Below are 68,325 nucleotides of genomic sequence, written 5' to 3' on the forward strand. Positions count from 1 at the left end.
TACGCTCGTACGGATGTTTACTATGAGTGAGGCACGCCGACTCAGACAGAGAATAGGAGACGATTACCCACAATCCCGCAGCGAGAGAGAGAAGAACCATAAGTTCAGTTGTGATCACATGACGCTCAGCAGACAAAGAGTATACATACTACTCGTACTGCAAGACCTCGCTCGTTTATCAAGTCAAAATTTATTAAAAATTTTTACTCGTCTTGTAAAACACTCGTAAACCAAGTTACTCGCAAACCAAGGTTCCACTGTATATTATATATTTTATATATAAATATATATATATATATATATATATATATATATATATATATATATTAGGGATGCACCAATACCACTTTTTTGGAAAACGAGTACGAGTACTTGCATTTCAGTACTCGCCGATACCGAGTACTTAATAAAAACATGATTTAAATTTACAGGTAACAGCTTTAGTCCTATAATTTAACAAAAAAAACAAGGGACTAGTTTGGAATTAAGAACATTTATTTAAAATGAAAAGCATGTTGTATGCAACATATTACAGAATAAATAATTATAAAAAAAAATTTAAACAGTGACAGTGCAACTCAAGTATTTTTTTCAGTTTGTTGTAAACTCTGCCGCTTTGGACAACACAAGGGGCATTAATAAACATCTTTGCTATTTAGTGCACAATATTTGAATAAACTAACAACATCCACCAACATAGAACTGTGGCAGTCAGTGCAACTGAGGTAGGTATTAACATCAAGTCTAAGACGACTCACTTAATGGAGCCTATTTAGAAAAAGTGAGTGGCAGGTTTTTTTTTTAAGAAAAGTAGCTTTTCTGCATTATCAGCAGTCAGCCTGTTTCTGTTTTCATCTATAATGTGTGACACTGAGCTAAGAAGCCTTTCACTTTCCACACTGCTACATGGGGCTTAGAGGTATTTCTGGGCCATTTTAGCCAAAGTGGGGAACCTGATTTTGTTGACACCCCAGTACTTCAGAGGACTGTCTTCATGAGGGCTTGGGGCCTCTCCGAGGTATGTGTCGAGCTCAATGGCAGCACCTGCTGCCAGCGGCTGTGCTGCCTGGGGCTGCTCCTTAGTGATTTCTTCAAATACAGTGTCCAGACTGCTGCTAGTGCTGGCCTGGGCCTTGAGGAACAGTTTAGCAGGAGGTTCTGCAGCTTCTGCCCGACTCCCCTCTGCCTCAGCTCTGGACATCATCTGCAGCTCCTGTTTCAGGTGCAGCTTGGCCTCTGGAACAGTGTTGTTGGAGAAGAAGCGATCTTTATACCTGAACAAAATTCATGAATGTATTAACATGTGGAAAAATAGGACTGATTTTAGTTTTCCCTAAACCACTGTCACAAATGCCTGCCATTTGGCTTTCTGGTAGTAATAAGGGAAATATATTTCATATTATATATATTGCATACATTTGTATTTGTGTATTTTAGTTACAAAAATATAATATTTCAGATGGAAATTAATCTTACATTTAGTACTGTAGTTTATCATTGAATACCTATAGCACACAGACTTTACCTTGGGTCAAGTATGGTGGAGATGAAGTACAGTGGGTTGGTCTCAACGTCACTGAAGCGCTTCTTGACAGCTGCCAGTAAGGTTGCTTTCATTGTCTTGACGCCGTGGTCCTCGTCTGTTTCTCTGTTTAGAAGTCTCACTAGCACAGTCACAGCTGGGATGACATCAGAGGCTAGTGCGTCGTAGCTGCTCACTTTTTTAGTTAGTTCCTCAAAGGGGGCGAGGATGGCAACAGTCTTCTCCATAAGAGCCCATTGGTGAGCGGTGAGATAGTCCGGGAGTTCATGCTCGGACACATACAACCCCAGCACTCGCTTTTGCTCAATGAGGGACTGGAGCATGTAATACGTGCTGTTCCAGCGCGTCTGTACGTCCTGCTGCAGTCTCTCTATTGGCTGGTTGAGCTGTCCCTGAATGTCCTCGAGGCGGGAGTAGGCTAAGGCGGAATGTTTAAAATGCCCAACTATTTTCCGCCCCACTGCTATAGCATCAGCTATGCTCCTCTGTGCTAATAAGCCCTCGTGAACAGCCAGTTGGAGCGTGTGCGCGACACACGGCAGACTTGGGAGCCCTGCGTCATTCATGGCTTTAATCATGTTTTTGGCATTGTCACGAAGCACAACATGTCTGGTGCATTTCCTCAAACACATGCGCTATAGCCTGGCTGGTGTGCGAGCCGCGGAATTGTTTCGCATGTAATATGGCTCGTTGCGGCGTGAAACTCTCGTCTATCCACTGGGAGGTTAGGCTAATTAGCGAGACGGGGCTAACACTGCTTGTCCAAATATCCGTGGTGAAACTAAACGCAGAGGAGGCTTGCAGTAGGCTGTGGATATGTTTTTTCACAGAGTCGTGTAGTTTAGGCAGCTCTGTGTCAGTCATGTAGCGGCGGCTTGGGACATCATATCTGGGCTCCAGAACATGGAGGAGATGCAGGAATCCCACATTTTCTACCTCCGAGAGTGGCTGGTCACTCAATGCAATGTACTCGATAATTGCCTGTGTTATTTTCACAGCACGTGGATTGTCTCTGGACATTTTCTCTCGTCTTGCAAGAGTTTGCTGCAGCGTGGGTTGTGTTGGTTTAGAAGCGTGGGTAAACTCTTTGTACTCGTTGTCGTGTTGGGGTTTTAGGTGCTTGATTAAATTACTTGTGTTAAATGCGCTACCTTTTGAGCCTCCTCTGGACAATTTCGCTGAGCACAATTTGCAGTCCGCCTTTGTTTTGTCGTCTTCATTAACTTTGAAATAGTTCCACACGGCTGACATGTCTCGCCTCGCCTTCTCCCCGCTCTGAGCTGCAGCCGGGGCCTGGGGGTGGGCACTCGCCGCCTGTGATTAACCCCTTACACGCCGCTCAAACATAGACATTTCTCAGACCGTGGTATCGGTCCCCAGTATAGGGGGACTTTTAACGAGTACGAGTACTTTAGAAAATGTGGTATCGAGGCCGATACCAGATACCCGTTTCGGTATCGGTGCATCCCTAATATATATATATATATATATTATATAATATAAAATATAAACCATTAACTTATGTCTAAACAAAGAAGTTCTTCTTCACATTGATAGGTTTTGTTTATTAGTGTTTTTTATAGGCCAATAATCCAGTCGTTTCTATTTCACAATCATCTTTTCAGGAAAGAAGCTCTGAACAAGGAAGTTTTTCTCAATGGAAATCCGTGAAGGTGTTTTATTCACACTTTTAAACAATAAACAGTATTGTGTGTAAAGCAGATTTAAGAGAATGTAACAGTAGAAAATGTAATCTATCATTATTTAAAGAAAGACACAAGGAAGGATTATTAAATGTATTTTTAGAGCAGTGAATTTCCTGATTACATAACTTTGCTGTCAATCAGAGTATTATTCGGAAACATTTCTTTTGTTAATTTATTACTTTTTAAAATCATTTTACTTTGTTGTATGCAGTTTATTTAGTGTAGTCATGTCTGAAAATACAATTGTATACATTTTTGGTGTACTGAACTAAGTGTTTTAGATGCTGCAGTAGTATAGATTAAGCTGTCATAAGAATGACTTGCATTTTGTACCCTGACTCTTCTTCTTTGTGTATGTTCCCCTTGTGCCGCCAAAACAGCTCTGATACATCGAGGCATGGACTCCACAAGACCTCTGCAGGTGTCCTGTGGTATCTGGCACCAAGACATTAGAAGCAGATCCTTTTAAGTTCTCTAAGTTGCGAGGTGTGGGTTCTATGGATCAGATTTGTTTTTCCAGCACATCCCACAGCTGTTCAATGGGATTGATATCTGGAGAATTTGGCGGCCAAGTCAATACCTCAAACTATTTGTCATGTTCCTCAAACCATTCCTACACAGTTTTCACAATGTGACAGGGTGCTTTATCCTGCTGAAAGAGGCCATTGCCATCAGGGAATACCATTGCCATGAAAAGGTATATGTGGTCTGTAACAATCTTTAAGTAGGTGGTACGTGTCAAAGTAACATCACATGCATGCCAAGATCCAAGGTTTCCCAACAGAACATTAACCAGGGCATGACACTGACTCCATCAGCTTGTCTTTTTCCCATAATGTATCGTGCTGGCATCCCTACCCCAGGTAAATAATACACACACACACACAGCCTTCCACGTGATCTAAAAGAAAATGTGATTCATTAGACCAGGTCACCTTCTTCCATTGCTCTGATGTTCAGTTTCAACGCTCACATGCCCATTATAGGTGCTTTCGGTGGTGGATGGTGGTCAGCATTGGCACCCCAATGGCTGCAAATTGTGTTTGTCTAGACACCTTTCACTCATGGCCTGCAATACATTTTTCAACAATTTGTGCTATAGTAGCTCTTCTGTGGGTTTGGACCAGATGAGCCTGCCTTTGTTCCCCACTTGCATCATTGAGCCTTGAGAGCCCATAACCCTGTCACCAGTTCACCATTGTCGCTTTGTACCACTGCATACTGGGAATACTCTAGAAGACTTGCCATTTTGAAGATGCTCTGACCTAGTGGGCTAGCTATCATGATCTGGCTCTTGTCAAAGTCCATTTAGATCCTTATGCTTGCTTATTTTTCTTGCTTCTGACACATCAGTTTCAATGACTGACTTCACTTTCTGCCTAATATATCCTACCACTTGACAGGTGTCCCTGTAATGACATAATCAATGCTACTGCACCTGTCAGTGGTTTTAATGTTGTGGCTGATTTGTGTTTAATCTTCTATGATACAAGGGGGCTCCGCCCCCTGCTCGCTTCGCTCGCCTACCCCCGACGTTGTGTGTCCTGAAATACATTAGTCGAGCTCGTTCGTTTTGGAGCCGTGCCCGCTTTGCCCGCGGCATTTCAGACGCGCGTTGTAGGCGCCTGTGTTCATTGATTTTATCCAGGCAGGCTCGTGTTTGTATATCTGTCAGTCGAGGTCGTTCATTTTGAACCCGTGCCTGCTTTGCTTCCGCAGTGTCAGACGCGCGTTGTAGGTGCCTGCGTTCATTGATCTTATCCAGGCAGGCTCGTGTTTGTATCGTTGAGCTGTATTGTGTTTGAATTTGGTTTAAAGCGTTCAGCGGTTTGTACAATCCCAAGCAGCACATTATTCCTAACTTCACTCCGCAGTAGTGCCACTCACAATATGGCGGTGACGCCTGTGCCTTCACTCCGCAGTAGTGCCACTCACATTATGGCGGTGACGCCTGCGACTTCCGTTCTATCTTTGTGGACCTGTGGGGCCTCCGTAGCCTCTCACGGTTGACTCTGGGGTGCAGCGCAGAATCCTCTTTTGTGTGTGGCTGTGTCGTTAGCTATGGGCGCGTTGTTGCTTCATTTCTCATTCACGTTAGTTGAGCTCTTTCGTTGTTGGTCCGTGACTCCTTCATCGGATTTATAAAAGAAAACTTGATGGGGAAATGTGTATATTTTTTGCAACTTTGACTCATGTGTATGCATCATTTGGGAGAAACTGGGAAATTTCGACACTTTTGATAAAGTAGGAAAATGCAGCCAATCCATCTAAATGGCGACTCGCACACATAGCAATTCATATCACCAAGCCATTATTATTGTGTGTTGACGTGACATATATACAGTATTCCACCTCAAAAATGATGAATATGATGTACAGATGGAATTTTAATTCCCCTTTAAATGAGACCAATATTACGCATTTTCAACTTTTTAAATTTTTTGATAGTATATATCAGCTACCTGTTGTCAGTTCTCAGTGAATTGTTTCAGGAACAGTTCAGTCAAGTTTCACACCAAATGCCTACTGTGCTAGAAGCCGTTAACCAACCAGTGAGGCACTATTTCCACTTTTCATATCGTGCACATTTACATTCATAAAACATATTTTTGTGAACATAGAATGGCAATTTGCAGCAACGTCTAGTTCTCCTAATGTAATCGGAGCAATTTACTGCACTTTTATTGCAATAAACAAACCTAATGAGAATGAAACTGCTGTTGTTAACAGTAACATTACTACACAGGTCATCTGTGATTCTATGAAGTGGCTGAGAAACGTTACGTTTTCATGGCCTGGGCAGCCTGTAATTCATTTATTTTGAGGCAAAATAGCTTACTTAGACAGAAGCAATAGTGTTGTATGCAATGGCTGGCTTTTTGGCAAGGTAACTGGCTGAACCCTCAGTATTTCATAAGGCCTGTACTCTTCATTGTAACACCAATCTCATCATTAACATGTTCCAAGTGATAGTGGCTACACACTCATATGACTTTACCTTTAACCTTTCTTGGACCCCCAGAATGCAGAGGAGAGGCGCTACAATGGCATACATTATCTTGCACTCTCAGTTGTGGAACACAGCCAGATATACTTGAATGCAGGTAGTGGGTTCTCAACGCATCAGGAGGGAGCTGCTCTACTAGCCAATGAAGTTCTGCGGCATCATGACTGCATATGTATGAGGTTGATTAGCATGCTCCATATATGGCTGTTTCAGGGTGGTGCTTGACACACGTTCCCATATGCATATTTAAAAGGTGATTGTGATAAAGTTGTGATAAAGGCTAAATTGCTTAGAAATTGCGTGTACACTAGGTTTTATAAATCTGATTTTTTTTTTTTTTGGAGTGTGCTTTTTCTTGATTTTTGCCGTGTGCATACTGTATTTTCACACTTGAATTTATGCAAAGTTTTATAAATGAGGCCCTAGGACACCCCTGTTTACCCCCCTGCTTTGTCTGATGTTTGGTCAATGCAACCTGGATGTTCCACATGATTCTTTTAACAGTACTCTGTGCACAGAATATATTTCATACGACCATTGACCAGGCCTGGAATGAAGGGGCTTTTCTGGAACTGTGCATCCAGAAGGGGGGACACACTCCCTGGGAATATATTCATTAGAGATTGCATGTTTTACTAAACCAAAAGTCTCTTTCTCTCTCTATAATATAAAATAAAATGTATTCTTCTCAAGTAGTATGGCGGTAATCCCAAGATGAAGAGAGAAAATACAACACTAATGAAAGGATGCACTTAGTTTCTTTCAATATTGGCTGGACACTCACAATAATATCATTTTCAAAGTAGAGCTACTGGCAAAGCCGTCAGTTGTGGGGTTCCTGAAGTTGGCTCTGGCCTGCTTTGAGAGAGTCTGGGGCGGCGTGTTTCCTAAGTGTGGGCAGGAGCGATGTGCTCCTTTCATCCATAGGTGAACTCTACTGTTCAGTGCAGAGCTTTATACTTTTCTCACGGTCTTTATTCCAAAATAAGGTGACGCATTTGCAAACATGGGATACACAGCAGAAAGTAGTTCCTGACCATATCTGTTGAGCACATCAGCTCTTTTTAATAGCCTGCCTGAGTTACCTGCACTTGCCTCTTCCCATCTTCCTGTTAGGTTGCTTACATGGCAGTAATGCTTCTCCCTGACAGTTGCTTTGCATATTTTATATATTTTCAGCTTTGTCAATTCATGTTTTGAATAAAGTCATGTACTATGGTGGAATAACCTTCACAGATCAGAGTGATACACTTTAAACCTTTGGCTACAAGCTGCAAACCAGTCGTGTTAACCATTACACTGCCATACTGTCAGTCAGTGGATTGTTTCTATAGTGCCTTACTTATAGGGATGAGGAAGTTAACAACATCACAGCATAGCACATTTGGGTGTAGAGAATTGTGGAACGTGCAACTACAGAGGGATCACACTCCTCAGCCTCCCTGGAAAAGTCTATTCAGGGGTCCTGGAGAGGAGGGTCCATCAGATAATCGAGCCTCGGATTCAGGAGGAACAGTGTGGTTTTCGTCCTGGTCGCGGAACAGTGGACCAGCTCTATACCCTTAGCAGGGTCCTGGAGGGTGCATGGGAGTTTGCCCAACCAGTCTACATGTGTTTTGTGGACTTGGAAAAGGCATTCGACCGTGTCCCTCGGGGAATCCTGTGGGGGGTACTCCGAGAGTATCTGGTACCGGCCCCCCTGATAAGGGCTGTTCGGTCCCTGTACAACCGGTGTCAGAGCTTGGTCCGCATTGCCGGCAGTAAGTCGAACCCGTTTCCAGTGAGAGTTGGACTCCGCCAGGGCTGCCCTTTGTCACCGATTCTGTTCATAACTTTTATGGACAGAATTTCTAGGCGCAGCCAGGGTGTTGAGGGGGTCCGGTTTGGTGGGCTCAGGATTGGGTCACTGCTTTTTGCAGATGATGTTGTCCTGTTTGCTTCATCAGGCCGTGATCTTCAGCTCTCTCTGGATCGGTTCGCAGCCGAGTGTGAAGCGGCTGGGATGAGAATCAGCACCTCCAAATCCGAGACCATGGTCCTCAGCCGGAAAAGGGTGGAGTGCCCTCTCAGGGTTGGTAGCGAGATCCTGCCCCAAGTGGAGGAGTTCAAGTATCTCGGGGTCTTGTTCACGAGTGAGGGAAGAATGGAGCATGAGATCGACAGGCGGATCGGTGCGGCATCCGCAGTAATGCGGGCGCTGCATCGGTCTGTCGTGGTGAAAAAGGAGCTGAGCCGCAAGGCGAAGCTCTCAATTTACCAGTCGATCTATGTTCCTACCCTCACCTATGGTCATGAGCTATGGGTAGTGACCGAAAGAACGAGATCGCGAATACAAGCGGCTGAAATGAGTTTCCTCTGCAGGGTGTCTGGGCTTTCCCTTAAAGATAGGGTGAGAAGCTCAGTCATCCGGGAGGGGCTCAGAGTAGAGCCGCTGCTCCTCCGCATCGAGAGGAGTCAGATGAGGTGGCTCGGGCATCTGATCAGGATGCCACCTGGACGCCTCCCTGGTGAGGTGTTCCGGGCACGTCCAACCGGGAGGAGGCCCCGGGGAAGACCCAGGACACGCTGGAGGAACTATGTCTCCCGGCTGGCCTGGGAACGCCTTGGGATTCTCCCGGAAGAGCTAGAAGAAGTGGCCGGGGAGAGGGAAGTCTGGGCATCTCTGCTCAAGCTGCTGCCCCCGCGACCCGACCTCGGATAAGCGGGAGACAATGGATGGATGGATGAATTGTGGAACGTATCTGATAATGGCATTGTGCTAAAGAGCAAATTTGAGTGGCACCCCAGATGGTTGCCACTTTTACATCATGAGATGGCAGATAACCAGTATGGCAGAGCCCAGGGAGGCATAGAAAAAGAGGCTTTGTCGCTGTTCACCATCTACTTGATGGCAGAGCCCACGTGAGGATACAGAAAATATCTGCTGATGTTTAACAGATGTTTTGATGGTAGAGCCCAGTTGGATATGAGGAAGAAGCTTTGTTTCTGTTATATACTTGATAAGAAGTTCATAGGTGTTCTACAGCATTAGAACATGTTATAATGTAATGACTTTAACTCTGAGTCTAATTCTGAGCCAGGTTACTATCCAGTAACATAAGGCAGGAAGTGTCACTCCATTCAAAACATTAAGAAATCAAAGTAAATTAATCAAACATCTAACAGGGTTTGTTATAGAAATGTTTCCTTTATATTAACAACATCATATACATAGATTTTCTTTAACCAGGAAAATGAAGTATACATCACAGATGTTTCCTACATGTCTGGCTAATAAATTAATCTGAAATGACAACACTTCCTGTTGGCTCTTGCCCAGTGCTGTAGGTGAAATGACATGGAATCAGTTTGGTAGGACTCGCTGCCGTGCACACAGTGGTGGGGCAGCAGGGCCCACATGGCCTCAAATTTGCACTTATGCCTCTTCACCCCTCTCACAAATACATTGGTGCCAGAGGGAATGGAGGTGTTCTTTGTAAGACACTACTGATTAAACCAATGCTCAGAAATTCTCCTTGTTGAAGTAAAACTTCACTTTTCTTGGGTCGACATCGGAATACTGAACACAGCACTTCTCAAGAGTCTTAGCAAGAGTCTGTGGACCACAGAGGAACACACCAACATCTGACCTGTGGAGGAGAATGAGAATGTTCTTGAATGGGAAAGAAAAAAGTTTATACTGTATACTACAGTTAGGTCCATAAATATTTGGACAGAGACAACTTTTTTCTAATTTTGGTTCTGTACAGTACATTACCACAATGAGTTTCAAATGAAACAACTCCGATGCAGTTGAAGTGCAGACTTTCAGCTTTAATTCAGTGGGGTGAACAAAACGATTGCATAAAAATGTGAGGCAACTAAAGCATTTTTTTAACACAATCCCTTCATTTCAGGGGCTCAAAAGTAATTGGACAATTGACTCAAAGGCTATTTCATGGGCAGGTGTGGGCAAGTCCATCATTATGTCATTATCAATTAAGCAGATAAAAGGCCTGGAGTTGATTTGAGGTGTGGTGCTTGCATGTGGAAGATTTTGCTGTGAACAGACAACATGCGGTCAAAGGAGCTCTCCATGCAGGTGAAATAAGCCATCCTTAAGCTGCGAAAACAGAAAAAACCCATCCGAGAAATTGCTACAATATTACGAGTGGCAAAATCTACAGTTTGGTACATCCTGAGAAAGAAAGCAAGCACTGGTGAACTCAGCAACGCAAAAAGACCTGGACGTCCACAGAAGACAACAGTGGTGGATGATCACAGAATCATTTCCATGGTGAAGAGAAACCCCTTCACAACAGCCAACCACGTGAACGATACTCTCCAGGGGGTAGGCGTATCGATATCCAAGTCTACCATAAAGAGAAGACTGCATGAAAGTAAATACAGAGGGTGCACTGCAAGGTGCAAGCCACTCATAAGCCTCAAGAATAGAAAGGCTAGATTGGACTTTGCTAAAGAACATCTAAAAAAGCCAGCACAGTTCTGGAAAAACATTCTTTGGACAGATGAAACCAAGATCAACCTCTACCAGAATGATGGCAAGAAAAAAGAATGGAGAAGGCGTGGAACAGCTCATTATCCAAAGCATACCACATCATCTGTAAAACACGGTGGAGGCAGTGTGATGGCTTGGGTGTGCATGGCTGCCAGTGGCACTGAGACACTAGTGTTTATTGATGATGTGACACAGGACAGAAGCAGCCGAATGAATTTTGAGGTGTTCAGAGACACACTGTCTGTTCAAATCCAGCTAAATGCAGTCAAATTGATTGGGTGGCGTTTCATGATACAGATGGACAATGACCCAAAACATACAGCCAAAGCATCCCAGGAGTTTATTAAAGCAAAGAAGTAGAAAATTCTTGAATAGCCAAGTCAATCACCTGATCTTAACCCAATTGAGCATGCATTTCACTTGTTGAAGACTAAACTTCAGACAGAAAGGCCCACAAACAAACAGCAACTGAAAGCCGCTGCAGTAAAGGCCTGGCAGAGCATTAAAAAAGGAGGAAACCCAGCATCTGGTGATGTCCATGAGTTCAAGACTTCAGGCTGTCATTGCCAGCAAAGGGTTTTCAACCAAGTATTAGAAATGAACATTTTATTTCCAGTTATTTAATTTGTCCAATTACTTTTGAGCCCCTGAAATGAAGGGATTGTGTTAAAAAAAATGCTTTAGTTGCCTCACATTTTTTATGCAATCGTTTTGTTCACCCCACTGAATTAAAGCTGAAAGTCTGCACTTCAACTGCATCTGAGTTGTTTCATTTAAAATTCATTGTGGTAATGTACAGAACCAAAATTAGAAAAACATTGTCTCTGTCCAAATATTTATGTACCTAACTGTGTGTGTATATATATATATATATATATATATATATATATATATATATATATAAAATAAGGCATATTGGGATTATCTACCATCTCAGTGGATAGGAGACCAAAAAAGGCAACTTAAAGGCAAGGAAATAACTTAAAGACAGTAATGTGACATTGATGAACGATCTTGTCCAAAGGAAGCACAAAGCAATAAAATGTCCTTACGTTGGGTGTGCGTTGCGGATGTCCGTGAATTCCTTGTCCCAGTTTGGCCGCCCATATTGTGTCTTGTGCTTCAGTCCTGTCACAATATCAGTCTCTTTATCAAAGTGAACCATTACATGCGCTGCCTGTAGAGACAACATGAAAGATATGGTGATGCACTTTCCTGTTTACTGAACCTGCTTGATCTGATTTTAATGTGATGGGGAGCTGGAGACCCTTTCAGTACTATTTAGCACAAGTCAGAGTGATACAAAGCTATGAATGAGCATCGAGGATGTAGGTAGTGGCAAGCAAAATTATGCAGATGTCTAAGATATCCTTCCTCTAAGGTTAAAGAATAAATAAATATAATGTAAAACGCACCAGTGTGTAGCTTACAGGCAAAATAGAAACTGTTGAGCATTGGAAAGGGTGGTTTGGGAACAGGAGAGTTTGGTTCATGCTGTGGACAGAAGCAAGGAGACGTGGATGAGATGGTGTGTGCAGGGAGGCTGAATGATTACTGCGAGAGCCACTGTGACCTGAGTGATTGGAGCAGGAATGGTGTGGGACAGGTGGATTAAGTGGTGTTGGATCAGGGAGATGGTGTTCATTTGGATTGTGTGATGTTTGAACTGAAATGGAATGATAACTTCACTTTTTGACTTGTAATATATATATATATATATATATATATATATATATATATATATATATATATATATATATATATATATATATATATATAAACTGTATATATACAGTATGATAGCCCTAAATGATTCCATTAAGATACTTCTGTGGGTGAGGATAATATGTTTTCATTAAATTTCTATTCTTAACTAAAGAATTCTATACTCACTAAATCACAATTTATTTGATTAGTTGTATCCGTTAGAATAATGTTTGAGATTGTGAACAGAGAGTAACGTCCTGTATATCAATGTGTTGCATCTTAGTTACTCCGTACTACTGCCACCAGTGCTACTATGTCAAGTGCAGAGATGACAGTTAAAACAGAGAATGAGCACCATGAAGTAAAGAGATGCCCCCAGGTGAGAGCAGAACACAGCACAGCATTGGGTCATAGAGGCCAGCAGGCCACACAAAATGAGAATTGCTACTGCAGCTCACGATCTGTAGTGTCAGTCACTGCTCGCTTCAGTTACATAACCACATTTATAATATTCATCTCTATTTGTTGTAGTTCACGCCACCTCCTTGCTGTAATAAGCATACGTTTAATATGTCACTATGCTCTGTGCAAATATATCTTATAAATCTGTTTTTTTCTACTCACATGCACAGCTGACACAGAGCAAGATTAAGCACAAGGGATCACCATATAGAACTGCTAGGAAAGCAATATCACATAAGGCAGATTGGAACAAACGGAAAGTGTACAGATGCTGTGTACTTCTCAATTTCTATCTGTTTAAGTCAGCATGGAACTGTATCCTTGTTTAAGCACTGTTGCCTTGTTTGGATGTACATGTTCACCTAAGGGAGGCTCTGCACGTAAAGAAAGAGTATATAAATCCTTGGAACATTGCCTGGCACACCTTTGAAGCTGATGGACGGATGGGAAATATCGTCATCCGATCCCGAAAATGCTGTCCACTGCACCGAGTCAACACCTCGGACTCCCACACGCAAACTGGGTTTTCTCATTGGCTTCCTTCATCTGATATGCAGCGTAAGCCGACATTAAACAAAGCTAAGTTATTTCTCTTGCGTGATTTCTTACCGCCATATCATTACGGAGGGGTATTGCCTTTTATTTTATATCAGTAACAGTGCACTGCATATACTTGACTTGAGCATTCATTGTTTCCATCCTCTTTCTCTGTACGTTTAGCATTGCTTTGCTCAGAGGTTGATGCGCTTGCTGCTTCCTGAGCAGCTCTTCTTTTCTCCACCCTAGTGGCCCGCTTCTTCTCTTCTTTCGTTGGCATCTTTTCACGTTAAAACTGAAAGTCAGTGTTTGTGTTGCAATTACTTTGTACATTTTCCTTAATTTTTCACTTAAGCTGGCACTTAAGTCTTCAATCTGCCTCAAGAATGATTTAAGATATGAAGATGTAGGGGAAGTGATAGCGAAGGTGGTAGGGATGAGAATGGCACCAGTACACATGCGCCACACAGCTGCCCTGCTGGCTGCTGCCGAGAGTTGATTCTATAATAAAATAAAATTAAAAAAAAAAGAGGAATAAAATTGGAGGTCAATCATCACCCAGAAAGTGGATAGTAGACGTCACATAGTATATGTGTACCAAATTTCAGGTCAATAGTTCAAACAGTTTGCGAGCTACAGGTGATTTAAAATCCTAGACAGACAAATGAACAGCCACGGTAGCACATTATATAGAAAGATCTACAGTATATAGAGTCGGGTTACATAACACGCCACAATCAAATAAGAACTCATTACCAGGGTGCTAGCACTCCCTGCTGGACACTCTTGTGAAGCAGAAAAAATCCAAGTAATTCAAGTGGCCTAAAAGCAGTTTCTTCACTCTTTTTATTTGCACACTGACATGCCCCAGCAGAGTTCACCCAGCTGTATAAAGTTACTGATAAAGACAGGACCATCCCTTCCAGCTAGGTGACCAAGGGACAGGTTTAAAGGTGGGATAAAGACCAAGAAGGTCAGTTCATCTCCTACAGCTGAGAACAAAAGAAATCCATCTAGGGTGAGCCAAAGCTCTGTATACTAGGACATAGGCTATCATAGAGGCTGAAAAAAGATAAGGAGGTGGACGGTATTTAAAAGAGTCCACCTCTGATAACTGGGTAGATGAGGACATCAGACTCTCTTAATTGAAAAGGAGTTTAAGTTCTGGTTGGTTGAGCAATCCTCAGTGATCACCATATTTTGTACAAAACAGATTCTACATAAAACTTAACACAAACTACTATCTTTGCCTGTTTGCTTGTCTATTGAGTGGTACCACTTTCCTCATACTCAGTATGGCTGGTATTGTTAGCAGTCATGTAATGTTGCTTATCAAGGAAACTTTAAAGTACACTGATTAAAAACTATGAAAAATCTGGACTGTTCAAGCCATCAGGACTATCTGTCCATTCATCACAGAATCCACTTAATGCAGTTCAGGGTCTACTCCAGCAGCACCTCACACAACTCTACACCCCTCCTACTGACAAAACTGGTAAACTTCTGGATCTTGGTCTCTGGCTGTGTACTCACTAATACAACTATCACTCCATTACATACTTCTGACCAATTATTCATTTAGTTCTTTCTACTACTTTCTTCATTTGCCACTGCCATTGCTCCCATTGTGTCCTTCCACCATCACTTCTGTTTCCCCTCTCCTGCTCGTTTCTCTCCCCTAGTCTCCTTTGCTCTCCCTCCTTCTGATCTCTTCCCTTCTCTTGACAACAGTGCTCACACTAACTCCCTATGTTCAACTATATCCTCTTGCCTTGATACTGTTTACCCTTTCTCAACTAGACCTGTACATGAAAGATCCTTCTGCTCTTAGTTTCTGATGCTCTATGCAATCTCCTGACAGAGCTTAGCAGAGCTAGAAGGAAATTAAGGAAAACATAGATCCATACAGATCTGGATAAGCATCAGGCTCTTCTATATTCTTTCTCTTCTGCTACTACCAGTGCTAATGTAAGTTTCTTTCAAAATATTCATGGCTTGTTCTCTGCTTTTACCTCTCTACTTAACCCTCCACCGCTTCCACCCTCAGCCTTCTTGACTGTTGATGACTTTGTAACCTTTTTTCGGGAAAAGGTGGCTAGCATCAGCAATCAATTTTAATCACCCCTGCCAGCCAGCCTACTCCTTCCTGAACAAACACCAAAATATTTTCCTTTCCTGTTTCCAACCTCCTCTCTAGTCACCTACCTGTCCACTTCACCCCATCCCTTCACATATCCTCCAGGTTATCTCTCCCTCACTTATTTTCACAATTACCCATGTCATCAACATCTCACTCAGCACAGGCACTCTTCCCACATTGTCCAAACAGGCCCTAGTAACTCCTTTCCTCAAAATGTCCACTCTGGACCCATCTCAAGTAAGTAATTACAGACCAGTCCCTCTCCTCTCCTATCTATGCAAAACACTGGAACTTTAGCCAAGTCTCTTCCTTTCTTCCATCGAACAGACTGCATAATACTAATCAGTAAGGATTCAAAAAGGGCCACTTCACGGAGACAGCTACTTGCTGTTATCGATTTGTTACAGCAGGGCAGAGCCACTAGCATGTCATCTCTCCTTTGCTTTTGACACAGATCGACCAGATCCTCCTTACCACCCACTCTCGCCTTTTCATCACTGGGACTGTCCTTCAGTTGTCTGAGTCCTACCTCTTGGTAGATACTACAGTGTGTTCTGGCATGGAGAGATGTCAAGGGTGCATCAGGTAAGCACGGGGGTGCCCCAAGGATCAGTGCTGTAATCCTCTCCTCTTCTCCTTTTGAGACGTCTTCACTAGCCCCTATCATTCAGTCCCTTGGTTCATTTATCTTATCATTGCTATCCTGATGAAACACAGCTATACCTGTCATTCCCCCAGAGGACCATACTCTGTCAGCTAGAATATCTGCATTCCTCACTGATATTGCATTATGAATTTCTAAGTGATATTAGCTGTAAGATTTTGTTAATTTGGGAATTGTAGTTAGCTTACATTGTGTTCTGTGCTGTTCCCATGTGGTGATCAATTTTGTACCTTTGTCCTGTAAAACTTCCCAAACTGTCGCCAAGACTGATGTTTACTCGATTATGTTGACCTCTTTTGTAAGTCACTTTGGAAAAAAGAGTCTGCTAAGCAAATAAATGTACATCAGTCGCAACAACATAGGCGAGTACATCTACTGTACTGTCCTCTTCAAGAACAGCATTACATAGTTTTAAAAGTAACAACAAGGTATGCTGATGCAATGAATGTAAAGGTGGCCAGGATTTGTGTTTCAAATACAAAACATATTTGTAACTCTAGCCTCTGAAAATTAAGACAAATGGAATGCTGTTCTATTGGAATGTATTACAACATGGCTTCAGGAGCATACCAAGGACCAAAAAATTCAGGCTGTGCTTGAATTCTGGGAAGAAATGTATCCTCTACTGCAACACACCTGAAGAAAAGCCAAGACTTTTGTATATGGTCTACCAGACCTTTGCCATAAAGATGAATGGACAGGTCTGCCAACTCCTGATTATTAACCCAGACCCACGAGGAGGGCTGATGCTTTTTAGTTTGAGTTTTAACAGTGTTAGCCATGAACTAAGCCTGGATGGGTCCTAGTTTGCTTCTGGTGAAGAGTCCAGATTTTGTGCTTAAAGCAAAAAATGCCTCCTTATAAACTACTTACAGAATAATTGTATATACTGTATAAATCCATCATACCTTTAGTGGTAGCATATACTTACATGACTGTGATCCCAACCAGTGAGAAAAAGTTTGTAGTTAAGGAAATCAGGCATCTGTTTTTGCTCCATCTCATCCTCCAGTGAGTGAAGCAGGTCAGCAAACCATTCAAAGGCATGGGTCTCTCGGCAGAGCCAGTAAAAGTAGATCTGTAAACAAATGTGATAAAGCTGCGTCACTTCATCATAAACAGCATTTACTAGCATAAACTCTCAAAGTGCTCTAAGAAGTTTGCTTTCTTCTTTCACTATATCGTCAAACTGGCTGGTTCTTAACACTTTTGTTAGGCACCTTTTGGGTCAATTGTTTTTCTACTAAGCAGTGGGTGATCCCAGGTGTTGTTAATTTTGCTCAACAATAATCTTAGAAAGTGTTCACTTTGAATATAAAATTAAACTTTGAAACAATAACTGTTTATGCAAATTGTGGCTTCTGACAATAGCAAGGTAAGCACAGACACTTCCAAAACATATGAAATATACTGTATATATCCAGTGGTTTGCCTACAAAGGACTGGTTTTCTGTCCAGTGTGATGTTTGAGAACGTTATGTTACTGTGGTTAATTTCAACACCAGGGTATGGCTTAAACATAACCTACAAAGCTGCTAGTATTCCTTAGCTACATTATGCAAGTATCTGTAAAACAAAAGGGACCAATATATTGGGGAATAAAAAGCTAAAGTTTAAAAATAAAACCAGTGAATAAATGTCTTTTTCGAAAGCTTTTTTGTTTATTGTCTATGATGATGTGATGATTTTCAAATTAATGCAAGCCTTTTGCTAGATTTTTTAAAATTTGTGTGCTTTTATACGAGTTATCTAATCTAATTCATCTACTTCTCTTCTGAGTATGGCTAGTATTTTTTAATTTATTTAGCATTATCTATTGAAAGTACGATCAATAGATAGATAGATAGATAGATAGATAGATAGATAGATAGATAGATAGATAGATAGATAGTTCAGTTGTCCTCAAGAGAAATTAAAACTTTACAGAAGCTCAAGAATAATGGACTTATTACAACAAACAACAACCTCGCAAACACACACAAACATCTCTGGCTTCTCTAATGATAAGAGAGCTATTGCTGTCTAATAACAGACTTGTAAGTAGAAGTACAAAGGATGAGGTTGTGTGTAGAACTGCCTAATGGTAGAAATGGTTTACATTTAATGGCTAAGCATGGACTACATTCCTCATTAAGACATTGTGGTATTGGTCTCATTCCATAAACATGTCCCTGTTTTGTCATGTAAGCTGACTTGTGGTTTCTATTTAATAAATTTAACTTAGGTATTTTTAATACACTCTTGTTTATCATGGAGAGTAGTAACAGAATGCATGTTGACCAGACATGTAAGTTTAGAATTTCAGCATACTCTGTACACATAAAATACTGCTACTACTACTACTACTACTACTACTACTACTACTACTACTACTATAGATTACAGTCCTTGTGTTAAGACTAACTTTCTAAATGACTTTTGTGTATATGTTGGTCTTAATAGTGTTCTGAACCAGTCCTCTGTGAAGAAAATTAAAATAATAAATACTGTTCCTTCAACCTATTTATGTATAAAGTGCCACTTGTACTATATACAACAAAGATAAATTTAGAGTAAAAGCTGATTTAAAGACTTGGTCACAAAGAACCAATGATGGAACCTGAATCTATAAGCTGAAAGACCAAAAAATATTTTCTTGCTTCCAGTATTATGGGGATTCAAAGAACATTTCCAGCCTTTGGCATTGACGTTCTTGCACAAAAAAAGTCATTTAAATAAATTTAAAGATTCTTTTAGACAGTTCAAAATCTCACTTTAGTAACAGGGCGTTAAAATGTTATTTTATTTGTAAGCTTCTTTTCATTCTGTTTTTGCCACTGCATCACTTACCTTCTTTGTGCGAAGCTTTGCATTATTTTGTTTGAACTTGTACCAGATGGATTTCAGAATAGATGCAAAAGGTGTCACCCCAATACCGCAACCAATCAAAAAGCTGACCTCGTAGTCAAAGACATCCTCACTAGCTGTGCCAAAAGGGCCGTCCACTGTAATTCTGTTCAAGACGAGAGAAGACGTGCCATAAGAAGTCATGTCACCACAATGCAAAGGCACCCAAATAGATGGAAGACTCCCATTCTTTTTTCTGATTTTATCCTATAAGTTTATCTGTGAGACAATACCAGATGGTATTATAATAACAAATTTTTTGTGAAACTTCCCTGAAGTGAAACAACAATATGCAACAAGTGAGCATATAAAGAAAAGGGTTCTCCCAGGGCTGAAGTGTTTTGTTAACACAAGATCGTTTTGAATTTGATATCTGACAATATTTGATCCTCACCCCTGTTCACTATGTATGGTCTGTTATGGAGTTTCTGCCCTACAAGTGAATTCCAGGGCTTCTGCAGCCATGGTATTCACCAGATGTGTCACAATATGATTTTTTCTCTTCCCTCAATTGAAGAAATGAGACCATTTTCAAACAAATGGAAACATCCAAAGAACCATAACTGATGTACTATCAGACCTCACACCAGAAAACTTTCATCCATCCATCCTCTTCCACTTATCCGAAGTTGGTTCGTGGGGGCAGCAGCTTGAGCAGAGATGCCCAGACTTCCCTCTCCCTGGCCACTTCTTCTAGCTCTTCCAGGAGAATCCTGAGGCGTTCCCAGGCCATAGGACATAGTCCCTCCAGCGTGTCCTGGGTCTTCCCCGGGGCCTCCTCCTGGTTGGGCATGCCCAGAGCACCTCACCAGGGAGGCGTCCAGGAGGCATCCTGATCAGATGCCCAAGCCACCTCATCTGACTCCTCTAGATGTGGAGGAGCAGTGGCTCTACTCTGAGCCCCTCCCGGATGACTGAGCTTCTCACCCTATCTTTAAGGGAGAGCCCAGACACCCTGCAGAGGAAACTCATTCCAGCTGCTTGTATTCGCAATCTCGTTCTTTTGGTCACTACCCATAGCTCATGACCATAGGTGAGGGTAGGAACATAGATCGACTGGTAAATTGAGAGCTTTGCCTTATGGCTCAGCTCCTTTTTCACCACGACAGACAGATGCAGAGCCCGCATCACTACGGACGCCGCAACGATCCGCCTGTCGATCTCATGCTCCATTCTTCCCTCACTCGTGAACAAGACCCTGAGATACTTGAACTCCTCCACTTGAGGCAGGATCTCGCTCCCAATCCTGAGAGGGCATTCCACCCTTTTCCGGCTGAGGACCATGGTCTCAGATTTGGAGGTGCTGATTCCCATCCCAGCCGCTTCACACTCAGCTGCGAACCAATCCAGAGAGAGCTGAAGATCACGGCCTGATGAAGCAAACAGGACAACATCATCCGCAAAAAGCAGTGACCCAATCCTGAATCCACCAAACCAGAGCCCCTCAACGCCCTGGCTGCGCCTAGAAATTCTGTCCATAAAAGTTATGAACAGAATCAGTGACAAAGGGCAGCCCTGGCAGAGTCCAACTCTCACTGGAAACGGGTTCGACTTACTGCCAGCAAAGAAAACTTTCAAGAATGCTTAAAGGGGTGGAAAGACTGATGGAGACCGTGTTTATTTTGAAGGAAGGTGGCTTAACATGTAATAATAACAACATTCTCAGACCAACTTAATACAGTTCAGGGCAATTGGGGGCATCTTACATTAGCAACATTGTGCAGAAGGCAGGAACCAGGCCTGGATGGGGATCTAGTCCATCACTAGGCCTACTTGTAATACTATTTACAGAAGCTGTGAACTGCACAGTGGAAAAAAATCAGGGGAGATAAAATATTGCATGTATTATATAAAGTTACATTTATTTGAAAAATTAGAAATATGTAATTGTTTAGCTATTTAATTATATTGTACATAGGACTTTCTAAGGATTTGCTGGAGTGCTACATGTCATCGCTACTGTCCAAATGGGCACATATCCTCATGTGAACTGCATGTGATGTCACCTTCCCTTAGATTCATGTACATAACAGAAAATGTCTCATATGCACTGTATGAGGCAGTATTTCATAAGTACAAGAAAGTATCTTGTATGCACAAGATAATATTTAATATACAAGATAGCAATTATCCCATTCTTTTTATTACTGTGTGGTTCTGAGTTTCTGTAGTTTAACATAAATATTGTTTATTTCATGCCAGACCCCATGTCTTTCCCTTGCTTCTTTATTTACGGTTTTGTCTGGTTCTGTGTTTTGATTCTTCTTCTTTGTTTTTTGACTGATCTTCCACTAGGAGACAGATAAGGAGTTCTAATATACATTTTATCGCTGATTAAATGAACATGCATTACAATTTGCAGGACTACTTATTCATACCACTCTCTGAAGACCTTAGTTGAGCTACGTGATCACACAGGGAACTCTTAAAATCAACCAATTTCAGATTCAAATTGTGGAAGCGTAAGAGAGTGATGCTACGTGTTGTTCATTCTTCAGGATTTAAGTGTTAACAGTTGTGTTCATGGGCAGCTGTTAACTGAGGCTGACAGGCACTGATAAGTAAAGAATGAAGAACCAAATGTAAACTTTGCTCCACCTAAGGAGGGATGCTTGGCAGTTTTATTCTTAATCTCTCTACACTTAGCATCCATTGGGAAACAAACCTTGACAATAAAATTGACATTAATAAGATCAACCAGAACAAAGTGTAATGCTGAAATCCAGTCACATCTCAGCAGCCACTTGGTAAATATTGTATGTCATTGTGCATGTGAAATGTAACATAGATACTCTTTATTTTGTCAGATATCACTTAATATTTTTTCTGCTTTAAATTCTCTATTGTGCTTTACCAGATTTGTAACTTTCTGTCATCGCTAAGTGAAGCCTTGAAATTGCCTGTGTGACCTCACCTTGGCATTAGCTCTCCTTTTTCTGCTGCATTCACCTTATCGATAAGTTCTCTGGTCCAGTCTCCCATGGAGCGAATGTGCACACTGAAGAAATCCTCCTCAGGGGCAGACGTCAGGGTAAACGGGTGCCACTCCAGTCTGGAGATTGACGGGCAGTTCAAGAAGATGTACTGTCCAACCTCCATGGTAAAGCCCTTTCTGACCAGCTGCATTTCCAGTACGTCAGAAGGGTGGATTACAGTCTAAATGGAGAGAAGTGACGCAGGTGAGTGGCTACAGTCAGCCAACAATCTGATTATTGAAGGGCAGACATCATTTTTAAAACAAGGTCAGTGTTTTGATATTTTTGGCTTCACAAATATTGAAATAATTTGCATTCTAGTGGGTCATCCATCTATCCATTTCCTGACCTGTTTATTTTAATGAAGGGTTGTAGAGAGGCTTGGGCATAAAGAATTAAACAAGAAACCCCGAATGGGACACTCACTGAAACATCCATACTCATTCACTGATGTACAAATTGGAGTGGTTAGGCAACTTGACCTGTACGAATGTCTTAAAGGGCAAGTTCAACATTTTTCAAATTGAAGTTATTTTTTTCAAAATCATGGTGTACATTAATTTTCCACTGGAAATTGTTCTCAAAGGGTAAGCATTTTTAAAATAAATTTTATAAAATACAGTGCCAGTGTTTGCAGTTTAAAATGTGCAGTCTAAATGGCACAAGTCCATATGGTGAACAATGCCAAATAATACCAAACATATCTTTTAAGATGTGAGGAGAAACTGCGTTACCAGAAAAAAAACTCAACAAAGATGTTGAAATTGTAATGTAATTAGCAATTCAATCGACACTAATGCTCAATTAACCACTTAGACACAAGCAAGCTTTGTTAAAGCTTGTCGATACTGTTAATGCATATGCAAACAATTGGAGTATGGAATTATTTATTGTAAAATATTTAGAAGCTTTAAGGAGTTAATCTAAGAGACAGAGGTCAGGAGGCTGGGTCAGCAAGCACTAAACCCATCAAAGCAACCAAAACAAAAAGGTTTCAGCAGGCACTGCAAGTCTTAAAGCAGGTAAGAGATCAATATCAAAATAAACCTGAAAACAAAATGAACCCGCTGAAGCACTTTTTTCATATCAAGGAGTTTTTCTTTGAGAAAACAAAGTGCAGACACTAAATGAACCACATAACTTTTCCTTTCAGGTGGCTGCTGTGACATCACATGTGTGATTAATCAAATTTTTGAGGCAAGCAGAATCAGTCAGGACTGGATTGCTCTTATTTTTGCATTTCTTGCCACAATTAAACTTCATTATGCCAATATTTTGCCATGTTATTTATGACTACTGTGTCACTTGCCAGTCACAAGGGACCAACACCACTACATGCCATTATGCTACCAGTATTTAAGACAGTGGCACAATTTTTCTGAAAAACAAAATTTGGAAAAAAGTCTCAAAAGCACACTTGGTTAGTGGTTATTTTTAAAAAAGGCTGATAGTGTCATACACGTTTGCTTAGGGGCCATCTTCAAGACTCTGCTGAGGCAAGCAATTCCACTCCAGCGTTAGAGGGGCTGCTAACTACTGACTTTACTGGTATGCTGCGGATTACCTGCTGTTCTGCCACATTGTCATAAATTGCTGTAGTTTTTATAATAAAACACTACAGAAACTTACCATTTAATCACTTTAAAAAACAGTATTTTGAAATGCACCCTGGGTCCTCAGTACAAATATAGTAGTTAGCAGCATGATAGATAGATAGATAGATAGATAGATAGATAGATAGATAGATAGATAGATAGATAGATAGATAGATAGATAGATAGATAGATAGATAGATACTTTATTAATCCCAAGGGGAAATTCACATACCCCAGCAGCAGCATACTGATACAAAAAAAAAATATATTAAATTGAAGAGTAATAAAAATGTAGGTAAAAACAGACAATAACTTTGAATAATGTTAACGTTTACCCCCCCCGTGTGGAAATTGAAGAGTCGCATAGTTTGAGGGAGGAACAATCTGTTTCGATATAATCAACAGGCACACCTATAGGCAAGAGGTGTTCCAAATGTAGTTTGACTATTTCACAGTAATGGCCTGCAATTCTTTTTGCAGTAGTTAACAATTATACAGTGTATTATTAATAACATTTTACCAACTATTTACTGTAAACTCTACAGTATACTTTAACATTGTGGTACAGGCAAGAGGGGCGGTGTAGTGATTAAGGTTTTGGACTTCAAGACCCTAAGGTTGTGGATTCAAATCCCATTACTGACACTGTGTAACCACAAGCAAGTCACTTGACGTGCCTGTGCTCCAATTCGAAAAACAAAAGAAATGTAACCAATGTTGTAAGTTGCTTTAGGTAAAGACATCAGTCAAATAAATAATTGTACAGATGCAAATTTTATAGTTCCAGTTATTTCGATGTAAAATATTTTAAAACTTAACATTGTCAATTTAGGGTATTGACAATCATTTACTAGCAACTCAAGTTTCCAGGTAACTACTGTAAAAGAAGATTAAAAAAATTGGCTGTGAACTGGATTACAAGTACAGTATAATGCTTTTGTATTTTACTTACAAGAAAAAGCTGTACTTTTGAATCCAGCAATATACTGTAATTGTTTTTACAGTAGTTAACATTTTTACTGTATCTTAAATTTTTACCAGCTATTTACTGTAAATTCAACAGTGATTTGTTTACAATGCAGAAGGAAATGGCAAAAAAAAAAATTCTCAAAATGCCAGATGATAGTCCTAGGAATTCAAACAGGTTTGCAACACAGGCAGGGCCATCTGATTATTTAAACCCAGACTTCCTGCTACAAAAACATGACAAAAAAAAAAAACGTCTGGGAGATGGACATAGCCAAACGATACATGCAAAGGCCTAAACCAGGAGAGCAAAACACGGACATCAAAACCAAGAGATAGAGAAACCAGGAAATGAAGTCACACAAAGCTTTAAGGAGTTATCCCCAATCTAGGATGGCTATGGAATGCCAACTACATGGCAACTACAAACCAAATGGTGGCACTCCAGTGAAAAACAAAATAGTGCCAAAATAAGATATGAAAATGTTTTAATTAATTTACATGAATTTTAAAAACACTTATCGCTATTGTATGATCATTAAAACGTGAATTATTTGAGTCTAGAAAAGCTGCTAATAATGTACTGTACGTATACAATCTAATCATGCACAATGTCTTGAAAAGAAATCCAAGCACATTTAGAGTATATTTAAATCCAATTCAAAGGCATTTAAATGTTTCATGGTGCTCTCTGACATGAATTCACTCAATGAAAATGCACTGTAATCATTTTGAATAATTCACAGATGAACTAAAATTTGTTGTCTTTGCAAAACAAATAAAATGTTTGGGTACATTACTGCCAAACTACATATAAATCTACTGAATGTGACTGTTTGGGGAACTTTTTCCTATACTTTTTCTTTACAAAATGAGTTAATTATGTGGCCTGTTTTGTTTGTTCTCAACTTGTAGATATCATGATGTGTTTTTATGTCACATTTTGCCTCCAAAGGTGCTTCCTATGGTGCAGTTTGTTACTGTATACTCAATTAATGTTGCATCAGACATGACCTACTTAAGAGCCAGCAGATACTGCGTAGACCTTCCCTAAAAATAAAGACTCTCTTCAAAAATTATTTAAAAATAAAGTCTTCTTTGTTGGTTAAGGTTTACAGGTCCCTGAGTAAGCATTCAAGATAATTATTTCTAACAAAATGCTCATTCAATTAATTGACCCTTGCTAATCCCAAGACTACAGTTTCTGCTTTGTATTTTCAAATCTCTACCAGCAGAGAAACAAGTATCTTGTGATTCATTTACTCTTTTTCACATGTTAATTACACATGACATGCTCGCAGATGTTTTGCTCAGTTGCTGGCTTTAAAGCAAGTTAGCAGTCTGAAATAAATTTTTTCTACAAAGTCGAGTTCATATTGAAATTGCTCCTCCATTTATCACATGTATAAACGTTTTAAAAGCATGTTAATTTACATAACTAACTGTTCCAAGAGTAATATTTTCATGTGGTGTAGTTAGAAAACTTCATAAATGAAACCATCCCACTCCCTATTACTTATTTTCCATCGACCAGAAATGTATATTACTGCTAAATTCTGCTCCGTACTTCTAAAAAATTTTTATTTTTTATTTTTTATTGAGGATTTGTTCTGTTCTGTGTATTGTATTGTATTGACCCCCTTCATTTGACACTCACTGCACGCCCAACCTACCTGGAAAGGGGTCTCTCTTTGAACTGCCTTTCCCAAGGTTTCTTCCATTTTTCCCTACTAGGTTTTTTTTTGGGAGTTTTTCCTTGTCTTCTTAGAGAGTCAAGGCTGGGGGGCTGTCAAGAGGCAGGACCTGTTAAAGCCCATTGCGGCACTTCCTGTGTGATTTTGGGCTATACAAAAATAAACTGTATTGTATTGTATTGTATTGTATATTCCAACCTGAACATTCAAAGTGGTTAGCTTTACTTCTTCATAGATACAGTGTCTGGAGTTTGAATCCCATGTCCAGTCATTTTTCATGTGCATTGTTCCTTGTGTCTTTTTCAGTTTTACAATGAGACCTCTGGTTTTCTCCTAAAATTACCAAAGAACTCCATGTTAGATTAACTGGAGATCCTACATTGGCCCTCTGTGGGTATGTGGCACCCTGCCCATAATTGTTTCATGCCATGCACCCAGTGCTGCTGGGATATACTCTGGCTCCCTGCTCCCCTGCATTGGACTAAGCGACTTGTGATTGTTGTATATGCTAATAGCATAACTGTGCTTAATATATCAAATGAGTGCTGAACAACACACTTCAATACAGGTAACTTGTGAAAAACTACTGAAATGCTTTTGTTTGCTGTTCTATTTAGTTCCTTTCCTTGGTTTTCTTTATATTTAGCATTTCCAATTATGTTTGATGTTGGCAGCAGAATCAGTACCTGAGTGTATGCATTTGCTCATGTTGATGTGTAACATCTTGATAACAATTTGGTATACACTTTAATGTGTAGTTAGCAAAGCAGATACTCTTCCAAAATATGGCAAAATATTAGCTGCTTTATAAGGGAAAAGAAAAAAGAATAATTTACAGAAAATATAAAAAAAGACAAAAGCTCAACTTTTGTTTGGTGAGAATTTAGAGAGGTTAACAGCGGGCCTAAAGCAGGTCAGGGACTGAGCCTGGGGATCAGCACCCACAAACTGAGCTTTGGAAACATTATAGTTTATAGGTTGTTGTTTTTGACATGTTCCTGACCTTAGGCCAGTTGGAGTTGGGCTTTGCTTCTGCTTTGACTGATTGACTTTAATGCTGTTTTAAATTTAAACAAATATCTAGTTTAGTGGAAAAGTTTCTAAAACCTGTGCAACTCAGTTCCTAATATAGTGACCAAAAAGGACATTTCCTTTGTCTTTCTCACTTTGTCAGTTTGCAACAAAAGTTTAATAAAAGTGCAGCAGACAGGAACATTAGACAGCTGCCTATGGAAGCAACCAAGGAAACACTGTGATTTTTTTTTACTTTTGTTTTTAAAATGAACATTTAAATACTAAACATTTAATAATCTTAATCAGTCAGAAAACTAAAATACCATACCTTTCGCAGAATAACATTCTGTTGGGATCGATAGAATCGGAGTAGTCTTTCAAAAATGTAAATGATCATTGGTCCAAGAACCCACTTCCATGTCTGTAAAAGGGGAGAAATAAAGCAATTATATCAAAGAACAACATATGTGTAAACTTTCTTTAGTAAAGTAATTTTTCCTGTCATTTCATTTTCAAGCCAGATAATTATGTATATTTTGACATGGTGGAGCAGACTTTGGGCTGGGCAGTGTTTCATCCAGTATGATGGTCCCAGCCATTTGAGTGGTACTCAAATAACCCTGAAATTTTCTTTAGCCATGCATCCTAATGAAGGGGTTGCCAACTCCGGTCCTGGAGGGCTGCAGTGGCTGCAGGTTTTCATTCTAACCCTGTTATTAATAAGTGACCTGTTTTTGCTGCTAATTAACTTCTTTTGAACTAATTTTAATTAACTTGTTCTTGAAGACTCAGACCCCGTAATTGTTTCTTTTCCTTAATTAGCAGCCAAACAATAATGAGATACAAAATGGGCCAAAACAACTGGTGTCCATCATACAATATCTGAAAATAAAGAATGATGGAAGGTCTCAGGAATGTCGATATGCTCACGTCCCCAAAACATTTTAACAGTGCTCTTAGAAAGAGAACATCAACAATTTCATCAATAATTGGTTTAATTAACAACAAGAACTGGCACCTCATTAAACAGCTGGTTGGAGTGAAATTGGTTGGAGTTTGAGGCCCTCACTTCGTTGGTCTTCTGTTGGCTCCCTCGCTTCACATTTCATTTCTTTTTGGGTGTCATTTAAGGAAAGAAATTAATCAATTCAGAGGAACGATGAAGAAATTCAGGGGAGTAAATCTTAAAAAAGCAATTCAATTAAAATGAATTCACAAGAGGGGTGGCACGGTGGCGCAATGGTAGTGCTGCTGCCTCGCAGTTAGGAGACCCGGGTTCGCTTCCTGGGTCCTCCCTGCGTGGAGTTTGCATGTTCTCCCCGTGTCTGCGTGGGTTTCCTCTGGGCGCTCTGGTTTCCTCCCACAGTCCAAAGACATGCAGGTTAGGTGGATTGGCGATTCTAAATTGGCCCTAGTGTGTGCTTGGTGTTTGGGTGTGTTTGTATGTGTCCTGCGGTGGGCTGGCACCCTGTCCGGGATTGGTTCCCTGCCTAGTGCCCTGTGTTGGCTGGGATTGGCTCCAGCAGACCTCCGTGACCCTGTGTTTGGATTCAGCGGGTTGGACAATGGATGGATGGATGAATTCACAAGAAATTAATTAGCAGCACAAACAGAGCACTCATTAAAAAAAGGGTTAAAATGAAAACCTGCAGCCACGGTGGTCCTCCAGGACCAGACTTGGCGACCCCTGTCCTAATGTATGTAGATCTGGGTTGGTAGTTCATGTCAGGAGAAAATAATAACAACACAAAAGATTTATCAGGTACAGGCGAGGCAACGCTCAGCTCTGGAAGACCAGGTATATCAGCGTCCACATAAAAACTCGATTTTACAGATATAGTAAAACCAAATTTAAATACAATTTTTGTTTTTATGTCAAGATTCCCAGAAATAAATATTATGACGCTGAGTAACCACAGATGCCTGCTGATCAGGTAGTCATACAGAATCATCCTGTTGGGTGAACACTGGGCAGCTTTATGGAGGTTGCATAAGAAAGCTTACCGCTGGCTGTCCTCCAGCAAACTGGGGTATGGGGCACTCAGGAATTGTCCCCCAGTCTAAGGATTGATTGGCACAATAGACATAGTTGTGATGCTCCATACTCTCTTCTGTCTGAGATCGAACAATACGTCTAAGTAAAATAATGAAGATGAAGAAGGTGAACTACCAGTGATAAGTGACCTTGTTCCAGAGATTTAGCTGTTCAGGGCATAAACAATTCTCATAATGAAAAATCAAGCAATCTTTACTTTATACAAAATCACAGAATACTTTACATGACAATGTCCATATTGTGAAAAATGTTAAATACATGTTGAAAGATACTTAAAGTGCATTTACAAAATGGAAGTGTGCATGCTAAGGTGCATGAATCAAGGGAAAGCATCTAATTCTGTAGTAGGAATACACCTGAAACACATGCAAATGGTTTTATATAATTTGTACAATAATTCCTCACAGTCACTAAGCTGTCACCTATCCTCATTCACCACATAAACCTCACAGACTAGAATACATAAGAAGAGGCACTAATGCTGTCAAGCCCTTAGCAATTTTTTGGTCTTCTCACAACTTTGGCTGACCCAGCACCCTGTGACAATCCTGTCATTGTATGATTAGTTGTTTTTTTACTTAATGAGTGTTTCACAAATTAAAGTCAAAATGAAAAAATTGCTCACCCAGCACCATGGAACACAAGCCCAGCAAAAAAGATGATGAAAAGGTGGTGGGTGTACCAGAAGACTTCATAATAGCTGCGCCGGATTACTTCCATAGATGAAGTGATCATAAGGATGAGGGCCAGAGTGATGATGACCCCTGTAAGTCCAGCGATAGTGATAAATGCCACATGTGTTGGTGTCTAACAAAAGAAAACCAGGAAGAAGTCATTGTCAATTGCAAACATTAATTTACTTAAAATATTTACTGCACATTCAATTGAAAGCTTACCATCTCTTCTTTGATTTTTACAGTTCCAAAAGGAGACACTCTTATTGTACAAATGAAACACTGTGGTCCTGATGTTTGTATTTTCTATTTTGATTTGATATATTTTGTTAATCCATGAGGGGAAATTGTCTTTTGAATGCATTATGAGATTCGTGTATGATATTCTGCTTTAGGGAAAGACATTCATCTTGAACACAATTTCTCCAGTTTAAAAGGTAAAAAATTTCTGCTGTTTAAAATGGTTCTTTATACAGGTTTAAACAGTGAGTAAAGTAAAAAGGCTGAGTGCAGGGCTGGCATGTTTACTTTAGAATTACATCAATGAGCTCCAGCCAAGTTCTAAAACAAATTCTGAACAGATCCTCATGAAGAGAGTTTTTAAATTTGAGATAATATAAAACATTGCTTTCCCTATAAGTTATAAAAGGTGGATTGGGATTCTTCCAACTGAGCCAAATAAGTATTTGTGCAAGTAGTATGGTGTGGGGTACTATAAGCAATTTTTAATAGCACGGTTTGATCTCCCTAAAATTTTGATGTTAAAGCATTACTAGTGATTTTATATTCAAAGAGATCCAGGGAGATAAACAAAAATGTTTGACCAAAATTGTTTAAGTGTAGGACATTTCCAAAACATGTGAATGACCAATGTAAGTGCTTGATTGGATCTTGGCCTGGGTATATTTAAGAGAATTTTACATGAGAAATATGTGATCTTTGAATATTTTTAGCTGCACTGGTGTATACTGGGTGCATATCTATCTGTCTTAAGTATTTTAAGAATGGCTGATTTCCATTTTTTATGACATTTTAATTGAATGTTTCCTTTCCTATCGTTCCTTAAGATCATTAAAGGGAAATGCCTTAATACTCTTTTTAAATAAACTCTGTAGATGCTGTCTGAATCTTCATCCACAACAACCAGCATTGCCACAGACATAGATATTCTGTAAGTGAAAGATGAACATCCTTCATTTTGTAAACTTGTATAACTTACTGGTTGTCTAATTGATCTTGAAGGGCAAATGGTCCACTCATTTACCAAAAGAAAATCTCCCATCCTTCTTTTCAAAATTCAGTAGGCCTATTCAGTAATTGTATGAATTCAGCATGAGTTTCGACTTCTGATCAGTAGCTCAGTTACTTTTAACATAATGTTTTCTTTATGGTGTAATACTTACTGTGTTAGTGGAGCGGATTGGATTCAAAAAGGATTCATTAGGTTTATCTCCGATCTCAGAGAGCTCAGTGCTGAGGACGTCATATTTTCCTTGTCTGCTGTTGTTGAACCATTCCAGATTAAACAAATGAGCAATGGTGTGCACAGCTGTGAGGTGGATATCAAATGTAACACAGAGAGAAAAAGAGAGAGAAAGAGATCACACCTTAAATAAAATCACAATAATATCAGGTCTTTATCCCTTTAATAATTGGAAAATTACGGTAATTAACAGCTGATCCTTAAAACAAAAAAGTAACAGACATATCAGCAATAATCTTGTTAAAAATGTAAATTAAAGTAGAATTATTATCGTCACTTATGCAGAATACATTGAAACTGTTATTTGCATGTCCTACTAACATGCAACATGTCACCACTGTCTGGCACTGTGATTAAAAACAAGCTTACCCAATATTACGTGACAAAATGTGGGCATTCTTTAATGATTAATGAGGAATGTAGTGAATGCATAGCAATAAATCATTCTGCAAAAGTTACACACACATTATACAAAACCAAAAACTAAACAAAAAAATAGCTACACATAAAATTAAATCAAAATGTTAGACGACAAGTAATTGGTAATTCTGTAACTGAGAATGTATGCAATCATGATGTAAGCTACAGAAAAGTTTTATTACAGAAGGACATGGACAGCATACAGGCTTTAATGTACTGTAAGTAATGAAAGGTATTACACATAGGAAATAGAAATGTTAGATTTGAAAACACAACGGGAGGTCTGAAACTATAAATTACCCCTTATGAGAAGGACCTAGGAGTCATAGTGGACTCATCACTACCTAGAGAAAGACAGTGTACCGAAGTGATCAAGAAGGCTAATAGGATGTTAAGTTATATGTCACGATGTGTGGAGTACAGGTCAAGGGAGGCTATGGCTAAGATATATAACACACTGGTGAGGCCTTACCTGAAGTGCTGTGTACAGTTTTGGTCTCCATATTACAAAAAAAGATGCAGCAGTTTTAGTCAAAGTCCAGAGGAGTGCATTTAGGCTGATTCAAGACTAAGATGTAGGAGTCATGAGAAGGGATCGAAGGAGTTAAATCTTTTTAGTTTAAGCAAACAGAGATTAGTAAGTGACTTGATTTTAGAGATTAAAATTATGAATGGAATTAGTACAGTGGATTCAGGCTGTTACTTTATAATAATTACTTCAAAAAGAACACAGAGATGCAAATGGATACTTGTTAAGGGCATATTTTGCAGAAAAGTTAGAAAGTTTTTTCCTCACACAAAGAAACATAGGAATCAGTTAGCAAGTAGTGTGGTGGAGAATAGAACAGAACCTTTAAATCTTGACTGATTGTGATTTTGGATATTCTAGTAGACCAGTGCTTTTCTAAGGTATTCTGGTTATTTAATTGATTATTTACTAATTAGCGGGCCTGACACTGACATTGTTGCAGCTTTTATCATTCCGGGTGTCTGCTGTGCTGGTTGTTAATTGTCACTATTAGGGTTAAATGAAGGGAGCAAACTACACATGAAAGGGGGAAAATAATAGGAAAACAACAAAAAGAGTTTATCATTTATAGCTTTAGAAAAAAATAGAAATATTTCTAAATGTCTTAATAAATGTAAAAACCATACAGTTGTTTTTCTGAATGCAGAAATAGGAGAAGAATAAAAAAGACCAGCTAATTAAATGAGATCAGTTGTTATCGATTATTATCACCGATTCTGAATCTGGTTGGAACAAAAACCTACAGCCACAGTGGTTCCCTACGACCGAGTTTGGGAACCACTGTTCTAAACGAATAGGATGTGAGAGTTTATTGGGGTGAATGGCTTATTCTCAGCACAAGGACATTGGACTAGAAACTTCACTTGGACCAAGGTTCTTGGTGCTTGATTTGGAGAGTCCTGACATGAGACGTCTATTGGTGTGGTCCTCCCATTATGTTTATACTGTGTACATGTGTGAAAGCTGGCCTGGAGCAGGACACCATTATCTTACCTGTCATCAGAGCAATCATGTAGGCCACCAGCTTATGGAACGTTAAGTTTTTATCCAGCTGTTTCCTCATTGATCTCTTGAAGCACTGCAGTCAAAAAAAAGTAACATTGTGAAATTATAATGTGTTTTAAAGTGTAAATTTCCTGCCTTAGACTGGAGCCCTGTTCTGGGCTGTTTTCTGCATTGTGCAATGGTGCTGCCAGAATTGACTCTGGTCTCCCAGAAAACCCTGAATTAGATTAAATGGATGTAAGAATGCTATATGTTTTAAAGTCTATTCAGTTCAGTTCTGTTCCTACTTCAAACTATCATTCTTAGATTTTTTTAAATATTCTGCGACAGGATGATATTTTTCTTTTCCTAAATGATTACACAAATTAAATTTTATTTTTTGAGTTCATACATTAGGATTGGCTCCAGCAGACCCCCATGACCCTGTGTTCGGATTCAGTGGGTTGGAAAATGGATGGATGGATGGAGTTCATACATTATCAGAAGGTTCTGCACCAGAAATTATAACTTCCTATTATGGTTGTTTCTTTTGTGTACTGTACCTTGCTACTCTGCCTTTTGTCTACTGGACTGCAAATATAAATTCCTGAGCCTATTTATCAATTTTTCTGTCTCTTTTTTGAATCTGCTCTGACCTACATGCCACAATTGCAAGGTCAAAGTGAGCTGGCAGGGTTGTACACAAGTCATGAACCAGCTCTGGTTAGTTACTGGTCATTCACTAAACAAACTCAAACTCCACCTCACAAGATTAATTAAGAGACACCATTCAAACTAATATACTAGTTTTCAAATTATTAGTATATGGTGAAAGCCAGTATAAACAGGAAAGAGAAGGTGTACATGCCATATAAATTGTCTAGTGATTGAGTTAAAAATTGTTCGCATAGCCCTGCAGATGTGAAACAAATGCTAACCACTGCACTACCCTAACCTTACTTTCTTCTACACTAAACTCATGTTTATCACTTTAACATTTAGTAGTCACTTTTAACTTTACACATTCATTAGAATATCTTCTAAAATGAAAATATCTAAATGTCAAGGATTAGGTACTGTATTTACATAACATAACACTCTCAAGTCTGCCAAATCAGGGTCATGGAAGCCCCAAGTTTATTTTAGCAGCAAAGCAGAAAAGAGCCTTGAACAGCGCACCAGTCCATCACCAGGACCATTCACGTATCATTCACAATCACATTCAGACAGGGCCCATTTTGGGAAGCCAGAGTACCTGGAGAAAACCCATGCATACACTGGGAAGACATGCAAACTCTACACTGATAACATTCATGGTGGGATTTAGACCCAGATTGCTGGATCTATGAATAAGCAGCACTGACCTTTGTGCTACAGTGATGCCCTTTGATAATAACATCATAGAAAAATCAATGGGTAAGTACAGTAAATATTCAAACATTCATATTTTGGATGGCTCTAGAGCACAGTGGTTACCACTGTAGACTCGCAGCTACAAGGGACAGGGTTCAAATTTCAGTACTGTCGGTGCAGAGTTTACACATTCCCTGTGCTTCTGTGTTTCCTCAGGGTACTTGTGTTCTTCCCATATGTCCAATAGATGTGCAGGTATGGTTAGGTGACTCTAAACTAGCCTTGTATGAGTGAGCGTGAGTGTGTGCGTTTGTGTTCCCTCTGAATGCCCTGATGCTACATCCACGGCAGGTTCCTGCTATTGTCTGATGCTCCATGTAACCCAAACTGGAAGAAGCAGGTTCAGTAACTACAGAAATAATTATAGAAAGTAATAATACAAATAATTGTCATTAGTGTTGCAGAAACAACCTGTTTTGTGTTATTTTTACCCCATAGTAGGAACTATTAATTTTTTCGAGATGCAAGTAAAGAGAATTCCATTTTTTCTTAATATATTTAATTTTTGTCTGGAACATTATGAGTTCATTTTTAGTTATAAATGTAATTTTTATATAGCATTTATGTCTGATTGCTTGGTTATAGCATTTTAAAGGTAAATCATATACAGCACTTTGAAACTTAATTTTAGAAGAAAGGAGCTAATTAGTAGGACATGCTTAGCACCTCTCTCTTCCAACATCCAGAGTTGATTATTGCCCCTTAGACCAGGGTACCGCAGTATGTTTGTTATGGACAATATTTTGGTGGAATAGAAATCCAAAGTAACAATTTACTGCTTAGATTTAGATCAGATAGGTATTCCTCCAAGTTATACCCCTGAAAGTAATTGACATTGTTTTCCTGAATGAGCACTTAAGTCTCTCTAAGGACTAAAGGATCACTAGGTGACGTTCTTTGAGCAACACACTAACCAGTTCTAGGATGACTAAATGTTCTTCATCATTTATAGCTATTGTAAGAAAGGTACTATATTGTGCCTGACCCGGCACAGACTTGACACAGGCTGGCATGAATAAAATAAAAAGACTTTTATTTTTCTTCAGCCTGGAGGGCACGTCTTTCCTGTAATCCCTCCAGCCACAACACAGTCCCAAGCACTAAGCACTGTGTCACCACACTCCTCTCTCTTTCACCACTACTCCTCCACAGCTTTGTCCTCCTTCCACCTGACTGGCCGCTGAGTGGTGGTCGCTGGCTCCCTTTTATTGGGTACCCGGAAGTGCTCCAGGTAGTTGATTTTCGACATCCGGCTGCACTTCCGGTAGAGGACAACCAGTGCCCCAAAAGGGCCCAGCCGCTCCTGTTGCAGCACCCCCCCTGGCGGCGCCTGCGGAACCCCACAGAGCTGCACAGAACTCCAATCCCCATGAAGCCCTGGGGGAGTCCGAGGCACCGCTGCAACCCAGGGAGGCTGCCATCTAGCATTCCAGTGGGGAGATACTGGGCTTCCCACCCTTGTCCCCCTGGCATATATAGTGAAGGGGCATCCCGGCCAGGCATGGGCCCCCGGCCATCCATCACACTATATATTCATTAACAATGAAATTTATATTTTGCAACACAAATTTACTTGGCGGCAACCTTCTTGTTCACTGACACAAACTACAACTACACAATAGCCATGTATGTGGAGTATATATCGAGCTTTTCTCCACTAAACTAGGAAGGCCTTCTCAGGGGTAGGAGCTCATCTCAGGACTACAAAGCACTAAGCATGTGGTTGGATCAGAAATAGTTCCAGTTCTGGACAACACCCCGCTAAATAGACAAACTCAATCAGATAACAATAAAACAGGTATATATTTTTTATAATTAAAATTGCATCATACACTAGTCACTCTTTAATAAATCCATCAGGTCAACCAATAGTGTTGAAAAAAGTGCAAAGCAGGAGATCTGTACCTGAAGATCTCTTAGTTTATCACAGATGACACTTACACACTGTGACCAACTGACCAGACAGTATGTCCAAGTTGGTCATGAAGCCCTCATGAGCACAGGAAGAATTTGCAAAATTGAAGGAAGCTGATGAATTTAACACAGATCTACTGCATTACCCTACTTACCCTAAAGAAGCACTCATACGTTATATTTTATAATGCATATGACTTAGATGTCTCTCATTAATTAGGTATGGTGGAGGTTTCCTGGCCAGGTTTTTGTATACACAAAATTGGTGATAAATCATGAAAAGAATACATCAGGCTTTCTAACACAAGTTGTGTTTGGTCAGCAAACCCTGACAAACTTGAAAAAAAACTTCAAAAATAACAGGAAAATGATATTGGGAGGTCAGGAGGGAAAACAACATACAGTTTTAATCGGATCTTCCTTTGATTTCTTATACCTTTGTATCAGTTCAACTCTTTGATTATGTTTTCTTTTTTATTTATTTACACATTAATTTGCTTACTTGCAACTGACTATTCTTTCAGACCTGTTGTGGAAAAATCATACATACGGATGAGTCACTGTTGTGGGTGAGGATCAAAGGGTAAGTGATAAGCATTTTAAATTTTTAACATCAAAACACATCAAATCCAGAGTTTTTTTTTATCTGCTGTCCTTGTCTAGATTCAACAAAGCCCTCTTGTTTTAGTTACCTAACTTCTCAGACCTTTATTAACATGGAAACAGACCAATGCATTTAAGTAAACACTGGGAAGTGGACCAGAGTCAGTTCACCCACTTGTGCCACCTCTTCACATAAACATGCTGCTGTTAAGGTTCAGTACAGTTCAATAATTCAATTCAGTTTATTTTTGTATAGTGCTGGTTCAATTAGGACAGTTTAGAGCGATGCACTGAAATCCTAGAACTATGCGGCAAACCTTTTTACTGAAAGTACAATATGGATAAATCAAAAATGTTTTTCATGCAGAAATAATGCTTGAAAATAGGAATGTTTATCACTGGTGATGACAGGTAAAATTCCAAATAAGAAGAAGGACATAATCCACGGTTCACAACAGACTGCATTAATGAATACAGTACTAATGGAAAGAAAACAATCCCATTAATTTACATAATCAATCAGTATTGCATTTAACTAACCCTAATAATCCTATCAAATGTCTAACTGAAAATGTTTTTAATAGTTTTTACTGTATGTTCTTGAATTTAAGTTTCTTTGGATACAACGATCGGCTAACACTTACCGCTGTAGAGCCTCGGATGAAGGATAACAGGTTCCGGCACCACAGGCATGTAAAATCAGCATGCAGTTAAAGTTGAGGACAGCAGCTGGTGCTCGTGCCCATGCCAGTGCTGACTGAAATACAAAGGAATCACAGCCACTGAATAGCAGTACCTAAGCATGAGTGGAATGTTTTAAAAATGCATAACTGAAAAAAGCAAAAGTAAAAAGTGCATTAACCCCCCCCCCCCTGCCCCACCCCCCCCCCCACCTCATGCCACAGCATTGTCAAGTTCCAAGGTTAAATCCTTGGTGGAGGCTCAGCTTTCCCCATATATGTCCACCCCTATTGGTACTGCTGTTATTCATGCGGCCCCGTCAACCGCTTCTGCCCAGATATTCATTTGCATAAACCATGCTCTAAGTGCAGAGTGTATAAGTCAGCATAATATAAATATAACCATATAACGGTGGTGCAGTGGTAGCGCCTGCTGCCTCTCGGTAGGAGAACCCGGGTTTGCTTCCCGGGTCCTCCCTATGTGCAGTTTGCATGTTCTCCACGTGTTCTGCGTGGGTTTCCTCCAAGTACTCCAAATTTCCTCCCACAGTCCAAACACATGCAGGTTAGGTTGATTGGCGATTCTAAATTGGCCTAGTGTGTTGCTTGGTGTGTGGGTGTGTGTGTGTCATGCGGTGGGTTGGCGCCCTGCCCGGGATTGGTTCCCTGCCTTGTGCCCTGTGTTGGCTGGGATTGGCTCCAGCAGACCCCCATGACCGTGTGTTCGGATTCAGCAGGTTAGAAAATGGATGGATGGATGGATGAAAAATGTGTCAACAAATATAAAAAAACACTATTTTTTTGGTAGATTTCTTTTTCTTAGCAAATTTCAATCAAATCCATCAAAGTATTTTTGCAATTCTGGGGTATTTAGTGTTTCTATTGTGTGGGGTTTTACCCCCAAATATTGATATTTGGAAATGTCCTTTTATAGTAGATACCTGCTGCATTAGATGTGGATCCCAATGCCCCAGTGCAGTAATGGAGCACTGTGCTGTAAAAATGGCGCCGACATTCAGATGAGACGTAAAACCAAGGTCCTGACTCATTGTGGTCATAATAGATTTCTGGGCATCCTTCCTAAACAGCATGGTGTATCCTGATGTCCAGGCTAAAATTTCCTACCTCAGCTTAGTCATTCTGATTCCCTAATCATCCCATGTCTTTAATTGGTTATCTCTCTCACCACTTCACTTCCCAATAGCTAATGTGGGTGAGCATACTGGCGCAAAAATGGCTGCCATTGCATCATCTAGGTGGGTGCTACACATTAGTGGTGGCAGAAATGACTCCCCCACTTACTATGAGTAGTGAAGAAAGAGCTATATAAATGTAATGAATTATTATTATTATTATTGGATACTACAGTCCATTGTTTTTCATAGCCCTGTGTTGTACATGCTGTAGTTTAATGAGATACATTTGTGACCCAGATTTATTGAATGCATTACCAATTGTTTACAATATTGTACCATGTATTATAGCACCATATTTCTTTCTGGTGAAATAGAATATCTCTTTCTGTGTAATAACACACATCTAAAGGTACATATACTTTTGGTCACGAATGGTATGTTTTTACTATGGCCCCTTAGCTTAAGATATGTATGTACTGTATTGAAAAGTAGGCTTCCAAGAGCATTGATATAATGAGACAGATGATTCCGTGAACTGTGACTGGTTTTTGCGGGACTGGGCACGAAACCAGATTGAGAGTGAATTATAGCAGCAAAAGGTCTGCTGTTTTTGGATTAGAGTGTTATAGCTTATCTCAGTTAAACAGTCATCAATGACGGAATTACCTGATTGCTTGAGCTTCTTGGGGTTAGAGGTCACCAATGATTTGACTGCACAACTTTGAGATGACTGCTAAATAACTTACACTTGTCAGTTATATCATTATTCTGTACTTTTAAAGTGTATTATAGAGCTAGTAGCATTGGTACATCCCATTTTTCATTACCCTTTGACTTAACGTCACCTGCTATACTAATGACAAATGTAAGAATTTCAGTGACAAACAACAATAAAATAACCTCAACTCAAAGACAAGTTTTCTCACCAGTAATTCATACCTCATTGTCTGTGCATAATCCTTCCTGGAAAGATGTACAGATTTATTCTGCTCCACCCTTTAGTTATTTTAATTTGTTATACTGCATACCTTTTTTGTGACATTATCTGATTTCACATGCCTCTTTCATGTGCTCATCTTAAAAAGACCTTTCAAGGACTGTACACACACACACCTTTGTACAAAAAAATCAGTCATGTCATCTTGTCCAAAACTGGGGAATTCCAAAGTTAGCCTTTTCTGAAAAGGCCTTTGGTAAGGAAATTTTGTTTCTTAATAAGGTCATAAAAGAAAGGGAATGAACAAAAGACAAATGCTTCCTGTTTGATTATTAGCCATTTTGAATTGAAACAGAAACTGGCCTTTAGAGGAAAATAAAATATAAAGAGTATACAAAATGCACATCTGGATGCTGGAGAAGAATTTAACAAAAAAAAAACTCTCATAATGTGGCTTCCCTGTCTGATAAAAGTAGGGCAATCTTTTTTTATAATATTGTATACAGGTAATGCTTTGTTTGTGCTAAGAAACTTACTGTTTGTGTAGCCGAAGTCTTTTTTTTTGACAAAATCAATCCTTGAGAAATTCCTTATGAACTCTGACAGAAGAGACAGTGGGGTGCATAAGCCTTATTTTCTCAATAATAGAATCTATCCATCCATTTTGGAAACACCCATTTTTTTTGTTAGAAGGTTATATTGAAAAATTCCTATCCCAGCAGGAACTAACCCTGTATGTGAAGACAATCCAGTGCAGAAAACTCTTCTCCAAGCCAAATTCACACACCAATTAATCCAGCAACAAGTATTTGGGATGTGGGTAGAACCTGGAGTATCTGAAAAATTCCATATGGGTACACTTAGGACATAAAAATCTACAAAGGCAGTGACCAGGCTGGGAATCAAATTCAAGTCTATGGAAATGTGAGGTAACAATACTAACCGATATACCATGCTGTTACATAATAGAATTAGTTTATATTTATTAGTCAAATAACAGCCAGCATCTATATACTCTTGATATACAGTTAGGTCCATAAATATTTGGACAGAGACAACTTTTTTCTAATTTTGGTTCTGTACATTACCAAATTTATCTGGGACACTGAGTATTAGAATTTACACACTCCTACACCTGTATATTTAGGTCTTTCTGGCTAAACAGTTGCTCAGAATGACTATCAGGATGATTCCTGAGTGTGCTTGGCATTATGTTTTTCTTAACATTGTCTAATTGGTTTGCTGGCAATATTTGACATGTGACTTTCCTAACAGTGTACAGTTAGGTCCACAAATATTTGGACAGAGACAACTTTTTTCTAATTTTGGTTCCGTACATTACCACAATTAATTTTAAATGAAACAACTCAGATGCAGTTGAAGTGCAGACTTTCAGCTTTAATTCAGTGGAGTGAACCAAAACGATTGCATAACAATGTTGAGGCAACTAAAGCATTTTTTTAACACAATCCCTTCATTTCAGGGGCTCAAAAGTAATTGGACAAATTAAATAACTGGAAATAAAATGTTCATTTCTAATACTTGGTTGAAAACCCTTTGCTGGCAATGACAGTCTGAAGTCTTGAACTCATGGACATCACCAGATGCTGGGTTTCCTCCTTTTTAATGCTCTGCCAGGCCTTTACTGCAGCGGCTTTCAGTTGCTGTTTGTTTGTGGGCCTTTCTGTCCAAAGTTTAGTCTTCAACAAGTGAAATGCATGCTCAATTGGGTTAAGATCAGGTGACTGACTTGGCCATTCAAGAATTTTCCACTTCTTTGCTTTAATAAACTCCTGGGTTGCTTTGGCTGTATATTTTGGGTCATTGTCCATCTGTATCATGAAATGCCGCCCAATCAATTTGACTGCATTTAGCTGGATTTGAACAGACAGTGTGTCTCTGAACACCTCAGAATTCATTCGGCTGCTTCTGTCCTGTGTCACATCATCAATAAACACTAGTGTCCCAGTGCCACCGGCAGCCATTCACGCCCAAGCCATCACACTGCCTCCACCGTGTTTTACAGATGATGTGGCATACTTTGGATAATGAGCTGTTCCACGCCTTCTCCATACTTTTTTCTTGCCATCATTCTGGTAGAGGTTGATCTTGGTTTCATCTGTCCAAAGAATGTTTTTCCAGAACTGTGCTGGCTTTTTTAGATGTTCTTTAGCAAAGTCCAATCTAGCCTTTCTATTCTTGAGGCTTATGAGTGGCTTGCACCTTGCAGTGCACCCCTCTGTATTTACTTTCATGCAGTCCTTCTCTTTATGGTAGACTTGGATATCGATACGCCTACCCCTAGAGAGTGTTGTTCACTTGGTTGGCTGTTGTGAAGGGGTTTCTCTTCACCATGGAAATGGATTCTGTGATCATCCACCACTGTTGTCTTCGTGGACGTCCAGATCTTTTTGCGTTGCTGAGTTCACCAGTGCTTGCTTTTCTTTCTCAGGATGTACCAAACTGTAGATTTTGCCACTTGTAATATTGTAGCAATTTCTCGGATGGGTTTTTTCTGTTTTCGCAGCTTAAGGATGGCTTCTTTCACCTGCATGGAGAGCTCCTTCGACCGCATGTTGTCTGTTCATAGCAAAATCTTCCACATGCTAGCATCACACTTCAAATCAACTCCAAGCCCTTTATCTGCTTAATTGATAATGACATAACGACGGACTTGCCCACACCTGCCCATGAAATAGCCTTGAGTCAAATTGTCCAATTACTTTTGAGCCCCTGAAATGAAGGGATTGTGTTAAAAAAATGCTTTAGTTGCCTCACATTTTTATGCAATCGTTTTGTTCACCCCACTGAATTAAAGCTGAAAGTCTGCACTTCAACTGCATCTGAGTTGTTTCATTTAAATTAATTGTGGTAATGTACAGAACCAAAATTTGAAAAAAGTTGTCTCTGTCCAAATATTTATGGACCTAACTGTAGATACTACCATAACATCCACTTCACTGTTCCCTCCTGCTAAACTTAGTGGTGCTGGGGTATTCTACTAGAAACTGTTCTCAGTCAATAACAGATTTATACAAAACCTTCCTGAAACATCAGTGCAAGGTTCTAGATAGAGGGAGCTGAACTACAATTGCAGAAACTCGATTATGTAAAATACATACAGCAAACAAGGTCATTGAAGGACTTGTTTTCCCTCTATTACTCAGATAACCTGCAACCCCTGTTATTATGAGTCTGAGTCAGCTTTCACAAGGGAGAAGAGTCTTTTCTCTTTTGAACCCAACCCATATTCTGGTTTAATGTCAAAAGCACTTACAATGTAAATAATGCAGCATCTTACATAATGTACCATAAATGAAGAAGCAGTGCTTGTATGTGACAACTCTGTTATTTAGGCACTTATTAAAATAGCATCACACACATGTTGAGCCACATAAACAAATGCAGAAATTTTTCAGATTAAATCAGAAAAGATCCCTTTAATGTAAAAATACTAGAAGAAGAAAACAATAAGTACGGTTCAAACTATTAGTATTGCTTTATTCAGATGATAAAAATCCATGGAAAAATACACATCTACTTAAAACCAAACAGATTAAATGCTTTGTCTTTACCTTTCCTTTTAATTATTTAATATTGAAAAAGTTTAACTTATTTATTCCATTAACAATTGCAGTCCCTTAAAACCTCCACACGATATACTGGATGTGCCCAAGAAAGGTGGCAGACCATAGCGAATTGCAAACCATGAATTCCTCACTCCATCAAAAAGCAGTGTGACCGGGTCCTATTAGCATCCATCCATTGCTTCTTATTCATTAATCACTTATTCTAATTCAAGGCTGCAGAAAGATCTAGCCTATTCTAGCAGCACTTGGTACAAGGCACGATCCCTGGGTGATGTACCAGTTGATCACAGGACACACTCACACTCTCCCTTATCATGAAAATATGGAGATATCAATTAAACTAACATACATGAATATGTGTTTATGACTTGAGAGGGCACAGAGGTAACCAAAACTAATAAAAAACACAGAGACCTTGGGAAAACATTTAAAACTTTACAGGGGGACCAGGCCAGGATTTGAACTGTGGTGAAGGATTGTGCCAATGTACTGCCCGTACTATTAAACCTACATTGTTGTCCTCTTTCTACACATTTCATGCCCCACCCGGAGTGATACTTTGCCCACTCTCTGTTCCATGACTCAATTTCCATTAGCCTTAAAGTATTCTTTAAACTGTCTTCCTGAATAAGCAATGTAGTTGTTTTGCCTGAGAATAATCCATTTCAGAATGCAGCTGACCTGAAACAGCTGAACTCTGAACTTAAAACCACCCTGTTTTATATATATTTAGGGGATTTGTAACAGGGCAGTACACACATAAATACCCACAAGTGCCATGCAATTGAAAGGATTTTGCATGGAGGAGCGCTCAAAAATTTGCCAGAGTTGATGTCAGAGACTGCTCAGCAGTTATGCAAAATGCCTTCAGGAAGCCATTTAACCTATATGGGGTAAAATCATGTCCTAAGGCCAATGGTGTAATTACTTTTTCCCCAGTAGACCATTACATCTCTTGATATTTTTTTTTAATAAACTATTGAAAAGGCAAAATTTCCTTGTGTTTTTATTCAAGTATATCAGCCTTATTTGTAGGCACTGTTTGCATGAAGATCTACTGTTTGCCTGTTGAAATGTATTGAAAAAGTCAACAATTTTCATGGGGTGTACTTACATTTTCACATGAATGTAAGTAGCAGTGTAATAAGTTTTGTATACTGAACAAATCAAGGTCATGGAGAATCAGAATCTGTTTTGGTAATACCAGTGCAAGGCAGTAACCAGCCTATGGATAAGGGGGCCATTAAGGGCACACTTAAACTACTGGGCCAGTGTTGTGTAAGTATTTTAGACGAAGGAGAAAAAAACAGAGTATCCAGAGAAAACAGACACAAACATGGGGTGAATGCTCAAATTCTACACAGGCAGTGAAATCAGAAAAGTGCCCTTGAGTTGTGAAGTTGCTTTTTTAACCTTTTAGCCACTGTGGTAAAGGAAAAATTGATTTTCATTTTTATTGGTCATTTCGTTCATTTTTCTAATCAAATAATTTAAAGCAAACAATAAAAAAATGTATTCCATTAATGTTCTATACCTGCCCCCATTTCCACAAAGGGACAAAAGGATCATATGTTTCAAAGTATAAGACACCAAGCAGGATTCCATCTTAAAATTAACAGCGGTCCTACTACAATGTTACCATAGGACACAAAATTACACATAACTTCAATTAGTGCTTATCTATAATAATAAAAGGCAAAAGCCCTCCACTGACTGACTGACTCACTCACTCACTGACTGACTCACTCATCACTAATTCTCCAACTTCCCGTGTAGTGGGAAGGCTGAAAATTTGGCAGGCTCATTCCTTACAGCTTACTTACAAAAGTTAGGCAGGTTTCATTTCGAAATTCAAAGCGTAATGGTCATAACTGGAACATATTTTTTTGTCCATACACTGTAATGGAGGAGGCGGAGTCACGTATCGCGTCATCACGCCTCCCTACGTAATCACGTGAACTAAAAACAAGGAAGACATTTACAGCACGAGTCACATGCGGGAACGAAGGTAAATGACGTTAATTTTTGACTGTCTTTTAATACTGTGTGAGCATACATATTAACACATGTGCAATTAAACGTGTGCATTTACGGGGTGATTTCTGAGGCTTAAAAGCTCACCTTTTATCAAACGCGGGAAGAAAGGTAACTGACGTTGTTCACTGTCTTTTAATACTGTGTAACCATACATATTAACACATGTCCAATTAAACGTGTGCATTTACGGGGTGATTTCTCAGGCTTAAAAAGCTCGCCTTTTACTAAAAAGGTAAATGTAAAACTATTTTCAATCAGTTTATTGAAATGCTCCCGTTAAGGATTGCAATAACATATTCGCGATGATAAAAGAACGAAGTAGGGGGAAATGGAGGAACAGCCGCAAAACAGCGAAGAGCAAAAAATTAATTAAACAATTGAGAACGGAGCGAGTTAAGCATACAAGCATGTTCATAAGGGAAACAAAGCACGGTGTAAAACGTAAGTTTAAATTAAGTTTATAGAAACGCTCCCGCTGTGGATTGCAATAACATATTCGCGAGATAAAAGTTTAATGAGAAGACACGAGGTATAAACGAAGCACACGCCGTGGCGCAACGTTAGGGGCAACAGTTTCAACCATTCTATGATCTGCTTCTCGTAACTGAAAGACGGCACATGGCGGATGTTAGCCGACTTGCTGACCGCAACGTTAGGGCTTCAACTATGGCGCTGACGCAACATATCAGTGCAACACTTTGCAGACTGTACTTAAAAGACACGCCCTCCTCACTGGACAGTTAAAAACACCAATCAAACTAATGATGACATCAAGTATTACCCAATCAAAAGTAGGAAAGGAGGCATCTTCATAAAATTCGTGTGGGATGATTTGCATGACATGCTGCTTTAAAAAAAAAATGATAAAAAAAATACGGGATAAATCCCGTCCAGTATTGATTCAAAACGGGACGCGCAATTTCATTCTCAAACGCGGCACGATTCCGTATTTTAAAGGACGGGTGGCAACCCTACAGTGCCAGGTAACCCACCCATACAATCAGATTGTGATTCAGACTAGGAATGCAATGAATGTAATTACCCCGATCTACATACAAGGCGAAAGTCTTTGCAACATTCAAAGATGATGGTTTGGGATAATTAGTACTTATTAAGTACAACCTTGAACATAAAAGAGCTTATGAAGCCCTGAACCGAAAAAAGCAAGATCTCAGAGATCGTAAAAAAAAAAAAGGAGGTAATGTCGTTTTACTCGCTGTAGATTTAGTCAAACATTACCAGTTATTCCACGAGGGAGACCAGCAGATGAACTCAACGCGTGTTTAAAATCCATGCTTCTCCCACGGTCGTTATATGTCGCGTGTTCTCGGGTAGGTACACCAAAAAATGTATACATTTAAGCATGTAATGGGCAAAGAAAAAAATGAGGTATACCCGAACGCACTGCAGTAGTACTCAATGTAACTTTACTTCTTAAATGTTAATGTTTTACTGTTTAATAATTTATACGCTTCTTATATATTGTTCAAATTCTTTTATCAAAATACCAGTGACAGCGCAATGCACGATAACATGGAGTGAATACACCATATGCATCTGCCCACGGCCGCCCTGGTGTGCGCAGATAGGAGTTGATTCTAAAATAAAATAAACATAAAAAGAGTAATACATTCATCACCCATAAAGCGGATAGCAGACGTGACGTATTATATGTGTACCACATTTCAAGTCAATACGTGAAACGGTTTTGCAAGCTACATGTGATTTAAAATCCTGGACAGACCAACGAAAAGCCACGGTAGCAAATTAGAGAAGAAGATTTTACTGTTTAATAATTTATATTTATATGAAATGTGCTTCTTATATATTACTTCATATTCTCATATGATAATGATGTTAATGTTGTTTATATTGATTTCTATGTTATTGTAAGTGCATCTATGTGTGTATATGTATGTATGTATGTGTATATATATATATATATAATATATATATATATATATATATATATATATATATATATATATATATAAAAAAATATATATATAAAAAATATATGTGTATATGTATATATAATATATCTGTATATGTGTGTATATGTGTGTGTAATGTGTATATGTATATATATATGACAGCAACACTCATAACAATGACAACACAATTACATTGACAATCATGTTACGTTATTTTAAAATGTTTCCTTTACTTTTTCATAACCTCTTTAACACACCTACTTCTCCGCTGCGAAGCGCGGGTATTTTGCTAGTATAATATATTTCCTACTAACCAGAATGATATACAATCACCAAATTCATTCATCCATTTTTTCTATCCCACCTAATCCAGTAAGAGTGACAGGAGTTGTAGCTCATGCCAGAAAGTATGGGTGCAAGGAAGAACTATTAGTGAATGGGATGATAGTCCACATCAGGGCCCACTCATGGCCCACCTATGCTGGGACAGCTCTAAATGACCTTTTCTGATCTTCTTAGGATGTTAAGGCTGGAGGTTATCAAGAAACAGGGCCTCTTAAAGTCCAATGAGGCCTTTCCTTGTGTGATTTTGGGCTATACACAAAATAAATTGTTGCTGTTATTATGGAAGCTGGAGTAAGTTGATTTATGTTTTCTATTAAATAAATTAAAGTTATATATGTACTGTACATGTGACAATATGACTTCAATTACTACTGACCTACAACATCATAAGGATGATAAAGGAAATGTGAGTGTTTGAGAAAAATCCCCCTTAGAACACAGGTTAAATGTTTCAACTCCATACCAGCAGCACCAATTTGCCTTAAATAAGATCTTAGAGGATGGAAAAAAAACATGGCAAGGAAACATAATCTTCATCATAGCATGCACACACTGAAGGTGCATTTAAACTTGTGATATATGACGTGGATCTTGTCAACTGTGCCACCTATCTATAAAAAGGTGTAGTTTATTTGAATACACAACAACTAAAATTGCTCAACCAGAACTTCTGTGTTATACTCCAATGTCCTCAAAAAAACCAACAGTGAATATTGATTCATATTAAACTTACCAAAAGAAGGTGGCGAGTGTAGTAAAACTGAGGCCCTTGATCATAGAAAATGAAATAGTACACAAACAGGAATATGTTGATTCCCATCCAGACCATCTGCATAAAAAAAACAAACAAGTATGTTTATCACTTTGTGTGAATTTCTATTTTGCAATCAAGTCTTTCATGACTTGGTTGCACTTAAACATGAACACGGTGCATAAAACTACAGATTGATAATATATTAGTGTCACAATTTGTTGTTTTTTTTTTTCCTCAAAGGTTTCAGGATCCATTTCTGAGATGCTGCAGTTCAGTTGTTTTCTGCTTGGTACAAGAAATCCTGTGCCAACCTGGGAACTCCTCAAAGAAGATTTGGTCACTGACTGGCTTCTTACTGAGTCTACAAGTCTGCAAGTCTACTCCAAACATGATGTGTTCTGTGCTTCCTTGTTCAGCTTATTTGAATTTGTACGGTCTCATTCTAATTTCATAAAACAAAACTAATTAACTACAAGTTACTTAGTTGTTACTACAAGGGCTCCAATAGTAAAAACTAAAATGAAAGGTGATCATGTAAATTAAAAAATAATAAACACAAGACAAAGTACATTCGATAGTGTTTAATGGGACTTGGAAACTTAAATTTATGCTGAATGTCAGTACAAAGACAAGTACCAAAGCAGAAACAGTAATCCAGCACAGCATAAAGTAATGATATGGGAAAATAAAAAATAATAAAATAAAAAATAAAGACAAAGAACAATTAGCTGCAGCATATGGGTGACACTTTGGAACAGGGACAACCTGGGTGCATATATTAATCAGACATTACTGTGTGACCCTATAGCAAACACTGAGTTTGATCCCATTATTACTTCCAAAGTATCCAACACAAGTATAGTCTATAACACATCAGTAAATCACTTACTGCTATCCAACAAGATATTAAGAAAGGCTTTGTTTCTGTTATGTATATGCCAGATTAGAAAATTAGAAGTGCAGGACACTCTTAAAATCTCTCTCTATATTATCATATATATAAATAAATTTATATATGCCCCCTACACACCCAGACCAATATATTATAAAAAGTAGAGACATAAGTTAAAAACATAAAGCAAGGATTTTAATGGGTTATGAGGAAAACAAAAGTAAAATCATTTGAAAATTATTTAATACAAGCTAAAAATAATTCTGTAAAAGTGAAATCATTTGAAAATATTTATTTAATACAGACAACAGAGAAACATTATTATTATTATTTTAATACAGGCAGTTAGAAAAAAGTGGGCCGTGGCAAGTAGTAACAACACACTTTGTTGACGCTGAATGTTTCAATGCTGATACAGAACTGCAACAGCAGCACGGCTGGAGAGCAAAACGGTAAGAGTGTCGCTGTCCTCAACCAACCAGAGCAACTGAACAAGTTGCAAATAGGCAGCAAACACTAGTTTCCTTGTTACATTTGGGTTATTTTCATCAAGAGAATCTGAGAAAAGAAAGTATAATTACTTATAAACTTACAACTAAGTACCGTAAGAAGGTAGAAAAAATATCATTTTATTACGAAATTTGAAAATGAACTAAATACGGGACATTTGGGTGTCCCTGAAAGGTCAGTACGAGACAGGGGACAAAATGGTCCAATATGGGACATGTCCCGTATATAAAGGACGTGTGGCAACCCTAGTTATATAGCAATTACGGATTAATCTATGATCAAGTATGTCAGTATCATTCTTTTACAATCAACGTTCAAGTAATGCCTCTTAACTCGTTTACAGTTCTAGCATTCAACAGAAAAATTATTTCTTCTTCTGGTTCTTGGTGTTAATGTAAAAGTGTCAAAATTGAACCTGTATAGGTGTGTGAATGTGCCCACTGGCAGACTGGCACCTTTATTCTGGTTTAGTTTTGATCTTGTGCACCAGCTCTGCTGGGATTGGCTTCACCTTTAAATAGATAAAAAATGGGTTTCTGGAAACACACTAATGAAGGAGTGGGCCTGATTTCAGTGTTATGACTGATGCTGCTGGGTTTAGAAAATGGACAGATAGTCAAACTATACTGTATGTGCATCAATCACTTTTAACCTACACTAAATCATAGCAGTGTCAGATCAGTTGGGCTATACGTGAAAATAAAAAATTAGATGACTGTCTGTCAAAAAAGCATGTAGGAAATTACTATGTACTGTATATGGTACAATGAATCTGAACTCGAACGCATTAAAAAAATTAAAAGCGGAGCTGTTAATTTTATGTTTATGTTAGTGCCATGATGGGGGGCATGTTTTTTTCTTTTTTTTAAATAAATTAGATATATTTAAAAAATTGTATTGGATTCTGTTTTGATTTAATAAATTAATATTTTTTTACAGCTTCCAGTTTTACAAAATTATATTTTCAAATTGACTTATGTTGTAGATAATTTCTTTCTGTAAATATTAGCTTCTATTATATTAACTCATCTTTCCATTTCCCAAACGCGCAATGTCCATTCGAGTCCAATTGAGTAAACACAATTAACGAAGCGGAATTTCAAGCATCATGTCAACCCGGTTAAGATGTGCTTAGCTTCAAAAAACTAAGTAAACTCAATTCAGTACATTAGTTTTTACTCATTCATGCGTCTATTCATTTTAACGAGCATGCTCATATCATTGCATCAAGCCGAAGCTGAAGCCTATCCAGTCGACATCACGCAACCCAGACAGAAGCAGCGGGACGGGACGCCAGGCTGGCACTGCACAAACAGTCACACTCAAAACCACGCCCACTCCCACCCGACCAATGAACAACGTCCTGTTATGTGCGGGTTGCGCCCGCGTCGTGTGGCTCGGGTGTGCTTTTAGTGGCGGGTTAGCTACCCAAGACTCTCACCAAGAAAGAGTAGGTTTAGAAAATCCATACTCGAAAGACTTAACCACATAATGTACCATAGACTACAAACTTTATTTTAATTTAATATCAGAAGATTCCAAACCTCATTTAACTGTCTCCCCCGGTTTCCACCGATTGCTGCCAAAACAGACTCCCGCTCTTCACGTCCCTGGACCACATAACGAGGTAAGATACAAGATGGATGGCTGGATGTTGTAGCATAGCATAACAGTCTCAATTCCACTTAATCCAATTGATTGAGAACCATTGGACCTCGCGGTAGAACTTAAAGCAGAAAACCTACAGCAGACTGCACAGCAGCGCTCCGTTGACGCCTTCATCTCCTCCCCGGGTCCTGCGCCCTGACTTCGATGTCATTGCAGGGAATATCAGCTCTTGGGTACCCTATGTCTGCAGTCATTTTCCACTGAAAAGTGCTATCACAATTGAAAGTTTTTACATTATCTTTGCTTTTACTTAGTATTCGGAAATACATAATATCGCAGTTTTATTTTTATTACTGATATTTTGTTTAAGATAAGTCAGAGGTGTGAGTGTCTTTTACAAAGAACATATCCCACTTAAAATTCTTTATTCAGATTTTGTCTGAATAAAGAACTTATTAAATGATGATGCCCACTCAAGGACATACCAGCGTCTCTTTTCTTATATGACACATTGTTAGTCGCAGTTAACCGGAAAAGACAATGTAGAAAAAGCTGCACAATGTATAAATTTCGACATTACAGAAGAATTTCGGAAAATGACATATCAGTCTCTTTTGGGAAGTGCATTTTAACATTACAGAGTGAGATGAAAACTACGTTGTTTAATGAAGCAATAAGCTCCATTAAGAGTAAATTGGTAATAAATAATACAAATAAGTGCTTAGTCTACTTATGCAGTTCATGTAAGTGCCAGTCCATGGTACGGCATACAGCCCACCAATTTTGCGTCTGCAGTTTATCAAATCAACACAGGGAGAACGTGCAAACTCTATGTTGACAATCACCGTCCAAAACATTGTCATACTTGTTACGGCGTATTCGATCGATGCGTTGATAGTCTCCTAGTCATGAGGTGACAGTGTTTGGTCAGTCCCACATAGCTAACAATTTCTCAGCTGAAGAAGTGAGGCTATGCTGATGGAGGGACAATTGTGCCTGTTCTTACTGACTTTAAGAGGGAAAAAGGGAGGTTGAGTGGCCAAAAGCGGTGAAGGAAGAGCGATATCGTGAGTGGAATGACTTACATGATGAATATATGCATTTCAAATATTTTTGCATGTCTGTCTTGAACTTTAATTACTTGTTGCGTTATATTCGGCCTCGTTGATCTTTCTGGCAACCACGTAACCAGCCTCTCCTCGAAATTCATCACTTTGGATGCACGTCGCCGCGTCCCCATTGTCAGGTATAAACCATTCTGTACATTTTTATGGAACAGTGTCAAGCACTTAGCAGTACAGTGCACTGAATGATCTGACCCTTTCTCCAGTTAAAAGTTACTGACTTTTGCAAGTTTATTTTAAGAAAGACATGGTAGAGGAACATATTTTAACATTACTTATATTAATAAACGATCTTCTACACAGTTACAGGTGCAGACACTGTAAGTGTTTTAACATATACACGAGTAGAAGCAGAAAAAAAAAAATCTGTTTTGTATTTGCGAATATATACGAAATTACTCTACTTAGGGTATCACGCAAAAAGCAAAGTAGCTGTAACTTGTGGCGTCTTTCAAAGCATTATATCGGTTATTTATACAGTAGCACTTTCATGCGGAGCGCTCATCCAAAAAGGTTTTCTGTCGTTTCTTTCTGTAACATTTCCTTAGTTACAGTATGTGCAGTATAGTAATTTGCATTTTTTATTCCTTAACAAAGTAAACTTTACGACACGTATACAGCTCAGGTACAGGGTGCTGTGTCTTCGGTTCTAATTATAGATACATTTGTCAGAAACAGAAACATTTCTTACCAGAACGAGTGCAGATGGCCCGTTGTTAATGATCCAATTGCTCATCCCGACAGCTTTGGTGTTCTGTTACTTACAAAGGAATTGCAGACAGTAATAAGCGTTTGCTAAAATACCGGTCATGTTTTCTCCGGGGCTCCTCCCCTCCTCATGTAATCGCTGTGTTGATGAACTGGAAGAATGTCAAGGAAATATTTTTATTTTTGCAGACAATTACCGCAATCGAAGAAACTCACAGGTGACTTTTTAGGATGCGGATACTCTTAATCTCTTACAAAGTCGTCAGATCAAATTTGACAAAATAACAAATCCAATAATTTGTACAGCCGTGCTATGGATTTTATTAAAGTGATCTAAATTTACAACCCCCCCCCCCCCCCCACCCCAAAAAAAACAAACACATTTTGTATAGTTTTTTTACACTCTATTTTTCCTTGTTCCTTATGGTTACTTTTAGTTTTCCTTGTTCCTTGTGTGGCATGTGGTTTCATTCTGGAAAAGGTTCTTTACATTTTAAATTACTTCTTTAAGCTTTGAAAAGTTTTCTAAGAAATATTTAATGTATAGTAGACTGTATAACAGGTTATGAGCAGGTCAAGAAAACCTTAACTTTGACTCTGGTATTGTCCCGCGAGAGTCCTTTTACAATAAGGAACCCACTATTTCACAAAGCTGTTATTTATTCATTGTTATTTCAAAACTGTTACAGATCTAAATAAAAGGTTCATTCTGAAATCTTTATATGGATAGTGCTTTTTGGAACCAAAAATAGTGCCTCTATGGCATTGCTCTGAGTAACCATTTTGGCACTTTTACTTTTAAGATTGTACAGCACAGTTGCTGCATAATTTGAACATCACCATCTTCATCCACCATACTTTAAGTGCTTTAGCTTAAGCTTGGAATCATTGGTATTGTAACAAGGTATCTTTTTTAAGGTGGATGGAATCGTTTTTAGGAACAAAAAGAACTGGATTAAGGCACAAGTGGAACATCTTCAACAGGAGAAAGTGCTTCCTGATTTCTTCCATATTCCACCTGAACAGCAGGATTAGTGTTTGAGTTTGGCCCAAACTGAGTCATGTTCTCTTTACTCAAATGGACCTCAGCCTTGTTTTGCATCTGAGTAGCTGGTACAAAGTGGAGTGAGCTAGATAGTGCAGTTAATTTAGGTAACTTTCCATTAGGAGTTAATGGAATGAGTGGCATAGTGGGTAAGGTAGTGGATAGCAGAGGAGTGTATCTCTTCAGATGATTATAATGGACAACCTGTAACTTGGTAGATTCGAAAAGATACCTTATCTTATACGATCAATGACACCAAACCCATCCCCAGAAGAACCCATGCACTCCACAATTTCAAATGATCCTTTCCAGTGAGGGGACAGTTTCTGGCGTGTAGAAGTAGGGACATGCAGCCAAATGAATCAAATCTGACTCAAACTGCCAACCTTGATCTCTGAACAGACGTTCTGGAATACGATGTTGCTTGATAAAGTTTTCGAAAAAACATCAAGCAATTGTAGTAGCACGTTGATCTTGTAAAGTATAGAGGTTTATAAACTTTGTGAACTACTCTTGTATGACTAAAACATATCTATTACCATGTGAAGTGAGTCTGCTGCTATACAGTTTCAAAGGGTTTTGTAGAGGTCACTGTTTGGAGGGGTGTACAATGGTGAGGGACAGGTGAATGTCATGCTACACAATTTGGGCACTGCGTACATTATTTTCGGATGTCACAATACAATACAATACATTTTATTTTTGAATAGCCCAAAATCACACAAGAAGTGCGGCAATGGACCTTAACAGGCCCTGCCTTTTGACAGCCCCCAGCCTTGACTCTGTAAGAAGACAAACAAAAACTCCCAAAAAAAGCCCTTGTAGGGAAAAAATGGAAGAAATCTTGGGAAAGGCAGTTCAAAGAGAGACCCCTTTTCAGGTAGGTTGGGCATGCAGTGGGTGACAAAAAGAGGGGTAAATACAATACAATGCAAAACACAGAACACAACACAAGTAATCCTCAATACAATATAATAGTGCAATTCAAATATTACAAGCACAGAGCAGAATTCAACAGTAGATGATTTCACATAACACGATTTGGATTTGTTCAGAATCCTGGAGACCTCAGCCATCAAGCTGCCTCCCCCTATTTGCCATTCCACAGCTGACACAGCGCTGGGCCAGCCAATCCGATGAAAGGACCCCTCTACCCAACGATTCCTGTGATTCTCCATCAGAGATGGCTTTACCTTAGGCAGGAAAAACAACTTGGCAGGTGGGCAGTGGCACCAAGTGCCACATTTGAGTACCGAGAAGAGAAACAGAATAGGTGAGGTTTAGTAACAAATTATGTTTTAGTGCTAATGACTAACAACAGAGATACAGTCTGTACAGTTAATCAGTAGCTTTAGTCAGGATATGCTAAACTGACGCAGTGAGTCTTCAGCCGGGATTTGAAAGCTGAGACTGAAGGGGCACCTCTTATAGTAGCAGGCAGACCATTCTACAGTTTAGGGGCCCTGTAACTAAAAGCTTGACCTCCCACTGTTATTTTATTAATCCTTGGAATCATAATCAGACCGGCATCTTGAGATCTTAATATGCACTCTGGTTTGTAAGTCATGATAAGTTCAGATAAGTAAGCCGGGTGTCTTGGCTATTTAAGACTTTATATATTAAAAGGAGGATTTTGAAATCTGCCCTAAAGTTAACTGGGAGTCAGTGTAAAGATTTAAGAACTGGAGTTATGTGTTCTAACATTTTCTTGTTCTTGTAATAATTCTTGCAGCAGCATTTTGGATTAACTGGAAACTGTATAAAGAACAATTTGAGCATCCAGTGAACACCGCATTGCAGTAGTCAATCCTACTAGAAATAAATGCATGAATTAATTTCTCAGAATCTTGTTTATTTAGAAAGCGCCTTAATTTCCCAACATTTTTATGATGGAAGAAACATGACTTGGACAAATTTGTAATGTGCGGTTTAAATGACATGCTGGAGTCAAAGATAACTCCTATATTGTGGGCTGATTCAGTAAAATTAATGGTGATTCCAACCGAGTTAAATGTTGACAAAATATTGTTGCGATCAGCATCATTACCTCCAATAATTAACATCTCTGTTTTATCGGTGTTTAAAGATAGGTACCATATATACTTGTGGATAAGTTCTATCGTGCATAAGTCAGGGCTTGATTTTACCATATAATTTCTGGTATTTTATAATGTTACCATCGACCATTCTATTTTACTACACAGGCTAGAAAATGATGTCGGGTTTACAGGCACCGTGCTCGCTTGGTTTAGTTCTTATTTATCAAATCGATTCCAATATGTACAGAAATGTGCTGACAGTACTCCATCATTATACACAGAAGTTCAATATGATGTCCCGCAGGGCTCAGTACTGGGACCTTTACTGTTTTCACTTTACATGCTTCCACTGGGATCTATCATTAGGAAACATAATGTTAATTTTCACTCGTATGCAGATGACACCCAGTTATACCTTTCATTTAAATCAGATGAAGTTTCTCCGATGTTGTCTTTAATTAGTTGTGTTAGCGAATTAAAGGAGTGGATGAATGAGAACTACTTGTCTTTAAATACAGATAAAACAGAGATGTTAATTGTTGGAGGGAATGACGCTGATCATAACAATATTTTGTCATCATTTAACTCAGTTGGAATCCCAATTAATTTTACTGAATCAGCCCGCAGTCTAGGAGTTATCTTTGACTCTAGCATGTCATTTAAAGCGCATATTACAAAGTTGTCCAAAACATGTTTCTTCCATCTTAAAAATGTTAGGAAATTAAGGCGCTTTCTAAATAAACAGGATTCTGAGAAATTAATTCATGCATTTATCTCTAGTAGGATTGACTACTGCAATGCAGTGTTCACTGGATGTTCAAACTGTTCTTTATACAGCCTCCAGTTAATACAAAATGCGGCTGCAAGAATTATTACAAGAACAGGAAAATACGAACACATAACTCCAGTTCTTAAATCCTTACACTAGCTCCCGGTTAAGTTTAGGGCAGATTTCAAAATACTTCTTTTAATATATAAAGCATTAAATGGCCGAGGTCCAGCTTACTTGTCTGACCTTATCATGACTTACAAACCAGAGCGCACATTAAGATCTCAAGATGCTGGTCTGCTTATGGTTCCAAGGATTAATAAAATAACAATGGGAGGTTGAGCGTTTAGTTACAGGGCCCCTAAACTGTGGAATGGTCTGCCTTCTACTAAAGGAGATGTCCCTTCGGTCTCAGCTTTTAAATCCCGGCTGAAGACTCACTACTTCAGTTTAGCATATCCTGACTAGAGCTGCTGATTAACTGTACATACTGCATCTCTGTTGTTAGTCATTAGCACTAAAACATAAGTAACATGATAGTTAGAATTGGATACTAACCCTCACCTATTCTGTTTCTCTTCTCGGTACTCAAATGTGGCACTTGGTGCCACGGCCCACCTGCCAAGTTGTTTTGCCTGCCTAAGGTAAAGTCATCCCTGATGGAGGATCACAGGAATCGTGAGAAAGAGGGGTCCTTTCATCGGATTGGCTGGCCCAACACTGTTTCAGCCGTGGAATGGCCAAATGGGGGAGGCAGCTTGATGGATGAGGTCTCCAGGAGTCTAAAATTATCTAAATCTTATTATGTGATATCATCTACTGTTAAATTCTGCTCCATACTTCTAAAAAATGTTTAATTTTATTTGAGGATTTGTTCTGTTCTGTGTATTGTATTATATTGTATTGACCCCCTTCTTTTGACACCCACTGCACGCCCAACCTACTTGGAAAGGGGTCTCTCTTTGAACTGCCTTTCCCAAGGTTTCTTCCATTTTTTCCCTACTAGGTTTTTTTTTGGGAGTTTTTCCTTGTTTTCTTAGCGAGTCAAGGCTGGGGGGCTGTCAAGAGGCAGGGCCTGTTAAAGCCCACTGCGGCACTTCCTGTGTGATTTTGGGCTCTACAAAAATAAACTGTATTGTATTGTATTGTATTGTATAAGTCAAATGCGGAAAACTAATGCTATTGTTACAAGGGATTATGATATGCTAACACCAACCCGAGAGAGTAACCACTGAGCACACTGCCATTTTTTCAATGTGGGTGTGGCAATGCGCTGTGTATCAGCGTGTGCTGCTAACCTCTCTCTGTCTCTCTGTATTGTGCCAACGTGACCACACGGTAATACCCAAAGTTTCCACTGATTTGTGTTTTTTGTATCTCATGCCCTCATACACCTTTATCGTAAGAACATCCGTTATCTACGATGGAGCGTTCGATCAGAAGAAAATATGAAGCTGGTTTTAAATTAAACGTTGTTGAAGTAGCGAAAGAAATTGGTAACTGCACTGCTGCAACAATATACGATGCGTCTGAGAAACTGATGCAAGATTGGAGGAGGCAAGAAGATGTAACAAAAAAAAAAAAATCAAGTGTCGCATTTCTGAACGGGCTTATAAGTTGGTGTCTGATTTTATGATCGATTTTTTGGGTTTCAAGACCCGACTTATATGTGAGTATATATGGTAGTTCTCATCCATCCACTCCTTTAATTCACTAACACAACTAATTAAAGGCGACATTGGAGAAACTTCATTTGATCTAAAAGAAAGGTATAACTGGGTGTCATCTACATACGAGTGAAAATTAACATTATGTTTCCTAATGATAGATCCCAGTGGAAGCATGTATAGTGAAAACAGTAAAGGTCCCAGTACTGAGCCTTGCGGGACACCATATCTCACGTCTGTGTATAATGATGGCGTACTGTCAGCACATTTCTGTACATATTGGAATTGAGTTGATAAATAAGAACCAAACCAAGTGCGCACAGTAGCTGTAAGCCCAACATAATTTGCTAGCCTGTGCAGTAATGCTACTTATGGTCAATGGTGTCAATTGCTGTGCTTAATTCTAACAACATAATTACAGTGGAGTTTGCTTCATCAGAGGATATCAGAATGTCGTTTACGACATGTGTTAGTGCTGTTTCTGTACTATGACCAGTGCAGAAACCAGACTGGAATTTCTCAAATAAATTGTGATGCATAAGGTGTGACTGGAGCTGATTGGCAACTACTTTTTCTAGTATTTTAGAGAGAAAGGGTAAATTTGAAATGGGTCTAGTTATTAAGACCATATAAGGCCAGTAACAAAAGCAATTTGCTCTGTTTAAGGTTATGTCAATGGCAAAATGCCCAGGTAATTTGTTTCCAGTACTATAAAATCAATACAAAATACATTTGAGTGGTGACCTGTTATTCAGAGCACCTAAAAAGGAATGTCAGAATCGGGTCAAAAACAGAGCCACATGGCCAGCACTGACTCAACTTTTGCAGATATTGTAAAATTATACTCAGCTGGCAGACAACATGTTAACATTGCTCAGAGACTTAAAATGGCACCAGGCAACAGGGGCACACTCACTAATACATGGTCAATTTAAAGTCATCAGTTATGCTGTCAAGGGCGGCAGGGTGACTCAGTGGGTGGCACTTTGAAGCTGGGTGCTGGGTGGAGTTTGCATGTTTTATCTGTATACATGCCCAGGCCCCATTTCAGAGATATGCTAGTTAGGATGATTGGCGATTCCACAATGGCCATGTATGTGTGTGTGTGGATGCAAAAGAGATGCCACTCACGTAGACACACACACAAAGCTGCCACGGCAGGCTTGAATTCGGTTGAATGAGTTCAGAATGTAATGTAATGGAATTATATTGGCAAACACCTTTTTTGGAATTTAGGAGAAAGCAAACAAACAAATATAGGTGAAGAGAGAAAAAATACATATGTGTGATAATTTCAGCTCTTCATGCTTGCAGTATACACATTGGGATTGAAACCCTGCTTCATGTTAATAAATTCTATTGAAATTTTTCATCGCAGTTTTGCCCCAGAATGCAGTTGTCATGTTAAGATGTATAAGCTTGCCATTACCTGAATTGCTTGTTTATTAAGTAAAGCTTGATATCAAATTTTAAAAGTGTGATATCAAATTTTAAAAGAGTGATATCAAATTTTACAAGCCTAATATCAAATATCAAACTTGACAGAAAAATGACAAAATATGATGTAAGAGTTTAAAATGCATAGATATTAGAATTTAAGCTCTCATGTGAACCTTCAGAAGCACGATATCAAATTTTAAAAACTTGATATTAAATTTTAAAATCTTGATATTAAATTTCAAAAGTTGATATCACATTTTAAAAGTGTGATAAAAAGTTTCAAAAACTCAAAATTAAATTTAAAAGCTTGATATCAAACATTAAAATGTTACTATCCTTTTTAAAAACTTGATATGAAATTTTCAAAGTGCGATATCAAATTTTAAAAACTGGTTATCAAATTTCAAAAGCTTGATGTCAAATTTTAAAATCGTGACATCAAATTTTATATGTCTGATATCAAATTTCATAAATGTGATATCAATATGACAAAATATGATGTGAGAGTTTAAAATGCATATATTTTAGCATTTAAGCTATCATCTCAAATTTCAAAATGCAATATCAAATTTTAAAAACTTGAATTGAAATTTAATAAAATAGATATCAAATTTGAAAAACTTCATATCAAATTTCATAAACTCAATATCAAATTTTAAAAGCGTGATATCAAATTTTATAAGCCCAATATCAAATTTCTAAGTGCTGATATCAAATTTAAAACTCATAATATCAACATTTGAAAGCAGATATCAAATTAAAGGAATTAAATGTTAAAATGGCTTGCTATACCGAACAGGTTTAAATCACACACATTTATAAAGAAGGCAGTGGTGTATATTGTTGAATGGATTACTAACAGAACAGCAAATCCTGCACGATTCTTTAACTTTTTCAAAATAAACGGATGGTCACACAGCAATGTTTTTACATCTATTCAAATGGAACACAGCATTCAAGATGTCATATTTAACTACTTGTTAAACATCTTTGTCTCCGATTTACTGGAAGGACTGATAATTAATTTGTAAGCATGTCTGTTCTTCACATGTTGTCGGAGCCTAATGTCTTGTAGGATAATGCAAAATCATTAATACAGTATTACGTATTAGATTATTTTTTCACTTCTGCTACTTCAATTTAACTGGCTATAACTTCATCATCCTTTATTCAATATTCATGTTCAATGTCTCAAAATTAAGGTCAGATATTCCTCTTTCAGAATTTTTACACCTGGAGAATTATGCTGCATACATTTGTTACAGCAGAATAATTGCAAAATTCATTTTTACTAAAAATGTACTTTGACTGTTATCCTTATTTCCATAGGTGTTGGAATAAGCTCCCAAACACTATAAACGTGTCAGTAAATGTGTTAGAACACCCAGACAAAAATGACATACATTTTCTACATGTAATACGTCTTGTTTTACTATTCTGAAGTAAAACCAAAACATGATTTCTCTTTCTGTGCTTTTAATATTTTCAAATAATGAGTATCCATAGCACAAATATCCATTATTGAAGACATATCACTCCAAAGGGCAGATCTTACTCTGTCAGAACGTATATAGTTGGTAAAGAAATTATACCGTGTCTCCATATTGCAACAGCTATAATTGCAGGATTCAAAAATATCTTAACAATTCTGAAAAACAGAAAGTGGAAGGTGGTATCATTTGAAAGTTGAAACACCCCTCTCATTTAGCAGATAATATTCTGCATGTCAAATTGCACACAATTGAATCTGGACGTTCAAGAAAAACATTGTGTGCATGTGTTGCTGCAATTTAGCCATTATTGAGGGAAGAAAGAAAAATATTGCATGTGGTTTTAGGGTATGCAATACAACATTTGAATGGCAAAACAGTATTTTAATTATAGTAATGAAGAAATGATAGTTTTATGCTACTTTTTTTTTATCTTGCATTATTGTTCGGTTTCCCCTGGCAGGTTCAGAACAATGGGGTTGTGTTTAAAGGATTAACATCTCTAGGTTTCCTATACTTTTTGACTAAAATGGGTAAAGCACCTCTCAGTATTCCGTACGGAACGTACAAGATAGATGATAGAAAGATAGATAGATAGATAGATAGATAGATAGATAGATAGATAGATAGATAGATAGATAGATAGATAGATAGATAGATAGATAGATAGATAGATACTTTATTAATACCAAGGGGAAATTTTAGTTCTACTTTTCCTCCCAACATCCCTTGCAATGGTTAAAACTGTCAACATGCAGGCTTGTTGGTCATCAGGGGTTTAGGCCCTCTTCTTATTTTCCATAATAATAATTCTTTAATAATAATAATTCTTTGCATTTATATAGCGCTTTTCTCACTACTCAAAGCGCTCGGCAATTGCAGGTTAAGGGCCTTGCTCAAGGGCTCAGAGCAGAGTCCCTATTGGCATTTACGGGATTCGAACTGACAACCTTCCGATTGCCAGTGCAAATCCCTAGCCTTAGAGCCAAAAGCAATGTGTAATCAGAAATTACTTTTTAGATTCAGGATAAGGTATTTGACTCTCATAATTCAAGAAGAAAACACTGGAATGGTTAAAACGAATGCAAATAGGTACCTAAAACTCCAAAGGTCATCAGATCGATCCACTTTCCTAATATCCAGTAGAGATGTAGGAGAGGAAATCATCTGTTGCATATACGAAATTGTTCTTGTTTCTAATGTGGCAAGAGAAATGCAAATGCACTCAAATAAATGGTCTGAGATGAAAATACACAGGGGGAATCAAAAATTTGTCAGAGTTGGGGCCCCAGTGATTTAAATTATAAATGAGGAAATCAGGTTCTACATCATCAGCATTCAGATGAAATGAATGTGATACCCATCAAGATTTTTCATACGTTCTTAAATGACTGAATATCCTAGTCTAGTTTTTAAGGCACAACAAGTTTTGGGATAGTGGGTTCAATAACATAATGATTGCTTTATTTCAAATACATTGTGGTGGTGTATAGAGCCAGAATTATAAAAATTGTGTCACTGTCCAAATACTTATGGACCTGACTGTATGATGCTGCTGGGGCCTCGGGATGATTTCAAGCCACACTGAGACTCAGGGAGGACTTCCTGGGCAAGTGTAAAAAGACAATTTTGGGTGAGGACCTTCCTAGCAGTGGCGAGCAGGGTGATGCCACAGTAGTTTCCATAGTCTTATTTGTTACCCTTCTTGAAGATGGAGATATAGGTGGTATTTTTGAGGTCTGATGGGATTTTTTCATCCCTCCAGATCTTTTAGTGATCTCCTGAAAGTTGCAAGCAAGTCCCTCACCAACAGCCTTAAATACCTCTGAAGGAAAGCCATCCAGGCTGCAGTCTTTGTTACCCTTTTTTCATTTGCTTGATGGCTTGAAGGATCTCTATCCGGGTTGGTGGTTCACCCAAGGATGTGTTTTCTGGGCACCGAGAAACTGCTTGAATGATGCTGTGTGGCAGTACGGATTCATAGTTGAGCAGTTGTTCGAAATGCTTTATCCAATGTTGCAAGATGGCAGCACCATTCTTCAAGAGGATTCAATCTGGTGACATCAAAGGAGTACAGCCATTTGAGCTTGGCCTGTAGAAGGTCTTTGTCATCTGATAGAATCTTGGCATATCATAGTGATCAGCAAAGCTTTCAGTCTCCTTAGCTTTGTTTTCCCATCATGTGTTCTTGAAATTGAAAATCTTTCTGGGTCTCAGTTTTGAGGCACTGGTGTTCCTCATGCTTCTGTTGTGTTTTGGCATCATTTTGACAGATGTAGAAGCTTCTCTCTTGCAGCCCAGAAGGTCCTTTATGTCTGCATTGTTCTAATGAAACCAATTCTGGTGTTGATGTGTGGTGCACCCAATGGTTTCGACACATGTCTCATGAATGGTTGTTGTTAGCACTCTACATTGAGGGTCAATGCTCATATCTGCAGCTGTCAGGTCTTCTAGCCAAGTAGAGAGGCACACCTGAAGTTTTTTTCTTTTGGTGGCATCTTGTATGCCTCTGATGCCAAGTTTGTTCCTGCTTGTCTTTGGAAGTCTTCAGTGTTTAAAGGCAAGTCCAATGTTCATAATTGTGGCAACCTGATGGTGACCTGTCCAGCAAGAAGTCATCAAATGGATAGAAACATAGCTATGAAAAGCTTGTACATGTATGTTATAGCCATTGTCTTTCATGTGGCAAAAAAAATAAAAAAAAATGTTTTGTGAAAATTTTATAAACTAGGGGGCTCCGCCCCCTGCTTGCTTCGCTCGCCCAGCCCCGTGTTTGGTTTACCGGATATACAGTACAATACAATACAATTTATTTTTTGTATAGCCCAAAATAACACAAGAAGTGCCACAATGGGCTTTAACAGGCCCTGCCTCCTGACAGCCCCCCAGCCTTGACCCTCTAAGAAGACCAGAAAAAACTCCCAAAAAAAAACCCTTGTAGGGAAAAAATGGAAGAAACCTTGGGAAAGGCAGTTCAAAGAGAGACGTCTTTCCAGGTAGGTTGGGCGCGCAGTGGGTGTCAAAAAGAAGGGGGTCAATACAATACAGTACAATACATAGAACAGAACACTGTAGATCCTCAATACAGTATAAAAATAAAAATTCTAGAAGTACGGAGTAGAATTTCACATTAGATGATCTCACATAATATGATTTGGACTTGTTTTAAGTCCTGGAGACCTCATTCATCAAGCTGCCTCCCCAATTTGACCATTCTACATCTGAAATAGCGCTAATCCGATGAAAGGACCCCTCATTCCCACATCCCCAGTCATCAGGGATGACTTTACCTTAGGCAGGCAATCTACAATTTAAATAGATTGTTATTTTCTGGAGAATTGTTACATATGCATTATTTTAACTTTTACTTTAAAAACTTTTGTAAAATCAATACTTGTCCTTTATTTCCAGCCCCGTGCGTGGTTACATCTCTTTCTTGTCAGATGTATAATGCTGCTCGTGTTTTGGGGGGTGGGGGGTGGGGGGGATCGGCTGAACGCACGCTAAGGATATGCCTTTGGATCATTTACTGTCTTTTTGTTGCTTGCGAGCTGCCTCTTCTGCTTGTTGCATGTTGTTGTTTTAAGAGCTGGGAGCACATGCTAGCTTAGATGTCTGTGGACTTGTTTTAAATGATGGCTCACTGCCTGGTCTCGCGTGATGTTGTAAAAGCAATACTTGTCCTTTATTTCTGGCCCAGGGCGTGGTTACATTCTTTCTTGCAGGACGTATAACGCTGCTCACATTGTCGGGGATGGGGAGGGGAGCTGCTGTCATGCTGCCCTTCGGTCTTTTTAAAGCCTGTACAGCTGCTGTCCTTTTTGCTACGGCCCTGGGACAATCTCTTGGCACCAAGTCTCATGTTTATGGTCCTCACGAGATGCTCCGTGGCAAGTCTCTTTTGTCTCGCGGGTCTTTTAAATGTCTTCCGAGAACTTCCGAGAAGATCACGTATTGTCGCATTGCTTTTGCTTTCCAGGATTTTTTTTTTTATAATAGAGAGAGAGATTATGGTAAATTATGACCAGCCACTCCACTCAGATTGTTTGAAATTTCTAAAATGATATTAATAAGTATGTGATGCAGTGATGCTCTGGTTATTTCACTAAAGTAGAGAAAAATTATAGTTTTTACAAGGTGGGGAGTTTGTGGAAGGTAGTGTGTGAAGCAGGCCGTGTGTTTTTAATCCACTCCCCATTGTGCTTTCCAAAAGTATTGACTATGCTGAACATATTAGCTACAGTTATTGACAACAGTTTCACAGCAAACATAGCAACAAAAATACTAGCGTAATAGTATCACTAACAGCAGGTGAGTTTGCTGCCAGACTTTAATGTTTAAAATGCATTAACTATATTCATTGACAACACTTACTGTATAGGACTCGAATCCTGCTCAGCAATGATCCACTTGGATTTTTGGCATTTGGGGGCACCGTATGTACCTTTTGAAAATAAAATGTATTATTATTATTAAAATAGCACAAAAAAAAAACACATGACTCTTTCAAAATAACCCAATTTAGAGTAAAACCCACAAATCTGGCAATGAGATGTCACAATCCAGGGTCACTGCTCTTTATGGCAATGTGACCTGAAGGGGTAGGGCATGCTCCAGGTGTCACATCCTGGTGTGAGTTCCCTCACTGGTCATCCTCTCTGGGTTATGGAAAAAGGAAAAGATACCATTAGCAACAGTACCCCCTCTCGCCCCGGAAGTGGTAATACTTACTTCAGAAGAGCTTTTTAGGGGACCCCTGACCAAGCATATGTGACAACATATAAATGAGGCATTTGCTACATGAGTCTAATATTTCCTACTTTATACAACATTGAAAATGACATTTTTTGTATTTGGTATCTTTCAAAAAAGTGTAGTAATTACAAAAAAAAAAAAAAAAAACTACAAAAACAGTGCACCGTTATACACATGGCAGCCCTTAAACAAAGCTGAGGGTGAATCAGGTAGGCTCCACTTAGCCCATTTTGTCCACGGTACAGTCTCATCATGCAGTTGCATCAGACATCAAGCTGAAATTGGGCCACATTATTGAGAATCTATTGGCGAAGAGTAATCCATTAGTCTGTGTTCATAAAAACCAGAGAAGATGCCAAACTTGATTCATGCACAGGCCTCGTCCCATGCTGGCTTCTTCCTTGCCCCTATTACTGCCAAGACAGACACATGGCACGCTAATCTGTACATACAGAAAGTGTGAATGAGAAATTCAATGCAAGTGACACACTGCAATCTTTCATTTCCTTCATGATAAGTTTATATAAAGGCTTCATTTTTGTCAAGTGTACAGACTACTGCGAAATTCTTATCTGGCATCAACATGCAACCCATTGCCACTCCCTGCTATCATGATTAGTGAATGTAGTTACCGTACCACCAAACTTTTGTCTTCTTTACCTGAAAAATCTCAGAATGTATCAGATGAAGGGCATTTCAGTTACAGGCTGTACCTTTCTTGTAAATTAAGGTCTTTCTAAGTAAGTTACATAAGAGCAACACCTCGTGTGCGCCTTAGGCCAAATCAGTGTCACTTGTTTTTGTGTGAGCGACTTCATTTTAGGAACGCCCAGGTGTATCAGGCCCTGAGGATTCCTGTAAATCTTAATAGACCTGGGCCAGTCACTGCTTCAAGGGTGGTAATAAGATTATTATTGTTATTTATGTGGCTGCCATGGCAGTGCACGCTCACTTAGAATGAACACAAAGAAAAATGAACTTAATACTTCAAAAAAAGTTTACAGGAAGTGGTCCTAAATAAACTTCTCTATTATTAAGTTACTGTTTTGACAAATTAAGCTTTATTACAGATGCTCAATATTCAAAAGAGTACTGTAATTTCACCCGGGGGAGTAAACATTAACATTATACAAAGATATTGTCTGTTTTTTTACCTGCATTATTATCAATCTTTAATTTAATATTGATTTTTTGTATCAGTAAGGTGCTGCTGGAGTATGTGAATTTCCCCTTGGGATTAATAAAGTATCTATCTATCTATCTATCTATCTATCTATCTATCTATCTATCTATCTATCTATCTATCTATCTATCTATCTATCTATCTATCTATCTATCTATCTATCTATCTATCTATCTATCTATCTATCTATCTAAATCTTACCTATAATTTTT

At 38.8% G+C, this 68,325-nt stretch overlaps 1 protein-coding gene across 1 annotated transcript; it reads right to left on the minus strand.

Annotated features, from left to right (window-relative positions):
* Positions 1–9,423: 9,423 nt before the first annotated feature.
* On the minus strand, positions 9,424–53,842 carry nox1 (NADPH oxidase 1). Its single transcript, XM_028815901.2, is given in 14 exon segments — positions 9,424–9,885; positions 11,807–11,931; positions 17,196–17,342; positions 19,094–19,256; positions 22,065–22,306; positions 27,723–27,815; positions 29,399–29,528; positions 30,076–30,257; positions 31,528–31,673; positions 33,550–33,634; positions 38,115–38,153; positions 38,156–38,227; positions 48,863–48,958; positions 53,709–53,842. Coding segments are annotated over 14 exon segments (1,692 nt in total). The 5' UTR covers positions 53,754–53,842; the 3' UTR covers positions 9,424–9,758.
* Between the last annotated feature and the right edge of the window lie 14,483 nt (positions 53,843–68,325).

The sequence above is a fragment of the Erpetoichthys calabaricus genome, chromosome 12, assembly GCF_900747795.2.
Source record: "Erpetoichthys calabaricus chromosome 12, fErpCal1.3, whole genome shotgun sequence".
NCBI classification, from domain to species: domain Eukaryota; kingdom Metazoa; phylum Chordata; class Cladistia; order Polypteriformes; family Polypteridae; genus Erpetoichthys; species Erpetoichthys calabaricus.